Raw genomic sequence first — 63057 nt, 5'->3', positions numbered from 1 at the left:
CAGTAACACCAGTGCACCCAGTAACACCAGTGCTCACAGTAACACCTCTGCACTCAGTAACACCAGTGCACCCAGTAACACCAGTGCACACAGTAACATCAGTGCACCAAGTAACACCAGTACTCACAGTAACACCAGTACTCACAGTAAGACCAGTGCACCCAGTAACACCAGTACTCACAGTAACCCCAGTGCACACAGTAACACAGTGCACCCAGTAACACCAGTACTCACAGTAACACCAGTACTCAGAGTAACACCAGTGCACACAGTAACACCAGTACTCACAGTAACACCAGTGCACCCTGTAACACCAGTACTCACAGTAACACCAGTGCACACAGTAACACCAGTGCACCCAGTAACACCACTACTCACAGTAATACCAGTACACACAGTAACACCAGTGCACACAGTACCCCCAGTGCACCCAGTAACACCAGTACACCCAGTACACCAGTGCACACAGTAACACCAGTGCACTCAGTAACACCAGTACTCACAGTAACACCTGTACACACAGTAACACCAGTGCACACAGTAACATCAGTGCACATAGTAATACCAGTGCACCTAGTAACACCAGTGCACAAAGTAACACCAGTGCACACAGTAACACCAGTGCACCCACTAACACCAGTGCACGCAGTAACACCAGTGCACACAGGAACATCAGTGCACACAGTAACACCAGTGATCACAGTAACACCTGTACACACAGTCACACCAGTGCACCCAGTAACACCAGTGCACACAGTAACACCAGTGCACACAGGAACATCAGAGCACACTAACACCGATGCACACAGTGACACTAGTGCACACAGTAACATCAGTGAACACAGTAACACCAGTGTACAAAGTAACACCAGTGCTCACAGTAACACCGGAACACAGTGACACCTGTGCACACAGTAACACCAGTGAACACAGTAACACCAGTGCACCCAGTAACACCTGTGCTCACAGTAACACCAGTGAACACAGTAACACCAGTGAACACAATAACACCAGTGCACACAGTAACACAGTGTACACAGTACACCAGTGCACACAGTAACATAAGTGCACACAGTAACACCAGTGTTCACAGTATAATAAGTGCACACAGTAACAACAGTGCTCACAGTAACATCAGTGAGCACAGTAACACCAGTGCTCACAGTAACATCAGTGCACTCAGTAACACCAGTGCACACAGCAAAACCAGTGTACACAGTAACACCAGTGTTCACAGTATAATCAGTGCACACAGTAACATCAGTGCTCACAGTAACATCAGTGAACACAGTAACACCAGTGCTCACAGTAACATCAGTGCACTCAGTAACACCAGTGCACACAGCAAACCAGTGTACACAGTAACACCAGTGCTCAAAGTAACACCATTGCACACAGTAACACCAGTGCACACAGTAACATCAGTGAACACAGTAACACCAGTGCACCCAGTAACACCAGAGCACACAGTAACACCAGTGCACGCAGTAACACCAGTGCTCACAGTAACACCAGTGCACACAGTACCACCAGTGTACACAGTAACACCAGTACACACAGTAACACCAGTGCACACAATAACACCAGTGCACACAGTAACACCAGTACACACAGTAACACCAGTGCACCCAGTAACACCAGTGCACACAGTAACACAGTGTACACAGTAACACCAGTACATACAGTAACACCAGTACACACAGTAACACCAGTGTACACAGTAACACCAGTGCACACAGTAGCACCAGTGCACACAGTAACAGCAGTGCACTCAGTAACACCAGTGGTGCACAAAATAACACCAGTGTACACAGTAACACCAGTGCACACAGTAACACCAGTGCACCCAGTAACACCAGTACACACAGTAACACCAGTGCACACAGGAACATCAGAGCACACTAACACCGGTGCATACAGTAACACCAGTGCAAACAGTAATATCAGTGAACACAGTAACACCAGTGCTCACAGTAACACCAGTGCACACAGTAACACCAGTGCTCACAGTAATACCAGTGCACACAGTAATACCAGTGCACACAGTAACATCAGTTCACACAGTATTATCAGTGAACACAGTAACACCAGTGCACCCAGTAACACCAGTACACACAGTAACACAGTGCACACTGTAACACCAGTGCACACAGTAACATCAGTTCACACAGTAACATCAGTGAACACAGTAACACCAGTGCACCCAGTAACACCAGTACACACAGTAACATTAGTGCACACAGTAACACCAGTGCACCCAGTAACACCAGTGCTCACAGTAATACCAGTGCACACAGTAACACCAGTGCACACAGTAACATCAGTGTACACAGTAACACCAGTGTACAGAGTAACACCGGTGCTCACAGTAACACCAGTGCACACAGTAACACCAGGACTCACAGTAACACCAGTGCACCCTGTAACCCAGTACTCACAGTAACACCAGTGCACATAGTAACACCAGTGCACCCAGTAACACCACTACTCACAGTAATACCAGTACACACAGTAACACCAGGGCACACAGTACCCCCAGTGCACACAGTAACACAAGTGCACCCAGTAACACCAGTGCACACAGTAACACCAGTGCACTCAGTAACACCAGTACTCACAGTAACACCTGTACACACAGTAACACCAGTGCACACAGTAACATCAGTGCACCCACTAACACAAGTGCACGCAGTAACACCAGTGCACACAGGAACATCAGTGCACACAGTAACACCAGTGATCACAGTAACACCTGTACACACAGTCACACCAGTGCACCCAGTAACACCAGTGCACACAGTAACACCAGTGCACACAGGAACATCAGAGCACACTAACACCGATGCACACAGTGACACCAGTGCACACAGGAGCATCAGTGAACACAGTAACACCAGTGTACAAGTAACACCAGTGCTCACAGTAACACCGGTGAACACAGTGACACCTGTGCGCACAGTACCAGTGAACACAGTAACACCAGTGCACCCAGTAACACCTGTGCTCACAGTAACACCAGTGAACACAGTAACACCAGTGAACACAATAACACCAGTGCACACAGTAACACCAGTGTACACAGTAACACCAGTGCACACAGTAACATCAGTGCACACAGTAACACCAGTGTTCACAGTATAATCAGTGCACACAGTAACATCAGTGCTCACAGTAACATCAGTGAACACAGTAACACCAGTGCTCACAGTAACATCAGTGCACTCAGTAACACCAGTGCACACAGCAAAACCAGTGTACACAGTAACACCAGTGCTCACAGTAACACCATTGCACACAGTAACACCAGTGCACACAGTAACATCAGTGAACACAGTAACACCAGTGCACCCAGTAACACCAGAGCACACAGTAACACCAGTGCACGCAGTAACACCAGTGCTCACAGTAACACCAGTGCACACAGTACCACCAGTGTACACAGTAACACCAGTACACACAGTAACACCAGTGCACACAATAACACCAGTGCACACAGTAACACCAGTACACACAGTAACCCCAGTGCACCCAGTAACACCAGTGCACACAGTAACACCAGTGCTCACAGAAACATCAGTGAATACAGTAACACAGTGCTCACAGTAACATCAGTGCACTCAGTAACACCAGTGCACACAGCAAAACCAGTGTACACAGTAACACCAGTGCTCACAGTAACACCATTGCACACAGTAACACCAGTGCACACAGTAACATCAGTAAACACAGTAACACCAGTGCACCCAGTAACACCAGTGCACACAGTAACACCAGTACACACAGTAACCCAGAGCTCCCAGTAACACCAGTGCACACAGTAACACCAGTGTACACAGTAACACCAGTACATACAGTAACACCAGTACACACAGTAACACCAGTGTACACAGTAACACCAGTGCACACAGTAGCACCAGTGCACACAGTAACAGCAGTGCACTCAGTAACACCAGTGGTGCACAAAATAACACCAGTGTACACAGTAACACCAGTGCACACAGTAACACCAGTGCACCCAGTAACACCAGTACACACAGTAACACCAGTGCACACAGGAACATCAGAGCACACTAACACCGGTGCATACAGTAACACCAGTGCAAACAGTAATATCAGTGAACACAGTAACACCAGTGCTCACAGTAACACCAGTGCACCCAGTAACACCAGTGCTCACAGTAATACCAGTGCACACAGTAATACCAGTGCACACAGTAACATCAGTTCACACAGTATTATCAGTGAACACAGTAACACCAGTGCACCCAGTAACACCAGTACACACAGTAACACCAGTGCACACTGTAACACCAGTGCACACTGTAACATCAGTTCACACAGTAACATCAGTGAACACAGTAACACCAGTGCACCCAGTAACACCAGTACACACAATCATCAGTGCACACAGTAACACCAGTGCACCCAGTAACACCAGTGCCACAGTACCCCCCAGTGCACCCAGTAACACCAGTGCACAGTTACACCATTGCACCTTGTAACACCAGTGCACACAGTAACTCCAGTGCACCCAGTAACACCAGTGCACCCAGTAACACCAGTGCTCACAGTAACACCTCTGCACTCAGTAACACCAGTGCACCCAGTAACACCAGTGCACACAGTAACATCAGTGCACCAAGTAACACCAGTACTCACAGTAACACCAGTACTCACAGTAAGACCAGTGCACCCAGTAACACCAGTACTCACAGTAACCCCAGTGCACACAGTAACACAAGTGCACCCAGTAACACCAGTACTCACAGTAACACCAGTACTCAGTAACACCAGTGCACACAGTAACACCAGTACTCACAGTAACACCAGTGCACCCTGTACACCAGTACTCACAGTAACACCAGTGCACACAGTAACACCAGTGCACCCAGTAACACCACTACTCACAGTAATACCAGTACACACAGTAACACCAGTGCACACAGTACCCCCAGTGCACCCAGTAACACCAGTACACCCAGTAACACCAGTGCACACAGTAACACCAGTGCACTCAGTAACACCAGTACTCACAGTAACACCTGTACACACAGTAACACCAGTGCACACAGTAACATCAGTGCACATAGTAATACCAGTGCACCTAGTAACACCAGTGCACAAAGTAACACCAGTGCACACAGTAACACCAGTGCACCCACTAACACCAGTGCACGCAGTAACACCAGTGCACACAGGAACATCAGTGCACACAGTAACACCAGTGATCACAGTAACACCTGTACACACAGTCACACCAGTGCACCCAGTAACACCAGTGCACACAGTAACACCAGTGCACACAGGAACATCAGAGCACACTAACACCGATGCACACAGTGACACTAGTGCACACAGTAACATCAGTGAACACAGTAACACCAGTGTACAAAGTAACACCAGTGCTCACAGTAACACCGGTGAACACAGTGACACCTGTGCACACAGTAACACCAGTGAACACAGTAACACCAGTGCACCCAGTAACACCTGTGCTCACAGTAACACCAGTGAACACAGTAACACCAGTGAACACAATAACACCAGTGCACACAGTAACACCAGTGTACACAGTAACACCAGTGCACACAGTAACATAAGTGCACACAGTAACACCAGTGTTCACAGTATAATAAGTGCACACAGTAACAACAGTGCTCACAGTAACATCAGTGAGCACAGTAACACCAGTGCTCACAGTAACATCAGTGCACTCAGTAACACCAGTGCACACAGCAAAACCAGTGTACACAGTAACACCAGTGTTCACAGTATAATCAGTGCACACAGTAACATCAGTGCTCACAGTAACATCAGTGAACACAGTAACACCAGTGCTCACAGTAACATCAGTGCACTCAGTAACACCAGTGCACACAGCAAAACCAGTGTACACAGTAACACAGTGCTCAAGTAACCCATTGCACACAGTAACACCAGTGCACACAGTAACATCAGTGAACACAGTAACACCAGTGCACCCAGTAACACCAGAGCACACAGTAACACCAGTGCACGCAGTAACACCAGTGCTCACAGTAACACCAGTGCACACAGTACCACCAGTGTACACAGTAACACCAGTACACACAGTAACACCAGTGCACACAATAACACCAGTGCACACAGTAACACCAGTACACACAGTAACACCAGTGCACCCAGTAACACCAGTGCACACAGTAACAACAGTGTACACAGTAACACCAGTACATACAGTAACACCAGTACACACAGTAACACCAGTGTACACAGTAACACCAGTGCACACAGTAGCACCAGTGCACACAGTAACAGCAGTGCACTCAGTAACACCAGTGGTGCACAAAATAACACCAGTGTACACAGTAACACCAGTGCACACAGTAACACCAGTGCACCCAGTAACACCAGTACACACAGTAACACCAGTGCACACAGGAACATCAGAGCACACTAACACCGGTGCATACAGTAACACCAGTGCAAACAGTAATATCAGTGAACACAGTAACACCAGTGCTCACAGTAACACCAGTGCACACAGTAACACCAGTGCTCACAGTAATACCAGTGCACACAGTAATACCAGTGCACACAGTAACATCAGTTCACACAGTATTATCAGTGAACACAGTAACACCAGTGCACCCAGTAACACCAGTACACACAGTAACACCAGTGCACACTGTAACACCAGTGCACACAGTAACATCAGTTCACACAGTAACATCATGAACACAGTAACACCAGTGCACCCAGTAACACCAGTACACACAGTAACATTAGTGCACACAGTAACACCAGTGCACCCAGTAACACCAGTGCTCACAGTAATACCAGTGCACACAGTAACACCAGTGCACACAGTAACATCAGTGTACACAGTAACACCAGTGTACAGAGTAACACCGGTGCTCACAGTAACACCAGTGCACACAGTAACACCAGACTCACAGTAACACCAGTGCACCCTGTAACCCAGTACTCACAGTAACACCAGTGCACATAGTAACACCAGTGCACCCAGTAACACCACTACTCACAGTAATACCAGTACACACAGTAACACCAGGGCACACAGTACCCCCAGTGCACACAGTAACCAAGTGCACCCAGTAACACCAGTACTCACAGTAACACCAGTACTCAGAGTAACACCAGTGCACACAGTAACACCAGTACACACAGTAACACCAGTGCACCCAGTACACCAGTGCACACAGTAACACCAGTGCTCACAGAAACATCAGTGAACACAGTAACACCAGTGCTCACAGTAACATCAGTGCACTCAGTAACACCAGTGCACACAGCAAAACCAGTGTACACAGTAACACCAGTGCTCACAGTAACACCATTGCACACAGTAACACCAGTGCACACAGTAACATCAGTAACACAGTAACACCAGTGCACCCAGTAACACCAGTGCACACAGTAACACCAGTGCACGCAGTAACACCAGTGCTCACAGTAACACCAGTGCACACAGTACCACCAGTGTACACAGTAACACCAGTACACACAGTAACACCAGTGCACACAATAACACCAGTGCACACAGTAACACCAGTACACACAGTAACACCAGTGCACCCAGTAACACCAGTGCACACAGTAACACCAGTGTACACAGTAACACCAGTACAAACAGTAACACCAGTACACACAGTAACACCATGTACACAGTAACACCAGTGCACACAGTAGCTTCAGTGCACACAGTAACAGCAGTGCACTCAGTAACACCAGTGGTGCACAAAATAACACCAGTGTACACAGTAACACCAGTGCACACAGTAACACCATGCACCCAGTAACACCAGTACACACTAACACCAGTGCACACAGGAACATCAGAGCACACTACACCGGTGCATACTGTAACACCAGTGCAAACAGTAATATCAGTGAACACAGTAACACCAGTGCTCACAGTAACACCAGTGCACAGTAACACCAGTGCTCACAGTAATACCAGTGCACACAGTAATACCAGTGCACACAGTAACATCAGTTCACACAGTATTATCAGTGAACACGTACACCAGTGCACCCAGTAACACCAGTACACACAGTAACACCAGTGCACACTGTAACACCAGTGCACACAGTAACATCAGTTCACACAGTAACATCAGTGAACACAGTAACACCAGTGCACCCCAGTAACACCAGTACACACAATAACATCAGTGCACACAGTAACACCAGTGCACCCAGTAACACCAGTGCCACAGTACCCCCCAGTGCACCCAGTAACACCAGTGCACACAGTTACACCAGTGCACCCAGTAATACCAGTGCACACAGTAACACCAGTGCACCCAGTAACACCATTGCACCTTGTAACACCAGTGCACACAGTAACTCCAGTGCACCCAGTAACACCAGTGCACCCAGTAACACCAGTGCTCACAGTAACACCTCTGCACTCAGTAACACCAGTGCACCCAGTAACACCAGTGCACACAGTAACATCAGTGCACCAAGTAACACCAGTACTCACAGTAACACCAGTACTCACAGTAAGACCAGTGCACCCAGTAACACCAGTACTCACAGTAACCCCAGTGCACACAGTAACACAAGTGCACCCAGTAACACCAGTACTCACAGTAACACCAGTACTCAGAGTAACACCAGTGCACACAGTAACACCAGTACTCACAGTAACACCAGTGCACACAGTACACACAGTATCACCAGTGCACACAGTACCCCCAGTGCACCCAGTAACACCAGTACACCCAGTAACACCAGTGCACACAGTAACACCAGTGCACTCAGTAACACCAGTACTCACAGTAACACCTGTCAACACAGTAACACCAGTGCACACAGTAACATCAGTGCACATAGTTAACCAGTGCACCTAGTAACACCAGTGCACAAAGTAACACCAGTGCACACAGTAACACCAGTGCACCCACTAACACCATGCACGAAGTAACACCAGTGCACACAGGAACATCAGTGCACACAGTAACACCAGTGATCACAGTAAACCTGTACACACAGTCACACCAGTGCTCCCAGTAACACCAGTGCACACAGTAACACCAGTGCACACAGGAACATCAGAGCACACTAACACCGATGCACACTAACACCGATGCACACAGTGACACTAGTGCATACAGTAACATCAGTGAACACAGTAACACCAGTGTACAAAGTAACACCAGTGCTCACAGTAACACCGGTGAACACAGTGACACCTGTGCACACAGTAACACCAGTGAACACAGTAACACCAGTGCACCCAGTAACACCTGTGCTCACAGTAACACCAGTGAACACAGTAACACCAGTGACACAATAACACCAGTGCACACAATAACACAGTGTACACAGTAACACCGTGCACACAGTAACATAAGTGCACACAGTAACACCAGTGTTCACAGTATAATAGTGCACACAGTAACATCAGTGCTCACAGTAACATCAGTGAGCACAGTAACACCAGTGCTCACAGTAACATCAGTGCACTCAGTAACACCAGTGCACACAGCAAAACCAGTGTACACAGTAACACCAGTGTTCACAGTAAATCAGTGCACACAGTAACATCAGTGCTCACAGTAACATCAGTGAACACAGTAACACCAGTGCTCACAGTAACATCAGTGCACTCAGTAACACCAGTGCACACAGCAAACCCAGTGTACACAGTAACACCAGTGCTCACAGTAACACCATTGCACACAGTAACACCAGTGCACACAGTAACATCAGTGAACACAGTAACACCAGTGCACCCAGTAACACCAGAGCACACAGTAACACCAGTGCACGCAGTAACCAGTGCTCACAGTAACACCAGTGCACACAGTACCACCAGTGTCACAGTAACACCAGTACACACAGTAACACCAGTGCACACAATACACCAGTGCACACAGTAACACCAGTACACACAGTAACACCAGTGCACCCAGTAACACCAGTGCACACAGTAACACAGTGTACACAGTAACACCAGTACATACAGTAACACAGTACACACAGTAACACCAGTGTACACAGTAACACCAGTGCACACAGTAGCACCAGTGCACACAGTAACAGCAGTGCACTCAGTAACACCAGTGGTGCACAAAATACACCAGTATACACAGTAACACCAGTGCACACAGTAACACCAGTGCACCCAGTAACACCAGTACACACAGTAACACCAGTGCACACAGGAACATCAGTGCACTAACACCGGTGCATACAGTAACACCAGTGCACAGGTAATATCAGTGGACACAGTAACACCAGTGCTCACAGTAACACCAGTGCACCCAGTAACCCAGTGCTCACAGTAATACCAGTGCACATAGTAACACCAGTGCCACAGTAACATCAGTTCACACAGTACATCAGTGAACACAGTAACACCAGTGCACCCAGTAACACCAGTACACACAGTAACACCAGTGCACACTGTAACACCAGTGCACACAGTAACATCAGTTCACACAGTAACATCAGTGACACAGTAACACCAGTGCATCCTGTAACACCAGTACACACAGTAACATCAGTGCACACAGTAACACAGTGCACCCAGTAACACCAGTGCTCACAGTAATACCAGTGCACACAGTAACACCAGTGCACACAGTAACATCAATGTACACAGTAACACCAGTGTACAGAGTAACACCGGTGCTCACAGTAACACCAGTGCACACAGTAACACCAGGCTCACAGTAACACCAGTGCACCCTGTAACACCAGTACTCACAGTAACACCAGTGCACACAGTAACACCAGTGCACCCAGTAACACCACTACTCACAGTAATACCATACACACAGTAACACCAGGGCACACAGTACCCCAGTGCACACAGTAACACAATGCACCCAGTAACACCAGTACTCAGAGTAACACCAGTATTCAGAGTAACACCAGTGCACACAGTAACAGTACTCACAGTAACACCAGTGCACCCTGTAACACAAGTACTCACAGTAACACCAGTGCACACAGTAACACCAGTGCACCCATAACACCACTACTCACAGTAATACCAGTACACACAGTAACACCAGTGCACACAGTACCCCAGTGCACCCAGTAACACCAGTACACCCAGTAACACCAGTGCACACAGTAACACCAGTGCACTCAGTAACACCAGTACTCACAGTAACACCTGTACACACAGTAACACCAGTGCACACAGTAACATCAGTGCACATAGTAATACCAGTGCACCTAGTAACACCAGTGCACAAAGTAACACCAGTGCACACAGTAACACCAGTGCACCCACTAACACCAGTGCACGCAGTAACACCAGTGCACACAGGAACATCAGTGCACACAGTAACACCAGTGATCACAGTAACACCTGTACACACAGTCACACCAGTGCACCCAGTAACACCAGTGCACACAGTAACACCAGTGCACACAGGAACATCAGAGCACACTAACACCGATGCACACAGTGACACTGTGCACACAGTAACACCAGTGAACACAGTAACACCAGTGCACCCAGTAACACCAGTGCTCACAGTACACCAGTGAACACAGTAACACCAGTGAACACAATAACACCAGTGCACACAGTAACACCAGTGTACACAGTAACACCAGTGCACACAGTAACATAAGTGCACACAGTAACACCAGTGTTCACAGTATAATCAGTGCACACAGTAACATCAGTGCTCACAGTAACATCAGTGAGCACAGTAACAACCAGTGCTCACAGTAACATCAGTGCACTCAGTAACACCAGTGCACACAGCAAAACCAGTGTACACAGTAACACCAGTGTTCACAGTATAATCAGTGCACACAGTAACATCAGTGCTCACAGTAACATCAGTGAACACAGTAACACCAGTGCTCACAGTAACATCAGTGCACTCAGTAACACCAGTGCACACAGCAAAACCAGTGTACACAGTAACACCAGTGCTCACAGTAACACCATTGCACACAGTAACACCAGTGCACACAGTAACATCAGTGAACACAGTAACACCAGTTCACCCAGTAACACCAAAGCACACAGTAACACCAGTGCACGCAGTAACACCAGTGCTCACAGTAACACCAGTGCACACAGTACCACCAGTGTACACAGTAACACCAGTACACACAGTAACACCAGTGCACACATAACACCAGTGCACACAGTAACACCAGTACACACAGTAACACCAGTGCACCCAGTAACACCAGTGCACACAGTAACAACAGTGTACACAGTAACACCAGTACATACAGTAACACCAGTACACACAGTAACACCAGTGTACACAGTAACACCAGTGCACACAGTACATCAGTTCACACAGTACATCAGTGAACACAGTAACACCAGTGCACCCAGTAACACCAGTGCACCCAATAACATTAGTGCACACAGTAACACCAGTGCACACAGTAACACCAGTACACACATGAACATCAGAGCACACTAACACCGGTGCACACAGTAACACCAGTGCACACAGTAACACCAGTACACACATGAACATCAGAGCACACTAACACCAGTGCACACAATAACACCAGTACACCCAGTAACACCAGTGCACCCAGTAACACCAGTGCATTCAGTAACACCAGTGCTCCCAATAACACCAGTACACACAGTAACACCAGTGCACACAGTAACACCAGTGCACCCAGTAACCACCAGTGCACCCAGTAACGCCAGCGCACACAGTAACACCAGTGCACACAGTAACGCCAGTGCACCAGTAACACCAGTGCACACAGTACCCCCCCAGTGCACCCAGTAACACCAGTGCACACAGTAACACCAGTGCACCCAGTAACACCAGTGCACCCTGTAACACCAGTGCACACAGTAACACCAGTGCTCACAGTAACACCATTGCACACAGTAACACCAGTGCACACAGTAACATCAGTGAACACAGTAACACCAGTGCACCCAGTAACACCAGAGCACACAGTAACACCAGTGCACGCAGTAACACCAGTGCTAACAGTAACACCAGTGCACACAGTACCACCAGTGTACACAGTAACACCAGTACACACAGTAACACCAGTGCACACAATAACACCAGTGCACACAGTAACACCAGTACACACAGTAACACCAGTGCACCCAGTAACACCAGTGCACACAGTAACAACAGTGTACACAGTAACACCAGTACATACAGTAACAACAGTACACACAGTAACACCAGTGTACACAGTAACACCAGTGCACACAGTAGCACCAGTGCACACAGTAACAGCAGTGCACTCAGTAACACCAGTGGTGCACAAAATAACACCAGTGTTCACAGTAACACCAGTGCACACAGTAACACCAGTGCACCCAGTAACACCAGTACACACAGTAACACAGTGCACACAGGAACATCAGTGAACACTAACACCGATGCATACAGTAACACCAGTGCACAGAGTAATATCAGTGAACACAGTAACACCAGTGCTCACAGTAACACCAGTGCACCAGTAACACCAGTGCTCACAGTAATACCAGTGCACACAGTAACACCAGTGCACCAGTAACATCAGTTCACACAGTAACATCAGTGAACACAAACACCAGTGCACCCAGTAACACCAGTACACACAGTAACACCAGTGCACACTGTAACACCAGTGCACACAGTAACATCAGTTCACACAGTAACATCAGTGAACACAGTAACATCAGTGCACCCTAACACCAGTACACACAGTAACATCAGTGCACACAGTAACACCAGTGCACCCAGTAACACCAGTGCTCACAGTAATACCAGTGCACACAGTAACATCAGTGTACACAGTAACACCAGTGTACAGAGTAACACCGGTGCTCACAGTAACACCAGTGCACACAGTAACACCAGTACTCACAGTAACACCAGTGCACCCTGTAACACCAGTACTCACAGTAACACCAGTGCACACAGTAACACCAGTGCACCCAGTAACTCCACTACTCACAGTAATACCAGTACACACAGTAACACCAGTGACACAGTACCCCCAGTGCACCCAGTAACACCAGTGCACCCAGTAACACCAGTGCACACAGTAACACCAGTGCACTCAGTAACACCAGTACTCACAGTACACCTGTACACACAGTAACACCAGTGCACACTGTAACACCAGTGCACACAGTAACATCAGTTCACACAGTAACATCAGTGAACACAGTAACACCAGTGCACCCAGTAACACCAGTACACACAGTAACATCAGTGCACACAGTAACATCAGTGCACTCAGTAACACCAGTGCACACAGCAAACCAGTGTACACAGTAACACCAGTGCTCACAGTAACACCATTGCACACAGTAACACCAGTGCACACAGTAACATCAGTGAACACGGTAACACCAGTGCACCTAACACCAGAGCACACAGTAACACCAGTGCACGCAGTAACATTAGTGCTCACAGTAACACCAGTGCACACAGTACCACCAGTGTACACAGTAACACCAGTACACACAGTAACACCAGTGCACACAATAACACCAGTGCACACAGTAACACAAGTACACACAGTAACACCAGTGCACCCAGTAACACCAGTGCACACAGTAACAACAGTGTACACAGTAACACCAGTACATACAGTAACACCAGTACACACAGTAACACCAGTGTACACAGTAACACCAGTGCACACAGTAGCACCAGTGCACACAGTAACAGCAGTGCACTCAGTAACACCAGTGGTGCACAAAATAACACCAGTGTACACAGTAACACCAGTGCACACAGTAACACCAGTGCACCCAGTAACACCAGTACACACAGTAATACCAGTGCACACAGTAACACCAGTGCACACAGTAACATCAGTTCACACAGTAACATCAGTGAACACAGTAACACCAGTGCACCCAGTAACACCAGTACACACAGTAACATCAGTGCACACTGTAACACCAGTGCACACAGTAACATCAGTTCACACAGTAACATCAGTGAACACAGTAACACCAGTGCACCCAGTAACACCAGTGCACCCAATAACATCAGTGCACACAGTAACACCAGTGCATACAGTAACACCAGTACACACATGAACATCAGAGCACACTAACACCGGCACACAGTAACACCAGTGCACACAGTAACACCAGTACACACATGAACATCAGAGCACACTAACACCAGTGCACACAGTAACACCAGTACACCCAGTAACACCAGTGCACCCAGTAACACCAGTGCATTCAGTAACACCAGTGCTCCCAATAACACCAGTACACACAGTAACACCAGTGCACACAGTAACACCAGTGCACCCAGTAACACCAGCGCACACAGTAACACCAGTGCACACAGTAACGCCAGTGCACCCAGTAACACCAGTGCACACAGTACCCCCCAGTGCACCCAGTAACACCAGTGCACACAGTAACACCAGTGCACCCAGTAACACCAGTGCACCCTGTAACACAGTGCACACAGTAACACCAGTGCACCCAGTACACCAGTGCACCCAGTAACACCAGTGCTCGCAGTAACACCAGTGCACACAGTGCACACAGTAACACCAGTGCACCCAGTAACACCAGTGCACACAGTAACACCAGTGCACCAAGTAACACCAGTGCACACAGTAACACCAGTGCACCCAGTAACACCAGTGCACTCACTAACACCAGTGCACCCAGTAACACCAGTGCGCACAGTACCCCCCCAGTGCACCCAGTAACACCAGTGCACACAGTAACACCAGTGCACACAGTACCCCCAGTGCACCAAGTAACACCAGTATTCACAGTAACACCAGTGCACCCAGTAACACCAGTACTCACAGTAACCCCAGTGCACACAGTAACACAAGTGCACCCAGTAACACCAGTACTTACAGTAAAACCAGTACTCACAGTAACACCAGTGCACACAGTAACACCAGTACTCACAGTAACAGCAGTGCACCCTGTACCACTAGTACTCACAGTAACACCAGTGCAAACAGTAACACCAGTGCACCCAGTAACACCACTACTCACAGTATACCAGTACACACAGTAACACCAGTGCACACAGTACCCCAGTGCACCCAGTAACACCATGCACCCAGTAACACCAGTGCACACAGTAACACCAGTGCACTCAGTAACACCAGTACTCACAGTAACACCTGTACACACAATAACACCAGTGCACACAGTAACACCAGTGCACACAGGAACATCAGAGCACACTAACACCGTGCACACAGAAACGCCAGTGCACACAGGAACATCAGAGCACACTAACACCGTTGCACACAGTAACACCAGTGCACACGGGAACATCAGAGCACACTAACACCGGTGCACACAGTAACACCACTGCACACAGGAACATCAGAGCACACTAATACCGGTGCACACAGTAACACCAGTGCACCCAGTAACACCAGTGCACACTGGAACATCAGAGCACACTAACACCGGTGCACACAGTAAAACCAGTGCACCCAGTAACACCGGTGCACACACTAACACCAGTGCACCCAGTAACACCGGTGCACCCAGTAACACCAGTGCACCCAGTAACACCGGTGCACCCAGTAACCCAGTGCACACAGGAACATCAGAGCACACTAACACCGGTGCACACAGTAACACCAGTGCACACAGGAACATCAGAGTACACTAACACCGTGCACACAGTAAACACCAGTGTACACAGTACACCAGTACACACAGTAACACCAGTGCACACAGTAACACCAGTGCACACAGTACACCAGTGCACACAGTAACCAGTGCACCCAGTAACACCAGTGCACACAGTAACACCAGTGCCCCAGTAACATCGGTGCACACAGTAACACCAGTGCACACAGTAACACTAGTGAACACAGGAACATCAGAGCACACTAACACCGGTGCACACAGTAACACCCGTGTACACAGTAACACCAGTACACACATGAACATTAGAGCACAGTAACACCAGTGCACCTGTAACACCAGTGCACACAGTAACATCAGTTCACACAGTAACATCAGTGAACACAGTAACATCAGTGCACCCAGTAACACCAGTACACACAGTAACATCAGTGCACACAGTAACACCAGTGCACCCAGTAACACCAGTGCTCACAGTAATACCAGTGCACACAATAACATCAGTGTACACAGTAACACCAGTGTACAGAGTAACACCGGTGCTCACAGTAACACCAGTGCACACAGTAACACCAGTACTCACAGTAACACCAGTGCACCCTGTAACACCAGTACTCACAGTAACACCAGTGCACACAGTAACACCAGTGCACCCAGTAACTCCACTACTCACAGTAATACCAGTATACACAGTAACACCAGTGCACACAGTACCCCCAGTGCACCCAGTAACACCAGTGCACCCAGTAACACCAGTGCACACAGTAACACCAGTGCACTCATAACACCAGTACTCACAGTAACACCTGTACACACAGTAACACCAGTGCACACTGTAACACCAGTGCACACAGTAACATCAGTTCACACAGTAACATCAGTGAACACAGTAACACCAGTGCACCCAGTAACACCAGTACACACAGTAACATCAGTGCACACAGTAACATCAGTGCACTCAGTAACACCAGTGCACACAGCAAAACCAGTGTACACAGTAACACCAGTGCTCACAGTAACACCACTGCACACAGTAACACCAGTGCACACAGTAACATCAGTGAACACGGTAACACCAGTGCACCCAGTAACACCAGAGCACACAGTAACACCAGTGCACGCAGTAACACCAGTGCTCACAGTAACACCAGTGCACACAGTACCACCAGTGTACACAGTAACACCAGTACACACAGTAACACCAGTGCACACAATAACACCAGTGCACACAGTAACACAATACACACAGTAACACCAGTGCACCCAGTAACACCAGTGCACACAGTAACAACAGTGTACACAGTAACACCAGTACATACAGTAACACCAGTACACACAGTAACACCAGTGTACACAGTAACACCAGTGCACACAGTAGCACCAGTGCACACAGTAACAGCAGTGCACTCAGTAACACCAGTGGTGCACAAAATAACACAGTGTACACAGTAACACCAGTGCACACAGTAACCCAGTGCACCCAGTAACACCAGTACACACAGTAATACCAGTGCACACAGTAACACCAGTGCACACAGTAACATCAGTTCACACAGTAACATCAGTGAACACAGTAACACCAGTGCACCCAGTAACACCAGTACACACAGTAACATCAGTGCACCTGTAACACCAGTGCACACAGTAACATCAGTTCACACAGTAACATCAGTGAACACAGTACACCAGTGCACCCAGTAACACCAGTGCACCCAATAACATTAGTGCACACAGTAACACCAGTGCATACAGTAACACCAGTACACACATGAACATCAGAGCACACTAACACCGGTGCACACAGTAACACCAGTGCACACAGTAACACCAGTACACACATGAACATCAGAGCACACTAACCAGTGCACACAGTAACACCAGTACACCCAGTAACACCAGTGCACCCAGTAACACCAGTGCATTCAGTAACACCAGTGCTCCCAATAACACCAGTACACACAGTAACACCAGTGCACACAGTAACACCAGTGCACCCAGTAACACCACGCACACAGTAACACCAGTGCACACAGTAACGCCAGTGCACCCAGTAACACCAGTGCACACAGTACCCCCCCAGTGCACCCAGTAACACCAGTGCACACAGTAACACCAGTGCACCCAGTAACACCAGTGCACCCTGTAACACAGTGCACACAGTAACACCAGTGCACCCAGTAACACCATGCACCCAGTAACACCAGTGCTCGCAGTAACACCAGTGCACACAGTGCACACAGTAACACCAGTGCACCCAGTAACACCAGTGCACACAGTAACACCAGTGCACAAAGTAACACCAGTGCACACAGTAACACCAGTGCACCCCAGTAACACCAGTGCACTCACTAACACCAGTGCACCCAGTAACACCAGTGCGCACAGTACCCCCCCAGTGCACCCAGTAACACCAGTGCACACAGTAACACCAGTGCACACAGTACCCCCAGTGCACCAAGTAACACCAGTATTCACAGTAACACCAGTGCACCCAGTAACACCAGTACTCACAGTAACCCCAGTGCACACAGTAACACAAGTGCACCCAGTAACACCAGTACTTACAGTAAAACCAGTACTCACAGTAACACCAGTGCACACAGTAACACCAGTACTCACAGTAACAGCAGTGCACCCTGTACCACTAGTACTCACAGTAACACCAGTGCAAACAGTAACACCAGTGCACCCAGTAACACCACTACTCACAGTAATACCAGTACACACAGTAACACCAGTGCACACAGTACCCCAGTGCACCCAGTAACACCAGTGCACCCAGTAACACCAGTGCACACAGTAACACCTGCACTCAGTAACACCAGTACTCACAGTAACACCTGTACACACAATAACACCAGTGCACACAGCAACATCAGTGCACACAGTATTACCAGTGCACCCAGTAACACCAGTGCACACAGTAACACCAGTGCACACAGTAACACCAGTGCACACAGGAACATCAGAGCACACTAACACCGGTGCACACAGAAACGCCAGTGCACACAGGAACTCAGAGCACACTAACACCGTTGCACACAGTAACACCAGTGCACACGGGAACATCAGAGCACACTAACACCGGTGCACACAGTAACACCAGTGCACACAGGAACATCAGAGCACACTAATACCGGTGCACACAGTAACACCAGTGCACCCAGTAACACCAGTGCACACTGGAACATCAGAGCACACTAACACCGGTGCACACAGTAAAACCAGTGCACCCAGTAACACCGGTGCACACACTAACACCAGTGCACCCAGTAACACCGGTGCACCCAGTAACACCAGTGCACCCAGTAACACCGGTGCACCCAGTAACACCAGTGCACACAGGAACATCAGAGCACACTAACACCGGTGCACACAGTAACACCAGTGCACACAGGAACATCAGAGTACACTAACACCGGTGCACACAGTAACACCAGTGTACACAGTAACACCAGTACACACAGTAACACCAGTGCACACAGTAACACCAGTGCACACAGTAACACCAGTGCACACAGTAACACCAGTGCACCCAGTAACACCAGTGCACACAGTAACACCAGTGCACCCAGTAACACCGGTGCACACAGTAACACCAGTGCACACAGTAACACTAGTGAACACAGGAACATCAGAGCACACTAACACCGGTGCACACAGTAACACCCGTGCACACAGTAACACCAGTACACACATGAACATTAGAGCACACTAACACCAGTGCACACAGTAACACCAGTGCACACAGTAACATCAGTGCACCCAGTAACACCCGTGCTCACAGTAATACCAGTGCACACAGTAACACCAGTGCACACAGTAACATCAGTTCAAACAGTAACATCAGTGAACACAGTAACACCTGTGCACCCAGTAACACCAGTAAACACAGTAACACCAGTGCACACTGTAACACCAGTGCACACAGTAACATATGTTCACACAGTAACATCAGTGAACACAGTAACACCAGTGCACCCATTAACACCAGTACACATAGTAACATCAGTGCACACAGTAACACCAGTGCACCCAGTAACACCAGTGCTCACAGTAATACCAGTTCACACAGTAACACTAGTGCACACAGTAACATCAGTGTACACAGTAACACCAGTGTACAGAGTACACCGGTGCTCACTGTAACACCAGTGCACACAGTAACATCAGTGCACACAGTAACATCAGTGCACACAGTAACACCAGTGCACACAGTAACACCAGTGCACCCAGTAACACCAGTGCACGCAGTAACACCAGTGCACCCAGTAACACCAGTGCACCCAGTAACACCAATGCACACAGTAACACCAGTGCACCCAATAACATTTGTGCACACAGTAACACCAGTGCACCCAGTAACACCAGTGCACCCAATAACATTAGTGCACACAGTAACACCAGTGCACACATGAACATCAGAGCACACTAACACCGGTGCACACAGTAACACCAGTGCACACAGTAACACCAGTACACACATGAACATCAGAGCACACTAACCCAGTGCACACAGTAACACCAGTACACCCAGTAACACCAGTGCACCCAGTAACACCAGTGCACACAGTAACACCAGTGCTCCCAATAACACCATACACACAGTAACACCAGTGCACACAGTAACACCAGTGCACCCAGTAACACCAGTGCACCCAGTAACACCAGCGCACACAGTAACACCAGTGCACACAGTAACGCCAGTGCACCCAGTAACACCAGTGCACACAGTACCCCCCCCAGTGCACCCAGTAACACCAGTGCACACAGTAACACCAGTGCACCCAGTAACACCAGTGCACCCTGTAACACCAGTGCACACAGTAACACCAGTGCACCCAGTAACACCAGTGCACCCAGTAACACCAGTGCTCACAGTAACACCAGTGCACACAGTGCACACAGTAACACCAGTGCACCCAGTAACACCAGTGCACCCAGTAACACCAGTGCACCCAGTAACACCAGTGCACACAGTGCACACAGTAACACCAGTGCACCCAGTAACACCAGTGCACTCACTAACACCAGTGCACCCAGTAACACCAGTGCACACAGTACCCCCCCAGTGCACCCAGTAACACCAGTGCACACAGTAACACCAGTGCACACAGTACCCCCAGTGCACCAAGTAACACCAGTACTCACAGTAACACCAGTATTCACAGTAACACCAGTGCACCCAGTAACACCAGTACTCACAGTAACCCCAGTGCACACAGTACACAAGTGCACCCAGTAACACCAGTACACACAGTAACACCAGTGCTCACAGTAACATCAGTGCACTCAGTAACACCAGTGCACACAGCAAAACCAGTGTACACAGTAACACCAGTGCTCACAGTAACACCATTGCACACAGTAACACCAGTGCACACAGTAACATCAGTGAACACAGTAACCCAGTGCACCCAGTAACACCAGAGCACACAGTAACACCAGTGCACGCAGTAACACCAGTGCTCACAGTAACACCAGTGCACACAGTACCACCAGGTACACAGTAACACCAGTACACACAGTAACACCAGTGCACACAATAACACCAGTACACACAGTAACACCAGTACACACAGTAACACCAGTGCACACTGTAACACCAGTGCACACAGTAACATCAGTTCACACAGTAACATCAGTGAACACAGTAACACCGTGCACCCAGTAACACCAGTACACACAGTAACACCAGTGCACACTGTAACACCAGTGCACACAGTAACATCAGTTCACACAGTAACATCAGTGAACACAGTAACACCAGTGCACCCAGTAACACCAGTACACACAGTACATCAGTGCACACAGTAACACCAGTGCACCCAGTAACACCAGTGCTCACAGTAATACCAGTGCCACAGTAACACCAGTGCACACAGTAACATCAGTGTACACAGTAACACCAGTGTACAGAGTAACACCGGTGCTCACAGTAACACCAGTGCACACAGTAACACCAGGACTCACAGTAACACCAGTGCACCTGTAACACCAGTACTCACAGTAACACCAGTGCACACAGTAACACCAGTGCAACCCAGTAACACCACTACTCACAGTAATACCAGTACACACAGTAACACAGGGCACACAGTACCCCCAGTGCACACAGTAACACAATGCACCCAGTAAACACCAGTACTCACAGTAACACCAGTACTCAGAGTAACACCAGTGCACACAGTAACACCAGTACACACAGTAACACCAGTGCACCCAGTAACACCAGTGCACACAGTAACACCAGTGCTCACAGAAACATCAGTGAACACAGTAACACCAGTGCTCACAGTAACATCAGTGCACTCAGTAACACCAGTGCACACAGCAAAACCAGTGTACACAGTAACACCAGTGCTCACAGTAACACCATTGCACACCAGTAACACCAGTGCACACAGTAACATCAGTAAACACAGTAACACCAGTGCACCAGTAACACCAGTGCACACAGTAACACCAGTGCACGCAGTAACACCAGTGCTCACAGTAACACCAGTGCACACAGTACCACCAGTGTACACAGTAACACCAGTACACACAGTAACACCAGTGCACACAATAACACCAGTGCACACAGTAACACCAGTACACACGTAACACCAGTGCACCCAGTAACACCAGTGCACACAGTAACACCAGTGTACACAGTAACACCAGTACAAACAGTAACACCAGTACACACAGTAACACCAGTGTACACAGTAACACCAGTGCACACAGTAGCTTCAGTGCACACAGTAACAGCAGTGCACTCAGTAACACCAGTGGTGCACAAAATAACACCAGTGTACACAGTAACACCAGTGCACCAGTAACCCAGTGCACCCAGTAACACCAGTACACACAGTAACACCAGTGCACACAGGAACATCAGAGCACACTAACACCGGTGCATACAGTAACACCAGTGCAAACAGTAATATCAGTGAACACAGTAACACCAGTGCTTGCAGTAACACCAGTGCACACAGTAACACCAGTGCTCACAGTAATACCAGCACACAGTAATACCCGTGCACACAGTAACATCAGTTCACACAGTATTATCAGTGAACACAGTAACACCAGTGCACCCAGTAACACCAGTACACCAGTAACACCAGTGCACACTGTAACACCAGTGCACACAGTAACATCAGTTCACACAGTAACTCAGTGAACACAGTAACACCAGTGCACTCAGTAACACCAGTACACACAATAACATCAGTGCACCAGTAACACCAGTGCACCCAGTAACACCAGTGCCACAATACCCCCCAGTGCACCAGTAACACCAGTGCACACAGTTACACCAGTGCACCCAGTAACACCAGTGCACACAGTAACACCAGTGCACCCAGTAACACACACTTGCACCTTGTAACACCGTGCACACAGTACCCAGTGCACCCAGTAACACCAGTGCACCCAGTAACACCAGTGCTCACAGTAACACCTCTGCACTCAGTAACACCAGTGCACCCAGTAACACCAGTGCACACAGTAACATCAGTGCACCAAGTAACACCAGTACTCACAGTAACACCAGTACTCACAGTAAGACCAGTGCACCCAGTAACACCAGTACTCACAGTAACCCCAGTGCACACAGTAACACAAGTGCACCCAGTAACACCAGTACTCACAGTAACACCAGTACTCAGAGTAACACCAGTGCACACAGTAACACCAGTACTCACAGTAACACCAGTGCACCCTGTAACACAGTACTCACAGTACACCAGTGCACACAGTAACACCAGTGCACCCAGTAACACCACTACTCACAGTAATACCAGTATACACAGTAACACCAGTGCACACAGTACACACAGTAACCCAGTGCACACAGTACCCCCAGTGCACCCAATAACACCAGTACACCCAGTAACACCAGTGCACACAGTAACACCAGTGCACTCAGTAACACCAGTACTCACATTAACACCTGTACACACAGTAACACCAGTGCACACAGTAACATCAGTGCACATAGTAATACCAGTGCACCTAGTAACACCAGTGCACAAAGTAACACCAGTGCACACAGTAACACCAGTGCACCCACTAACACCAGTGCACGCAGTAACACCAGTGCCACAGGAACATCAGTGCACACAGTAACACCAGTGATCACAGTAACACCTGTACACACAGTCACACCAGTGTTCCCAGTAACACCAGAGCACACAGTAACACCAGTGCACACAGGAACATCAGAGCACACTAACACCGATGCACACAGTGACACTAGTGCACACAGTAACATCAGTGAACACAGTAACCAGTGTACAAAGTAACACCAGTGCTCACAGTAACACCGGTGAACACAGTGACACCTGTGCACACAGTAACACCAGTGAACACAGTAACACCAGTGCACCCATAACACCTGTGCTCACAGTAACACCAGTGAACACAGTAACACCAGTGAACACAATAACACCAGTGCACACAGTAACACCAGTGTACACAGTAACACCAGTGCACACAGTAACATAAGTGCACACAGTAACACCAGTGTTCACAGTATAATAAGTGCACACAGTAACATCAGTGCTCACAGTAACATCAGTGAGCACAGTAACACCAGTGCTCACAGTAACATCAGTGCACTCAGTAACACCAGTGCACACAGCAAAACCAGTGTACACAGTAAGCAGTGTTCACAGTATAATCAGTGCACACAGTAACATCAGTGCTCACAGTAACATCAGTGAACACAGTAACCCAGTGCTCACAGTAACATCAGTGCACTCAGTAACACCAGTGCACACAGCAAAACCAGTGTACACAGTAACACCAGTGCTCACAGTAACACCATTGCACACAGTAACACCAGTGCACACAGTAACATCAGTGAACACAGTAACACCAGTGCACCCAGTAACACCAGAGCACACAGTAACACCAGTGCACGCAGTAACACCAGTGCTCACAGTAACACCAGTGCACACAGTACCACCAGTGTACACAGTAACACCAGTACACACAGTAACACCAGTGCACACAATAACACCATGCACACAGTAACACCTACACACAGTAACACCAGTGCACCCAGTAACACCAGTGCACACAGTAACAACAGTGTACACAGTAACACCAGTACATACAGTAACACCAGTACACACAGTAACACCAGTGTACACAGTAACACCAGTGCACACAGTAGCACCAGTGCACACAGTAACAGCAGTGCACTCAGTAACACCAGTGGTGCACAAAATAACACCAGTATACACAGTACACCAGTGCACACAGTAACACCAGTGCACCCAGTAACACCAGTACACACAGTAACACCAGTGACACAGGAACATCAGTGCACACTAACACCGTGCATACAGTAACACCAGTGCACAGAGTAATATCAGTGAACACAGTAACACCAGTGCTCACAGTAACACCAGTGCACCCAGTAACACCAGTGCTCACAGTAATACCAGTGCACATAGTAACACCAGTGCACACAGTAACATCAGTTCACACAGTAACATCAGTGAACACAGTAACACCAGTGCACCCAGTACACCAGTACACACAGTAACACCAGTGCACACTGTAACCCAGTGCACACAGTAACATCAGTTCACACAGTAACATCAGTGAACACAGTAACACCAGTGCATCCAGTAACACCAGTACACACAGTAACATCAGTGCACACAGTAACACCAGTGCACCCAGTAACACCAGTGCTCACAGTAATACCAGTGCACACAGTAACACCAGTGCACACAGTAACATCAGTGTACACAGTAACACCAGTGTACAGAGTAACACCGGTGCTCACAGTAACACCAGTGCACACAGTAACACCAGGACTCACAGTAACACCAGTGCACCCTGTAACACCAGTACTCACAGTAACACCAGTGCACACAGTAACACCAGTGCACCCAGTAACACCACTACTCACAGTAATACCAGTACACACAGTAACACCAGGGCACACAGTACCCCCAGTACACACAGTAACACAAGTGCACCCAGTAACACCAGTACTCAGAGTAACACCAGTACTCAGAGTAACACCAGTACACACAGTAACACCAGTACTCACAGTAACACCAGTGCACCCTGTAACACCAGTACTCACAGTAACACCAGTGCACACAGTAACACCAGTGCACCCAGTAACACCACTACTCACAGTAATACCAGTACACACAGTAACACCAGTGCACACAGTACCCCAGTGCACCCAGTAACACCAGTACACCCAGTAACACCAGTGCACACAGTAACACCAGTGCACTCAGTAACACCAGTACTCACAGTAACACCTGTACACACAGTAACACCAGTGCACACAGTAACATCAGTGCACATAGTAATACCAGTGCACCTAGTAACACCAGTGCACAAAGTAACACCAGTGCACACAGTAACACAGTGCACCCACTACACCAGTGCTCGCAGTAACACCAGTGCACACAGGAACATCAGTGCACACAGTAACACCAGTGATCACAGTAACACCTGTACACACAGTCACACCAGTGCACCCAGTAACACATGCACACAGTAACACCAGTGCACACAGGAACATCAGAGCACACTAACACCGATGCACACAGTGACACTAGTGCACACAGTAACATCAGTGAACACAGTAACACCAGTGTACAAAGTAACACCAGTGCTCACAGTAACACCGGTGAACACAGTGACACCTGTGCACACAGTAACACCAGTGAACACAGTAACACCAGTGCACCCAGTAACACCTGTGCTCACCGTAACACTGAACACAGTAACACCAGTGAACACAATAACACCAGTGCACACAGTAACACCAGTGTACACAGTAACACCAGTGCACACAGTAACATAAGTGCACACAGTAACACCAGTGTTCACAGTATAATCAGTGCACACAGTAACATCAGTGCTCACAGTAACATCAGTGAGCACAGTAACACCAGTGCTCACAGTAACATCAGTGCACTCAGTAACACCAGTGCACACAGCAAAACCAGTGTACACAGTAACACCAGTGTTCACAGTATAATCAGTGCACACAGTAACATCAGTGCTCACAGTAACATCAGTGAACACAGTAACACCAGTGCTCACAGTAACATCAGTGCACTCAGTAACACCATTGCACACAGCAAAACCAGTGTACACAGTAACACCAGTGCTCACAGTAACACCATTGCACACAGTAACACCAGTGCACACAGTAACATCAGTGAACACAGTAACACCAGTTCACCCAGTAACACCAAAGCACACAGTAACACCAGTGCACGCAGTAACACCAGTGCTCACAGTAACACCAGTGCACACAGTACCACCAGTGTACACAGTAACACCAGTACACACAGTAACACCAGTGCACACAATAACACCAGTGCACACAGTAACACCAGTACACACAGTAACACCAGTGCACCCAGTAACACCAGTGCACACAGTAACAACAGTGTACACAGTAACACCAGTACATACAGTAACACCAGTACACACAGTAACACCATGTACACAGTAACACCAGTGCACACAGTAGCACCAGTGCACACAGTAACAGCAGTGCACTCAGTAACCCAGTGGTGCACAAAATAACACCAGTGTACACAGTAACACCAGTGCACACAGTAACACCAGTGCACCCAGTAACACCAGTACACACAGTAATACCAGTGCACACAGTACACCAGTGCACACAGTAACATCAGTTCACACAGTAACATCAGTGAACACAGTAACACCAGTGCACCCAGTAACACAGTACACACAGTAACACCAGTGCACACTGTAACACCAGTGCACACAGTAACATCAGTTCACACAGTACATCAGTGAACACAGTAACACCAGTGCACCCAGTAACACCAGTGCACCCAATAACATTAGTGCACACAGTAACACCAGTGCACACAGTAACACCAGTACACACATGAACATCAGAGCACACTAACACCGGTGCACACAGTAACACCAGTGCACACAGTAACACCAGTACACACATGAACATCAGAGCACACTAACACCAGTGCACACAGTAACAGTACACCCAGTAACACCAGTGCACCCAGTAACACCAGTGCATTCAGTAACACCAGTGCTCCCAATAACACCAGTACACACAGTAACACCAGTGCACACAGTAACACCAGTGCACCCAGTAACACCAGTGCACCCAGTAACGCCAGCGCACACAGTAACACCAGTGCACACAGTAACGCCAGTGCACCCAGTAACACCAGTGCACACAGTACCCCCCCAGTGCACCCAGTAACACCGGTGCACACAGTAACACCAGTGCACCCAGTAACACCAGTGCACCCTGTAACACCAGTGCACACAGTAACACCAGTGCTCACAGTAACACAATTGCACACAGTAACACCAGTGCACACAGTAACATCAGTGAACACAGTAACACCAGTGCACCCAGTAACACCAGAGCACACAGTAACACCAGTGCACGCAGTAACACCAGTGTAACAGTAACACCAGTGCACACAGTACCACCAGTGTACACAGTAACACCAGTACACACAGTAACACCAGTGCACACAATAACACCAGTGCACACAATAACACCAGTGCACACAGTAACACCAGTACACACAGTAACACCAGTGCACCCAGTAACACCAGTGCACACAGTAACAACAGTGTACACAGTAACACCAGTACATACAGTAAACACCAGTACACACAGTAACACCAGTGTACACAGTAACACCAGTGCACACAGTAGCACCAGTGCACACAGTAACAGCAGTGCACTCAGTAACACCAGTGGTGCACAAAATAACACCAGTGTACACAGTAACACCAGTGCACACAGTAACACCAGTGCACCCAGTAACACCAGTACACACAGTAACACCAGTGCACACAGGAACATCAGTGAACACTAACACCGATGCATACAGTAACACCAGTGCACAGAGTAATATCAGTGAACACAGTAACACCAGTGCTCACAGTAACACCAGTGCACCCAGTAACACCAGTGCTCACAGTAATACCAGTGCACACAGTAACACCAGTGCACACAGTAACATCAGTTCACACAGTAACATCAGTGAACACAGTAACACCAGTGCACCCAGTAACACCAGTACACACAGTAACACCAGTGCACACTGTAACACCAGTTGCACACAGTAACATCAGTTCACACAGTAACATCAGTGAACACAGTAACACCAGTGCACCCAGTAACACCAGTACACACAGTAACATCAGTGCACACAGTAACACCAGTGCACCCAGTAACACCAGTGCTCACAGTAATACCAGTGCACACAGTAACATCAGTGTACACAGTAACACCAGTGTACAGAGTAACACCGGTGCTCACAGTAACACCAGTGCACCCTGTAACACCAGTACTCACAGTAACACCAGTGCACACAGTAACACCAGTGCACCCAGTAACTCCACTACTCACAGTACTACCAGTACACCACAGTAACACCAGTGCACACAGTACCCCCAGTGCACCCAGTAACACCAGTGCACCCAGTAACACCAGTGCACACAGTAACACCAGTGCACTCAGTAACACCAGTACTCACAGTAACACCTGTACACACAGTAACACCAGTGCACACTGTAACACCAGTGCACACAGTAACATCAGTTCACACAGTAACATCAGTGAACACAGTAACACCAGTGCACCCAGTAACACCAGTACACACAGTAACATCAGTGCACACAGTAACATCAGTGCACTCAGTAACACCAGTGCACACAGCAAAACCAGTGTACACAGTAAACACCAGTGCTCACAGTAACACCCTTGCACACAGTAACACCAGTGCACACAGTAACATCAGTGAACACAGTAACACCAGTGCACCCAGTAACACCAGAGCACACAGTAACACCAGTGCACGCAGTAACACCAGTGCTCACAGTAACACCAGTGCACACAGTACCACCAGTGTACACAGTAACACCAGTACACACAGTAACACCAGTGCACACAATAACACCAGTGCACACAGTAACACCAGTACACACAGTAACACCAGTGCACCCAGTAACACCAGTGCACACAGTAACAACAGTGTACACAGTAACACCAGTACATACAGTAACACCAGTACACACAGTAACACCAGTGTACACAGTAACACCAGTGCACACAGTAGCACCAGTGCACACAGTAACAGCAGTGCACTCAGTAACACCAGTGGTGCACAAAATAACACCAGTGTACACAGTAACACCAGTGCACACAGTAACACCAGTGCACCCAGTAACACCAGTACACACAGTAATACCAGTGCACACAGTAACACCAGTGCACACAGTAACATCAGTTCACACAGTAACATCAGTGAACACAGTAACACCAGTGCACCCAGTAACACCAGTACACACAGTAACATCAGTGCACACTGTAACACCAGTGCACACAGTAACATCAGTTCACACAGTAACATCAGTGAACACAGTAACACCAGTGCACCCAGTAACACCAGTGCACCCAATAACATTAGTGCACACAGTAACACCAGTGCACACAGTAACACCAGTACACACATGAACATCAGAGCACACTAACACCGGTGCACACAGTAACACCAGTGCACACAGTAACACCAGTACACACATGAACATCAGAGCACACTAACACCAGTGCACACAGTAACACCAGTACACCCAGTAACACCAGTGCACCCAGTAACACCAGTGCATTCAGTAACACCAGTGCTCCCAATAACACCAGTACACACAGTAACACCAGTGCACACAGTAACACTAGTGCACCCAGTAACACCAGCGCACCCTGTAACACCAGTGCACACAGTAACACCAGTGCACCCAGTAACACCAGTGCACCCAGTAACACCAGTGCTCGCAGTAACACCAGTGCACACAGTGCACACAGTAACACCAGTGCACCCAGTAACACCAGTGCACACAGTAACACCAGTGCACCAAGTAACACCAGTGCAGACAGTAACACCAGTGCACCCAGTAACACCAGTGCACTCACTAACACCAGTGCACCCAGTAACACCAGTGCGCACAGTACCCCCCCAGTGCACCCAGTAACACCAGTGCACACAGTAACACCAGTGCACACAGTACCCCCAGTGCACCAAGTAACACCAGTATTCACAGTAACACCAGTGCACCCAGTAACACCAGTACTCACAGTAACCCCAGTGCACACAGTAACACAAGTGCACCCAGTAACACCAGTACTAACAGTAAAACCAGTACTCACAGTAACACCAGTGCACACAGTAACACCAGTACTCACAGTAACAGCAGTGCACCCTGTACCACTAGTACTCACAGTAACACCAGTGCAAACAGTAACACCAGTGCACCCAGTAACACCACTACTCACAGTAATACCAGTACACACAGTAACACCAGTGCACACAGTACCCCAGTGCACCCAGTAACACCAGTGCACCCAGTAACACCAGTGCACACAGTAACACCAGTGCACTCAGTAACACCAGTACTCACAGTAACACCTGTACACACAATAACACCAGTGCACACAGTAACATCAGTGCACACAGTATTACCAGTGCACCCAGTAACACCAGTGCACACAGTAACACCAGTGCACACAGTAACACCAGTGCACACAGGAACATCAGAGCACACTAACACCGGTGCACACAGAAACGCCAGTGCACACAGGAACATCAGAGCACACTAACACCGTTGCACACAGTAACACCAGTGCACACGGGAACATCAGAGCACACTAACACTGGTGCACACAGTAACACCAGTGCACACAGGAACATCAGAGCACACTAATACCGGTGCACACAGTAACACCAGTGCACCCAGTAACACCAGTGCACACTGGAACATCAGAGCACACTAACACCGGTGCACACAGTAAAACCAGTGCACCCAGTAACACCGGTGCACACACTAACACCAGTGCACCCAGTAACACCGGTGCACCCAGTAACACCAGTGCACCCAGTAACACCGGTGCACCCAGTAACACCAGTGCACACAGGAACATCAGAGCACACTAACACCGGTGCACACAGTAACACCAGTGCACACAGGAACATCAGAGTACACTAACACCGGTGCACACAGTAACACCAGTGTACACAGTAACACCAGTACACACAGTAACACCAGTGCACAGTAACACCAGTGCACACAGTAACACCAGTGCACACAGTAACACCAGTGCACCCAGTAACACCAGTGCACACAGTAACACCAGTGCACCCAGTAACACCGGTGCACACAGTAACACCAGTGCACACAGTAACACTAGTGAACACAGGAACATCAGAGCACACTAACACCGGTGCACACAGTAACACCAGTACACACATGAACATTAGAGCACACTAACACCAGTGCACACAGTAACACCAGTGCACACAGTAACATCAGTGCACCCAGTAACACCCGTGCTCACAGTAATACCAGTGCACACAGTAACACCAGTGCACACAGTAACATCAGTTCACACAGTAACATCAGTTCACACAGTAACACCTGTGCACCAGTAACACCAGTAAACACAGTAACACCAGTGCACACTGTAACACCAGTGCACACAGTAACATCAGTTCACACAGTAACATCAGTGAACACAGTAACACCAGTGCACCCATTAACACCAGTACACATAGTAACATCAGTGCACACAGTAACACCAGTGCACCCAGTAACACCAGTGCTCACAGTAATACCAGTTCACACAGTAACACCAGTGCACACAGTAACATCAGTGTACACAGTAACACCAGTGTACAGAGTAACACCGGTGCTCACTGTAACACCAGTGCACACAGTAACATCAGTGCACACAGTAACATCAGTGCACACAGTAACACCAGTGCACACAGTAACACCAGTGCACCCAGTAACACCAGTGCACGCAGTAACACCAGTGCACCCAGTAACACCAGTGCACCCAGTAACACCAATGCACACAGTAACACCAGTGCACCCAATAACATTTGTGCACACAGTAACACTAGTGCACCCAGTAACACCAGTGCACCCAATAACATTAGTGCACACAGTAACACCAGTGCACACATGAACATCAGAGCACACTAACACCGGTGCACACAGTAACACCAGTGCACACAGTAACACCAGTACACACATGAACATCAGAGCACACTAACACCAGTGCACACAGTAACACCAGTACACCCAGTAACACCAGTGCACCCAGTAACACCAGTGCACACAGTAACACCAGTGCTCCCAATAACACCAGTACACACAGTAACACCAGTGCACACAGTAACACCAGTGCACCCAGTAACACCAGTGCACCCAGTAACACCAGCGCACACAGTAACACCAGTGCACACAGTAACGCCAGTGCACCCAGTAACACCAGTGCACACAGTACCCCCCCAGTGCACCCAGTAACACCAGTGCACACAGTAACACCAGTGCACCCAGTAACACCAGTGCACCCTGTAACACCAGTGCACACAGTAACACCAGTGCACCCAGTAACACCAGTGCACCCAGTAACACCAGTGCTCACAGTAACACCAGTGCACACAGTGCACACAGTAACACCAGTGCACCCAGTAACACCAGTGCACCCAGTAACACCAGTGCATCCAGTAACACCAGTGCACACAGTGCACACAGTAACACCAGTGCACCCAGTAACACCAGTGCACTCACTAACACCAGTGCACCCAGTAACACCAGTGCACACAGTACCCCCCCAGTGCACCCAGTAACACCAGTGCACACAGTAACACCAGTGCACACAGTACCCCCAGTGCACCAAGTAACACCAGTACTCACAGTAACACCAGTATTCACAGTAACACCAGTGCACACAGTAACATCAGTTCACACAGTAACATCAGTGAACACAGTAACACCTGTGCACCCAGTAACACCAGTAAACACAGTAACACCAGTGCACACTGTAACACCAGTGCACACAGTAACATCAGTTCACACAGTAACATCAGTGAACACAGTAACACCAGTGCACCCATTAACACCAGTACACATAGTAACATCAGTGCACACAGTAACACCAGTGCACCCAGTAACACCAGTGCTCACAGTAATACCAGTTCACACAGTAACACCAGTGCACACAGTAACATCAGTGTACACAGTAACACCAGTGTACAGAGTAACACCGGTGCTCACTGTAACACCAGTGCACACAGTAACATCAGTGCACACAGTAACATCAGTGCACACAGTAACACCAGTGCACACAGTAACACCAGTGCACCCAGTAACACCAGTGCACGCAGTAACACCAGTGCACCCAGTAACACCAGTGCACCCAGTAACACCAATGCACACAGTAACACCAGTGCACCCAATAACATTTGTGCACACAGTAACACTAGTGCACCCAGTAACACCAGTGCACCCAATAACATTAGTGCACACAGTAACACCAGTGCACACATGAACATCAGAGCACACTAACACCGGTGCACACAGTAACACCAGTGCACACAGTAACACCAGTACACACATGAACATCAGAGCACACTAACACCAGTGCACACAGTAACACCAGTACACCCAGTAACACCAGTGCACCCAGTAACACCAGTGCACACAGTAACACCAGTGCTCCCAATAACACCAGTACACACAGTAACACCAGTGCACACAGTAACACCAGTGCACCCAGTAACACCAGTGCACCCAGTAACACCAGCGCACACAGTAACACCAGTGCACACAGTAACGCCAGTGCACCCAGTAACACCAGTGCACACAGTACCCCCCCAGTGCACCCAGTAACACCAGTGCACACAGTAACACCAGTGCACCCAGTAACACCAGTGCACCATGTAACACCAGTGCACACAGTAACACCAGTGCACCCAGTAACACCAGTGCACCCAGTAACACCAGTGCTCACAGTAACACCAGTGCACACAGTGCACACAGTAACACCAGTGCACCCAGTAACACCAGTGCACCCAGTAACACCAGTGCATCCAGTAACACCAGTGCACACAGTGCACACAGTAACACCAGTGCACCCAGTAACACCAGTGCACTCACTAACACCAGTGCACCCAGTAACACCAGTGCACACAGTACCCCCCCAGTGCACCCAGTAACACCAGTGCACACAGTAACACCAGTGCACACAGTACCCCCAGTGCACCAAGTAACACCAGTACTCACAGTAACACCAGTATTCACAGTAACACCAGTGCACCCAGTAACACCAGTACTCACAGTAACCCCAGTGCACACAGTAACACAAGTGCACCCAGTAACACCAGTACTTACAGTAAAACCAGTACTCACCGTAACACCAGTGCACACAGTAACACCAGTACTCACAGTAACAGCAGTGCACCCTGTAACACCAGTACTCACAGTAACACCAGTGCAAACAGTAACACCAGTGCACCCAGTAACACCACTACTCACAGTAATACCAGTACACACAGTAACACCAGTGCACACAGTACCCCCAGTGCACTCAGTAACACCAGTGCACCCAGTAACACCAGTGCACACAGTAACACCAGTGCACTCAGTAACACCAGTGCACTCAGTAACACCAGTACTCACAGTAACACCTGTACACACAGTAACACCAGTGCACACAGTAACATCAGTGCACACAGTAATACCAGTGCACCCAGTAACACCAGTGCACACAGTAACACCAGTGCACACAGTAACACCAGTGCACACAGGAACATCAGAGCACACTAACACCGGTGCACACAGTAACGCCAGTGCACACAGGAACATCAGAGCTCACTAACACCGTTGCACACAGTAACACCAGTGCTTTCGGGAACATCAGAGCACACTAACACCGGTGCACACAGTAACACCAGTGCACACAGGAACATCAGAGCACACTAATACCGGTGCACACAGTAACACCAGTGCACCCAGTAACACCAGTGCACACTGGAACATCAGAGCACACTAACAACAGTGCACACAGTAAAACCAGTGCACCCAGTAACACCGGTGCACACACTAACACCAGTGCACCCAGTAACACCAGTGCACCCAGTAACACCAGTGCACCCAGTAACACCGGTGCACCCAGTAACACCAGTGCACACAGGAACATCAGAGCACACTAACACCGGTGCACACAGTAACACCAGTGCACACAGGAACATCAGAGTACACTAACACCGGTGCACACAGTAACACCAGTGTACACAGTAACACCAGTACACACAGTAACACCAGTGCACACAGTAACGCCAGTGCACACAGTAACACCAGTGCACACAGTAACACCAGTGCACCCAGTAACACCAGTGCACACAGTAACACCAGTGCACCCAGTAACACCGGTGCACACAGTAACACCAGTGCACACAGTAACACTAGTGCACACAGGAACATCAGAGCACACTAACACCGGTGCACACAGTAACACCAGTGCACCCAGTAATACCGGTGCACACAGTAACACCAGTGCACCCAGTAACACCGGTGCACACAGTAACACCAGTGCACACAGTAACACCAGTGCACACAGGAACATCAGAGCACAGTAACACCAGTGCACACAGGAACATCAGAGCACACTATCACCGGTGTACACAGTAACACCGGTGCACACAGTAACACCAGTGCACACAGTAACACCAGTGCACCCAGTAACACCGGTGCACACAGTAACACCAGTGCACACAGGAACATCAGAGCACACTAACACCGGTGCACACAGTAACACCAGTGCACACAGTAACACCAGTGCACTCACCAGTCACCACAGAATACCTAATAACGAAAGTGAACATCATAATAATGCTCAAAGTGCATCTGTTAGCAAACAACTTCAAAATGGATACTAACGGGGAAGAACATCTCATTATACAACAATGAAATTGCAATGGAGTTCACAATAGAATAAATGGCATCATACAGTACGTCCGTGAACACCAAACTGACGTCATAGTGCTACAAGAAACACTGGTGGGTGATGACTTCAGCCCAAGACTCAGGGGTTATCAGAAGTTCTCCCTTCCCGCTGGGGAAAGAAAACGGGGCCTCACTACCTTTGTAAGTAACAACATTCCTGCACAGATTATTGATGACCACATGGGGGATAAGTATGAGTCATTGGGGGTAACCCTTAACTTAAACAATAATGCCCTACATATAATCAACTTATATGTGCCACAGAGTAAACTTGACCTTGACACACTACCTGAATTTGTTAATGAAGAACCTACCCTGCTGGTCGGTGATCTTAATGTCAGACACCCACACTTTGGTGCCAACTGTCATCAGCCCAATGTCAATGGACGGAAACTGTCACTCTATGTCAGGGGAAATGAAAACCTAAGAATCCTGGGTGATGAACAGCCAACTCACCTCAGAGGAGGAAGATTAGACTATGCTCTCCTGCTGAATGCACAGGACACGGATGCCAGTACACACATTGTGCACAGTTTATGTAGTGAGTACTGGGCATTGATTACCACCGTCGACATGAGCAAGAGAAAGAAAGAAACGAATAAAAGAAAAAGGTTATCACTCGGACCGGATATGAGGCCGCACTTCATAAACAGGATGAGTGACTTGTTCACGGAATACCAAATCCCAGAAGACATTGATACATTTGTTGATGACCTTAATAACCAAATTGAGAACTGTTTCCGAGTTCCGGCCCGCACGACTGGGCGCAGTAACCCTCAGAAGAAGAAAATAAAATGGTATGAGAACGATTACATAAAGATGCTCAATGCAAATGTTAGGAGCATGAGTAGAGAGTACCGGAGACATTCCACTGAAAGAACCAAGAACTGTTCAAAACTGTGTCAAGTAGCCAAGGAAGAGTAGATTAGAGAGGTGGAAAGACAATGGCTTGAATTCACTAGCTCCATTGGAAGAGATACATCTGCAAGACAAGTATGGGCAAAAATTCAGATAGCTAAGGGAAGCAGAGCCCGGCCTGCGGCTCACAAAGACCCCCAGGGTAAGGCTGAAGAACTAATTCACAAGTGGAGTGATGCAGCATCCTCCTCCTCACTCTTTGCAGAAGTAAGCAGGGAACAGCTCCTCCGACATAATGACAGAAGGATTAGGATAACAAGAGCACAATCTAGTGTTGACGAGTATGGGGAACCAATCACACCCCAGGAAGTAAAGGGCGCTATGAAAAAAGGGTAAAAGTACAGCACCTGGTGAAGATGGTGTCACCTATGATATACTCAATGTACTGTGTAAAGTGTCTGGGAATCTACTACTCCACCTGTTTAACAAATCATTCCTAAGTGGAGTGTTGCCCACACAATGGAAACATGCAATAATTGTTCCCATACCGAAACCCAATGACCCTGGCAATTACAGATCTATCAGTCTTATGTCATGCACTTGCAAGATGCATGAAAGAATCATTCTAAACAGACTGTTGCACAAAATAGGCAGGTTAGGGGAGGGGGGTCAATGGATTTGTTAAAGGACGGAGCACAGCAAATTGTATAGTTAATTACCTGGCTAATGACACAGCTAAGTACTCTGTATTTGTCGACATCAAAGGAGCTTTCGACAAATCACAGGGGATTGCGATCCTGGACGAGCTTGCATGCATGTGTGTCAAGGGAAGACTCATGAAATGGATTGAAGACTCTCACAGGGAGAAAAGCCAAGATCTGCTTCAATGGAGCAGTCTCCAGAACAATGAATATGGAACTCGGGAACCCCCAAGGAGGAGTCTTAAGTCCACACTATTCAATATAATTATGAACGCCATTGCAAATATTGATTTTCCGGAAGGAACACAACAAGTGGGATATACAGATGATGTTCTAATACAAGCTCCCACCTTGGGAAAAATTAAACAGTCTATTGAACTCCTTGGAAGGAAATGTATTGAGCTCGGTTTCACTCTCTCCACAAACAAGACAGAAGGATACTCTTATCACATGAGGGGAGAAAATGAAGAACTACAAATTAATGGTGTAACACTTGAATGGGTTGACCACTATCGGTACCTTGACGTCACTGTCGGCTCTAACAAGAGGAAGAAAGAGGAGCTCAACCAACTCATAGGAACATGCAAAAGTCGACTCAATGCACTGAAAAGCCATGACTTGGAATGAGCATGGAGCCTCTATTGTCGTGCTAAAAATGATGTACACAGCCTATGTGCGCTCCGTCATAGACTATGCAGCACTAGTTTTATGCACCTACTCCCAAAGCGATATGAAAAGGCTCGAAAGCATTCAGAATGAAGCCATGACAATCATTCTTGGAGTTCCAAGAACTGCCAAAAACGTCCAATCTACGAGAGGAGTTGTCCCTCCCCAGTGTTAAATGTAGAATTAAGGAGCTGAATGCTAAGCTTGCAATTAGGCAACCCGTTCTCGCACTTTCGTATAGTCAATATTGACTTATTAAATACGTGCATATGTGACATACTAATTTATTGTGAATATTTTAGTTTACCTTGAAAAGCTTCATAGAAAACACCCACCTTACCTAACCTTCTTAGTATGTTAAGATAAGCATCTTATTGCTTCGTAATTACAATTATTACTTAACCTATTATAGGTGTAGGTTATGGCTTGAATTTAATAAGTCAATAGTGACTGTAAGAAAGTGCGAGAACGGGTTGAATTAGGATAGCCAGAGATCCCCATTGCAATGATATTGCTAGGAAAAAACTGAGTTCTGTGCTACTTTCAGGGGGAAACAGAAGAAGCAAAAATGGCATCACAGATCAATCTGCTACCTCGAAGAACCTCACCTGATTGAGCAAGCCCGTGAGGTCATGCCTGTAGAGAGGTTACCTCCCTGGGAGGATGACTCACGCAAGATTATCATCAATGAAATGGCAATTAAAAAATCCAACAAGATACCACAAGAAATGAAGCACACGTATCTCGAGGAAATTTATAAAGAAGCCGGAGATGAACTACATCAAATCTACACTGATGAGTCATCTAATCCTGTCAATGGCAGGGCTGGTGCAGCATACACTGCAATTAAGGATAATGCTTTCCAACGCAGAACCCCCCTTCCAGTTCAGCTCGTTGATGCCATGAGGGGGGCTTAGTGGGCGGCTGCCGGAGTGTGATGCTCCTTGGGACAGTCCTCTGTCCTTTTGTGGCCTTGTGCGCCTGCTGCTGTCCTCTCTAATTGTGCTGAACGACTTTTCCTTTTCCTTCTGTTTCGTTTTTCTCCCCCCTCTTCTCCTATTTGCTTGTCGTTTCCTGCCGACCTTTTGCTTGTTTTGGTTATTCCTTTAACTTCTTCTATTTTGATGCCCGGGTGCTTGAGGAGGCATACTCTTGCACCCGTAGGTACCCAGGTACCCGACGTACCCAACGTCGAGAGCGAGGGGAACCTTTTATTGTCAATCCCCCTTTCGTCACTGAACCCGATCTCGGCGGACTGACGGTTCTTAAGGTGGCGTTTGTGGGGTGTACACTCACGACACACCCCTAGGGGAACCCCGGCTTGATCGGCGATAGCTTCTTGTTGGGTGTCCTACCTCTAATTGTGGCTCCATGGTGGATGTGGGGGCACATTCGTGAGTGAAAGTGTTTCTTTTCGTGTCTATGTTGCTGAATGTTCCTCTTGTACCCTCTCAGGCTCGTGGGGTGGGCGACCGAGCCCCCGAGTCGGACTGTATTGGAAGACCGGGCTCTGTAGCCCCCGCTGCATTGGGCACCGACCTTGCTCCTCCTTTGACCCTCCTGACTACTCCCCTCGGCTCCCCTCCCTTCTCTGTGGCTCTGTGGTTGAGTCGAGCCCCAAGCCCCCGGTGGTGACCACCTCGTCCCATGGCACGGCTCAGTCTCTAGTTGTGACTACTACGCCTTTTAACCCCTCTCTCTCTGGGGGTTCTCAACGCCGTCCTCGACACGGCCGCACTCACTCGATTCCTTCCCATTCTGATGCCTATCAAGCCTTGTTTGGTCCCGCTTCGTGGGTCAAATACTTTGATCTCCTCCCCTCTTGATTCTGCACCTCCTGACGATTTCTTCCTTCATAGGCACCTTGTTGATTCCGTAGATGCCTCTGTCACCTTCAACCCCACCCGTCTCGGTACACGTGTCGTTGCTGCTCCTTCTCAGGATGCGGCCTCTTGCTTGGCTACTTTATCCTACCTTGGCGAGACCCCTGTTCGGGTCTCCAAGAACGCTCGGTTGAATGCCAGTGTTGGCACTATTCTCCTTCTGCCCCATGTTGCGACCGGTGTTCGGAATCTGCAGGACTGCCACGATGATATTCAGCATATCCTTGAGGCCCAGGGCCATTCTGTCTTCCGGTTAGACACATTTACTCGTCCCCCTCGTGGTCGTCGCCGTCAGCCCCTTCGGGTTGTAAAGATTACTTTTGATGGTAGGACCCTTCCACCCTCTGTCATTCTTGCTGGTGCCAGGTGCTCTGTCCAGGTGTACATTCCTTCACGTAGGCTTTGTAACAAGTGCTGGAGATTTGGGCATGGTGCCCTCCGCTGCTCTGGGACTGTCTCTCTCTGTCCTTTGTATGGGGGCGATGGTCACTCTAAGTCGGAGTGCACTTCTCCCCAGGCTCGCTGCCTCAACTGCGGTGAGGCCCATCCTACCTTCTCCCGTGCCTGTATCCATTACAAGCTTGAAGCTGCTATCGTCAACTTGAAGCACCAGGAGCGTCTATCTTTTCCTGAGGCGAGGCGCCAGGTTCGCCGGCTCCCGCCTTATGCTAACGTCTCTTATGCTCGCGTGTTGCGCTCTTCTTCTCGTCCTTCACACCTTCATCAGACTCAACCGTTTCCGGGCCTTAAACCCTGATACGCCTACTGCCCCCTCCTCTGTTCCTTTGAGTTCTGTCCCGAAGGGTCCCCCTTCTGGTCCTCTGTCTGGGGTTCCCCTTCTTTCTACCCGGTCTGTCATGTCTCCTGTGTCTTCTTCCTCGTCTCCCTCCGATCCTCCTTACCATCCTTCTCTTCCGTCTATCGACTCTCCCCGCCGCCTGTCAGTGCGGGCTGATGTTCATCGCTGTTCTAACGGCCGTCGTGTGTGCTCTCGTTCTGCTTCTCCTGTTGAGACGCTGGAATCCGTTGCCCAGTACGTAGTTGTTGGGACACCGGTCTCTTTACGTCAGAAGCGTAAGCCTGGCTCCTCTCCTTCTTCCTCCCCAGGGGGTAAGAAGGCTTCGTTTTCTTCCTCGGCCCCTACTACTGGCTCTATTGCTCCTTCCCCTCCCATTTCGGTAGTTGCTCCCCCTGTTCCTGCTATGGAGGTTTCTTTGGCCCCCGCTTCCCTCTCAGTTGCTGCCCTTGCTGAGGTGCGCTCCCCTCTTCCTGCTGCTGTCCTTGCCTGCTGCTCTCGGTTGCTTCCTCCTCCTCCTCCGGTCCCCGCCCGTCCACCTCTGGTCTGTTCTCCCGCTTCCTTCCCTCCGTCTTTGCTCAGTTTACCCATGCCCCCTAACCCTGACTTTGCTGACCCTGATCTTCTTTAACGTGCTATGTTGCTCTTTCGCCTTTGTTTCTTATTTGTTTTCTATTGTTGTCCTTTCTCTTCTCGTCGATGTCCATTCTTCTATGGAACGTTTGGGGTTATTACGCCAATTTCCTTGAACTCCAACTTCTGATTTCGCGGTTTTCGCCCCTTTGTGTCTGTCTCCAGGAGCCGATGCTAGGTGCTCGTCCTGGTCGCATTCGTGGCTATTCCTTTCTCCCCCCCCCCCTCTCGGTTGTTGCTGGGGCTCCCAACTTTTCCACTCTATTGATTCGCTTCGATTTTCACTTTGTCCTCTTACTTTTTCCTTCGCCTCGCCATTGTTCTGCAGCTCATATCTTTGTGGGGAAATGGTACACCGTTTGTTCCATTTATCTACCCCCGAGTGTCCCGCTTTCTCTTCCTGATCTGAAACACCTATTGGACTCCTTGCCGGAGCCTGTGCTCCTGCTGGGTGATTTCAATTGTCGTCATTCCCATTGGGGTGATGTTCTGACGAACACCCGAGGTCGCTTTCTTGAGCCGTTTATCCTCTCTTCTTCCCTGTCTCTTCTGAATTCTGGTGAGCCCATGCATTTAGACTCTTGGACTCGCACCCTTTACTGTCTTGATCTTTCTCTTTGCTAGTCTTCTCTTCACTTAGATTTCACGTGGCAGGTTCTTGATGACCTCCATGGCAGTGACCATTTCCCCATCCGTGTTACCTTTTTCTCTTTTCACCCTCCCCTCTCCTTCCCTAGGTGGCAGTTTGCTAAAGCGGACTGGAACCTATTTAACCTCAGTGCTGCTCTCTCTGACCTCTCCCTTCTGCCTCTCCCTCGCTCTCTCCTCCTTTTTCATGACACTGTCTTCGACGCTGCCCTCCGCTCTAGTCCTCGCTCTTCCTCTCAGGGTCCATGGAAGTGCGTTCCCTGGTGGAATGCTGACTGTGCTCGGGCTGTCCGCTGTAAGCATGCAGCCTGGAAGAGGCACCGCCGTCGGCAGACGGCCGATTCTTTTCTTTTCTTTCGGAAGGCGAGTGCGGTGGCCTGTAGGGCCATCCGTATGGCTAAACGCGAATGTTAGGCATCTTATGTCTCCACCATTACGTCCGAAACTCCTCTGCCGCAGATCTGGAAGCATATCTGCAAGATAGCGGGTAAGTTCATTCCCGATGTTTCCCCGGTCCTTCACCTCCGTGGTACTCTTGTGGCGGGCCCGTTGCAGGTCGCTACCGAACTGGGTTCCCACTTTTCTTCTGTTAGCTCTGGTCTTCATCTTCCCCAATCTTTCCTTCTTCGTAAACCTGTCCTTGAATCTCCTCCTTTAGATTTCTGCACTCGTCTTCGACTTCCCTATAACGATCCCTTCTCTCTCTTTCTCTCTCTGAACTTCGTTCTGCCCTGGCCCTCTGCGGTTCTACGGCGGCGCGCTCCGATGGCATTCATTATGAGATGCTTCGCCATCTCCCTCCGTGCACGTCTCAGTATTTACTGAGTCTGTATAATCGGATCTGGGAGTCGTCGTCAGTCCCTGAGGACTGGCTCGATGCCGTTGTCCTCCCTGTTCGCAAACCAGGGTCTCTGGGAACATCCCCTAAGGACTTTCGCCCTAATGCCCTCAAAAGTTGTGTCAGCAAACTCTTTGAACGTATGGTTAACGTTCGTCTGATGTGGTTCCTGGAACACCATCACCTCCTCTCCCCTTCTCAATTTGGTTTCTGTAAGTGCCGCAGCACAACAGATGTCCTGGTGAACTTGGAGGTCTATATTCGTACTGCTTTTGCTGCAAAGACCTCCGTTGTTACCGTTCTTTTTGACCTGAAAAGGCTTACGACACCACTTGGCGATATCATATTTTATCCCTGCTTCATTCTTTTGGCCTTCGTGGTCATCTCCCTTTCTTTCTCCGCAGCTTCCTCTCTCGTCGTTCCTTTAGGGTGAGGCTTGGTACCACTCTCTCTGCCTCTTTTCAGCAATACGAAGGTGTGCCCCAGGGTAGTGTTCTGAGCACTACTCTTTTTCTGGTTGCCCTCAATGGTCTTCTTTCCTCTCTTCCTTCAGGCTCTCCGCTGGCTCCGCTAACCTAACCTAACCGCTGGCTCTCCGCTGGCTCCGCTCCGCTCAGGCTCTCCACTCTCCGCTCTCTATGTCGATGATTTTTTTTATCTTACCCTTTGCTGTCAAGGTGATGATTCGCCTCTCCTTCAACGCCGGCTTCAACTTGCGATTGATGCCGTGTCTTGGGCCACCGATCATGGCTTCAAGATCTCTACTACTAAGACTTGTGCCATGACTTTTACTCGGAAACGGGTCGTTCTTCGTCCCTCTTTGTCACTTTATGGTCATCCCCTTGAGTAAAAAGATTCCGCGAAGCTTTTGGGGTTATTCTTTGACACTCGTTTTTCTTGGTCTCCCCATATCTCTTACCTCCGTGTTGAGTGCTCTAAAGCCAATTCCCTCCTTCGGGTATTGTCCCATACTTCTTGGGGAGCGGATAGGCGCACTCTCCTTGCTTTACATTCCTCTTTCGTCCTGTCTAAGCTCGATTATGGTTGCCCTGCTTACTCGTCTGCTTCTCCTTCTACTCTTCGCCGTCTTGATGCTTTGCACCATACTGTGTTGTGCCTCGGTTCTGGTGCCTTTCGTTCGACTCCCGTCCTCAGCTTGTATGTTGACAGTGGCGTCCTATCTCTCCAGGACCGCCGTGATCGCTACTGTCTTCGCTATCTTACGCGGTCCTTGCAACATCCTTCCTCTCGCCTCTGTCGTGCTTTAACTTTTTCCCCTCCTGCTGTGCCTGTTCCTCTTCACCACCTCCCTCTTTCTGTCCGGTTATCTCGCTTACAGGATTCTCTTTCTATTCGTATTTCTAATATTTCTCCTCGTGTTGTTCCTTCTTTGCCCCCGTGGAGTCCCCCTTCCCCAGTTTTGTACATCCTTGACCCACATCACTGAAGCTTTTACCCCTCCTATGGTTCTAAAACGCCTTTTCCTTCAGCACTTTTCTTCTCACTCCCACTCCGTTTCCGTCTTCACCGATGGGTCTAAGTCTGCAGACGGTGTTGGCTACTCTGTTGTTTTTCCTGATCACACTTATATGTATCGTTTACCTCCGGAGACTAGCATCTTCACAGCGAAGCTTTATGCTATTCTCTATGCTCTTCGTCTCTTGCTCTCTCGTTGTCAATCTTCCTTTGTGGTTGTTGTTGACTCTCGTAGTGCCCTCGTGGCTCTCGGGTCCTTTAATCTGGTTCATCCAGTTGCTGTCGAGATCCAGCAACTGGATCTCGGCTGTTTCTTGTTCACAGTTAATTTAAGTTGGTTGAGTTTTGTTGGGTTCCCAGCCATATTGGTGTATCTTTAAATGAAGGTGCGGATGCTGCAGCCAGGGAAGCTGTCTGCTCTTGTCCCATCTCTCATAAAGGTATTCCTTATTCCGACTTTTACCCGGTTATCCATTTCTCCATTCTTACCCGTTGGCAGGCTTGTTGGTCGTCTGTTACTGGTAACAAACTACGTTCTCTTAAAAGTTGTGTGTCCTCGTGGCCGTCCTCCTGCCATCGTAACCGGCGATGGGAAATGGCTCTAGCGAGGTTACATATTGGCCATACTCGCTTAACTCATGTCACTTGATGGAGCGCCGCCCTGCTCCTTATTGTCCTAATTGTATTGTCCCTCTTACGGTCGTGCATATCCTTGTTGAATGTCCTGACTTCCGGGACGAGCGAGTGTCTTGTTTTCCGGCCGTCCCCCGCGGTCGCTTGTCTCTTGATAGAATTCTTGGTGACTCGGATACTTTTGATATCGTTCACCTTATGCATTTCTGTTCTCATATTGGCATCCTTGGTGATATTTAGCACCCACTGATTATCCCGCACATTTGATGGTGCTACATAGCCTTCCCGGTTTGGTGCCTTCTTTTTGATAATTACTTACTTTCCAACGCAGAAATGAAGAAAAAGCGCGTATTGAGAACTATGCCTCTTCAACGCAAGCAGAGCTAACTGTCATTGTTATGGCGTTAAGGTTTCTTGAACGGAACACTAATGGTGCTGTGATTTGCACTGATTCAAAAGGAGCACTTCAAAACCTAAGTAAAAATCGGGCAGAAAATCTTGCAACAGTCGCTGAAAATAAGAGAGCTGTGAGAGTACTTACCAATCAGGGAAGAGTTATCAAGTTTCTGTGGATCCCCTCCCATGTTGGAATATGTAGGAATGAACGAGAAGATGTGCTGGCTGCTGAAGGCGCTGAAAGAGACCATATTGAATACTTCATACCCAAGACTCTACTACAAATTAGAGGTATTGTCAGGCAACATCACCGTGACAGGGTAACTGAGGACATGAGGATAGAAGCACAAACCAGTGAATCTGTACGATGGTACAACATGGTTGCAGCTGGCAATCCCAATCATTATGGACGAAGAGGAGGTGGTCGCGGGAGAGAATCAGTAATAGCGAGAATCCGTCTTGGATACAAATATCCATGGAGGTACGGCATGGAAACAACTGTTGATCAGAGAAGTTGCAGAATCTGTGATGAGAGTGACGGACACCGCCTAGACCACTATCTATGTGAATGTGAATACCTGAGAGACATTAGAAGTATATGTAGAATAATAAACCCCACATTGTTTGAATTAGGAAAACACTATTTGTCAAATATTGATACTGTTCTTAAAAGATTTCCCCATTTTGCACCCGCAAGATAACGTAAGCTTTTAAGGGTTGATAGATGTTAATTTTCTTGTTTGAGGAGCTGTTCACTTGAGACAGTTAAGCAAGTTCCAGCTGTGTCTAGGTACAAGTGACTGGATGAACAACCCAGCGGGTTTTCTTCCTTTTGGGGAGTGTTGTACATGCTGCTATGGCGGTGTGTCCACTCACAAGATGAGTGGCGTTGCCCAATAAACTCGCCCCTCAGGGCAAAATTTAAAAAAAAATTAACACAGCTCAATTCCAACACAATGTCACACAAAATAATTAAATCAAAATGAAAATAACTCGAAATCTATGAAAATTCAATTTATCAATGAAATTGGAAACATTGAAATGGAATCGAAACATATTTAGTATAGCGTGAGTTGCTCTTACGTGCAACAGATGGCGCTGTTTTTTTTTAAATCATGTTTTCACCTGTCACAGGTGTGGCATCTATACTTATACTCACGAAATGAACGGTATGGTAAACACCACAGCTCAATTCCAACACAATGTCATACAAAATAATTCAATAAAAATTAAAATAAATCGAAATCTTTGAAAATTCAATTTATTAATACAATCGGAAACACTGAAATGGAATTTGTAACATATTTAGTATAGCGGGTGTGTTGCTATTACGTGCAATAGATAGGGCTGTTTTTGAAAAAAAACAAACATATTTTTACCTATCACAGGTGTGGCATCTGTATAGTAGGTATATAAAAACACGCCCATATTCGAATGGAACGTTGTGTCAGAATTTAAAAGCAATCGGTGAAGAACTTTGGGAGATTACAGCGTGTGTTGCTCTTACGTCCAACAGATGGCACTGTTTTAAAAAAAACACATGTTTTTTTCCTTGTCACAGGTTAGGCATATATATATTTATATATAAAAACACGCGCCTATTCGAATGCAACGTCGTGTCAATATTTCAAAGCAATCGGTAAAGAGGTTTCGAAGAGTTCTCTCACATGAAAAATACATGAAAAACACAGTTTTCCAAAAAAAGCATGTTTTTCCCCGTTACAGACGTGACATCAATATAGTATGCATATAAAAACCCGCTCGGATGGGAATGAAACATTGTGTGAACATTTCAAAGCAATCGGTGTAGAACTTTCGGAGATTAGCGATTTTGAGCAAACGAACATTTCCATTTTTATTTATATAGATAGTAGACAGTGGCTCGCAAAACTCCTCATTGCATTCTATTAGCACACTTGCGAACACTTCATCCGGCCCTGGGGATTTGTTTGGTTTGAGTTTTACTATTTGTTTAATTACATTCTCCCTGGTAACCTCTAAACTAATCAACCTGTCCTTGTCCCCACCAACTTAGAATTGTTCAGCTGAACATAAGAACAAAGGTAACTACAGAAGGCCTATTGGCCCATACGAGGCAGCTCCTGTCTATAACCACACATTCCCACTCATAAACATGTCCAACCCACACTTGAAACAATCGAGGGATCCCACCTCCACCACGTTACGCGGTAATTGGTTCCACAAATCAACAACCCTGTTACCGAACCAGTATTTACCCAAGTTTTTCCTAAATCTAAACTTATCCAATAAATATCCATTGTTTCGTGTTCTGTCTTGTGCTGTGAAGGCATATTGTTAAGTTTCTCTTTAGTAAATACAGATATAAAATATTTATAAAAAATACTTCTCATCTCTTCGTCATTATCTGTTAACTGACCTATCTCAGTTTTTATTGGACCTATCCTTTCCCTGCCGAAATCCCTTTTTACATCACCCATCGTCGGGTTCACGTCTCGCTCTAAGTCCGTCCCACCCCTTATGCCCAGGACTTTCCAATCTATTTCAACCTAAAAATTTCTCAGGCCATTAAAATTAGCTTTTCAAAAATTTGGCACTTTAACAGAATTTTCTCCTACAAATCCATTCTATGTTAAATCTTATTTCTTTGTGATCACCTTTCCCTAGCTCACTCCTTATTTCGATATCATTTATTTGTGTTTCCCTGTTAGTTAACACTAAATCTAAGATATTATTTTCCCATGTTGCCTCCTTAATGTGTTGTTTGAGAAAGTAATTATCAATTATTTCTAGAAAATCTTCTGCGTCATTATTCCTTGTGTTGTTTATCCAGTTTATTCCACTAATAAAGTTTATACAGTTTATTCACAAAGTCACCCATGACACAAATACTGTTTGACCTAAATGCTCTCAAACAGAGCATATTATAAGAACATAAGAACAAAGGTAACTGCAGAAGGCCTATTGGCCCATACGAGGCAGCTTCTATCTATAACCACCCAATCCCACTCATATACTTGTCCAACCCGCGCTTGAAACAATCGAGGGACCCCACCTCCACCACGTTACGCGGCAATTGGTTCCACAAATCAACAACCCTGTTACTGAACCAGTATTTACCCAAGTCTTTCCTAAATCTAAACTTATCCAATTTATACCCATTGTTTCGTGTTCTGTCTTGTGTTGATATTTTTAATACCCTATCAATATCCCCCCTGTTATGTCCATTCGTCCACTTGTAAACCTCTATCATGTCACCCCTAACTCTTCACCTTTCCAGTGAATGCAACTTAACTTAAGCTTTGTTAATCTTTCTTCATATGAAAGATTTCAAATTTGGGGAATTAACTTAGTCATCCTACGTTGGACACGTTCAAGTGAATTTATATCCATTCTATAATATGGCGACCAAAACTGAACTGCATAATCTAAATGGGCCCTAACTAGAGCAAGATATAGCTTGAGAACCACACCAGGTGTCTTGTTACTAACGCTGCGATTAATAAATCCGAGTGTCCGATTTGCCTTATTACGAACATTTATGCATTGATCCTTTTGTTTTAAATTCTTACTAATCATAACTCCCAGATCCCTTACGCAATCCGACTTCGCAATCTCAACACCATCTAGCTCGTATCTTGTAACTCTATCATCATTACCTAACCTTAGAACTTTACATTTATCAGCATTAAACTGCATCTGCCAAACCTTTGACCATTTCAAAACCCTATCTAGATCAACTTGAAGTTTGACAGTCTCCGTGGTGTAGTGGTAAGACACTCGCCTGGCGTTCCGCGAGCGCTATGTCATGGGTTCGTATCCTGGCCGGGGAGGATTTACTGGGCGCAATTCCTTAACTGTAGCCTCTGTTTAACGCAACAGTAAAATGTGTACTTGGATGAAAAAACGATTCTTCGCGGCAGGGGATCGTATTCCAGGGACCTGTCCGAAACGCTACGTGTACTAGTGGCTGTACAAGAATGTAACAACTCTTGTATATATATATATATATAAAAAAAAGTGATAGTGAGTCCTCCTCCGAATTAATTTCCCTACTGATTTTCGTATCATCGGCAAATTTGCGAATGATGCTACTCAAACCTGAATCTAAATCATTTATATATATTTTAAACAACAGAGGTCCCAGGACAGAGCCTTGAGGCACTCCACTTACAACATTTTCCAACTCTGACATGACTCCATTTATACTAACTCTCTGTTTCCTTTGGTATAGCCATGCCCTAATCCAGCTTAATATAGCACCCCCAATACCATGAGACTCTATCTTTTTAATCAGTCTTTCATGTGGCACTGTATCAAAAGCTTTGCTAAAGTCAAGGTACACAACATCACAATCCTTACCACTATCAACTGCCTCAACTATGCTAGAATAAAAAGATAACAAATTTGTTAAACATGAACAACCATTTATAAAACCATGTTGCAACTCAATTATTAATTTATGTTTTTCAAGATGAAGACGAATTTTATTTGCTATTATAGATTCGAGTAACTTTCCCACAATAGACGTTAGGCTAATTGGTCGATAGTTAGACGCAAGTGATCTATCTCCTTTCTTAAAAAATGGTATCACATTAGCAACTTTCCAAAACTCTCGCACTCTGCCTGACTCTATTGATTTATTAAATATGGTTGACCGTGGGTCACAAACTCCTCTTTGCATTCTTTAAACACCCTGGAAAACACTTCATCCGGCCCTGGGGATTTGTTTGGTTTGAGTTTTACTATTTGTTTAAGTACATCCTCCCTGGTAACTGCTAAACTCGTCAACCTGTCCTCGTCCCCACCCACATAGACTTGTTCGGCTGAAGGCATATTGTTAAGTTCCTCTTTAGTAAATACAGATACAAAATATTTATTAAAAATACTACTCATCTCTTAATCACTATCTGTTATTTGACCTGTGTCAGTTTTTAATGGACCTATCCTTTCCCCTAATCTTAGTACGATATAACTGAAAAAAACCTTTAGGATTTGTCTTTGCTTGCCCTGCTATGCGAACTTCATAGTTTCTTTTGCTTTCCTTATCTCTTTTTTAACATTTCTAACCAGTTGTACGAATTCCTGTTCTAAAGTGACCTCCCCATTTTTAATCCTTTTGTACCAAGCTCTCTTTTTACCTATAAGGTTCTTCAAATTCTTTGTTATCCACTTTGTGTCATTAGTATTCGATCTATTCAATTTGTATGGTATACTACGACCCTGTGCTTTGTTTAGAATATTCTTAAACAAGTTATATATTGAATCCACATCGAAATCCCCATTTACGTCACCTATCGCTGGGTTCATGTCCCGCTCCAAGACCGACCCACACCCCATACCCAAGACATAAGAACATAAGAACATAAGAACAAAGGTAACTGCAGAAGGCCTGTTGGCCCATACGAGGCAGCTCCTATTCTATAACCACCCAATCCCACTCATATACTTGTCCAACCCGTGCTTGAAACAATCGAGGGACCCCACCTCCACAATGTTACGCGGCAATTGGTTCCACAAATCAACAACCCTGTTACTGAACCAGTATTTACCCAAGTCTTTCCTAAATCTAAACTTATCCAATTTATATCCATTGTTTCGTGTTCTGTCCTGTGTTGATACTTTTAATACCCTATTAATATCCCCCCGGTTATGTCCATTCATCCACTTGTAAACCTCTATCATGTCACCCCTAACTCTTCGCCTTTCCAGTGAATGCAACTTAAGCTTTGTTAATCTTTCTTCATATGAAAGATTTCTAATTTGGGGAATTAACTTAGTCATCCTACGCTGGACACGTTCAAGTGAATTTATATCCATTCTATAATATGGCGACCAAAACTGAACTGCATAATCTAAATGGGGCCTAACTAGAGCAAGATATAGCTTGAGAACCACACCAGGTGTCTTGTTACTAACGCTGCGATTAATAAATCCAAGTGTCCGATTTGCCTTATTACGAACATTTATGCATTGATCCTTTTGTTTTAAATTCTTACTAATCATAACTCCCAGATCCCTTTCGCAATCCGACTTCGCAATCACAACACCATCTAGCTCGTATCTTGTAACTCTATCATCATTACCTAACCTCAGAACTTTACATTTATCAGCATTAAACTGCATCTGCCAATCCTTTGACCATTTCAAAACCCTATCTAGATCAACTTGAAGTGATAGTGAGTCCTCCTCCGAATTAATTTCCCTACCGATTTTCGTATCATCGGCAAATTTGCAAATGTTGCTACTCAAACCTGAATCTAAATCATTTATATATATTATAAACAACAGAGGTCCCAGGACAGAGCCTTGAGGCACTCCACTTACAACATTTTCCCACTCTGACTTGATTCCATTTATACTAACTCTCTGTTTCCTTTGGTATAGCCATGCCCTAATCCAGCTTAATATAGCACCCCCAATACCATGAGACTCTATTTTTTTAATCAGTCTTTCATGTGGCACTGTATCAAAAGCTTTGCTAAAGTCAAGGTATACAACATCGCAATCCTTACCACTATCAACTGCCTCAACAATGCTAGAATAAAAAGATAACAAATTTGTTAAACATGAACGGCCATTTATAAAACCATGTTGCGACTCAATTATTAATTTATGTTTTTCAAGATGAAGACGAATTTTATTTGCTATTATAGATTCGAGTAACTTTCCCACAATAGACGTTAGGCTAATTGGTCGATAGTTAGACGCAAGTGATCTATCTCCTTTCTTAAAAACTGGTATCACATTAGCAACTTTCCAAAACTCTGGCACTCTGCCTGACTCTATTGATTTATTAAATATGGTTGACAGTGGGTCACAAAGCTCCTCTTTGCATTCTTTAAGCACCCTAGCAAACACTTCATCCGGCCCTGGGGATTTGTTTGGTTTGAGTTTTACTATTTGTTTAAGAACATCCTCCCTGGTAACTGCTAAACTCGTCAACCTGTCCTCGTCCCCACCCACATAGACTTGTTCGGCTGAAGGCATATTGTTAAGTTCCTCTTTAGTAAATACAGATACAAAATATTTATTAAAAATACTACTCATCTCTTCATCACTATCTGTTATTTGACCTGTCTCAGTTTTTAATGGACCTATCCTTTCCCTAGTCTTAGTACGATATAACTGAAAAAACCCTTTAGGATTTGTCTTTGCTTGCCCTGCTATGCGAACTTCATAGTTTCTTTTTGCTTTCCTTATCTCTTTTTTAACATTTCTAACCAGTTGTACGAATTCCTGTTCTAAAGTGACCTCCCCATTTTTAATCCTTTTGTACCAAGCTCTCTTTTTACCTATAAGGTTCTTCAAATTCTTTGTTATCCACTTTGGGTCATTGGTATACGATCTATTCAATTTGTATGGTATACTACGTTCCTGTGCTTTGTTTAGAATATTCTTAAATAAGTTATATATTGAATCCACATCGAAATCCCCATTTAAGTCACCTATCGCTGGGTTCATGTCTCGCTCCAAGACCGGCCCACACCCCATACCCAAGCCTTTCCAATCAATTTGACCCAAAAAATTTCTTAGGCTATTAAAATCAGCTTTTCGAAAATCTGGCACTTTAACAGAATTTTCTCCTACTGGTCTATTCCATTCTATGCTAAATCTGTTCAAATTCATTTGACGTTTTGGAGGACGAGTGCTGTGGAGAGACTGTGGATCGCGCAAAAGGGAAAGCAACGAAGAGAAAGGAAGCGCAGGCCCCTCAGAAAGTAAAGGAAGTACCTAAGCAAACATTAGTTGTGGGAGATTCCCAGATAAGGTATTTGGATAGAACGTTTTGTGCTAGAGATAGGGGGAACAGGTTAAGGGTTTGCTATCCCGGAGCTGGCATTGGTGATATTATAAACAACATGAATGATATTATGGCTGGTAATGGGAACAATCCCATTATTTGCATTAGCGTGGGAGGAAATGATGTTGGTCGAGTCAGGAGTGAGGAACTGATTCAGAGGTATAAAACAGCCATAGAGTTAGTTAGGAGCAAGGGAGGAATCCCGATCATATGTGGCATTCTTCCAAGAAAGGGAGTGGGAAATGAATGGATATCGAGGGCACTTGGTGTCAATTGCCGGCTGGAAAGATATTGCAAATCAAATGCAATATCTTTCATAGACAACTGGGAACACTTCTATGGAAGAAATGAAATGTATGCTCGTGATGGGGTGCATCTATCGAGAGCTGGGGTTGTTGCTGTTGCGAACTCGTTAGAAGAAGTGGTTAGAGGTGTTTGTTTGGGTTTAAACTGTTAGTAGATAGAGGTATGGGAATTGATTTGGAGGAAGGAGGTAATAAAAGTATGTGTTTGTGGGAGAAAGGAATTGGCAAAACGATCAGGGAAAGAGAAGGTCCGCAAAATAACAATTCACTTAGGGTATATTACACTAACAGTAGAAGTCTAAGAAATAAAATTAACGAATTAAATGCTCTTGTCTGCACAGAAAAAATAGATATTATTGCACTTACCGAAAAGTGGATGAATGTAGAAAAAAGAGAACTATTAGCTGAATATCAAATATATTGATTTAAACTATTTCACACAGATAGATATATTAGACGAGGAGGTGGAGTAGCCATATATGTTAGGGACAATTTGAAATGTAGTCTCAAAGAGGGAATCAAAACAGAGCCACACACAGAAACTATTTGGATTGAATTAAACGAAAAAGCTAATAATATTATAATAGGAGTAATATATAGGCCACCAAATTTAGACAGAATGGAAGCAAAGCATCTATGGGATGAAATATCTAGAGCATCTAGATCTAACAGTATTTATGTCATGGGTGACTTTAATTTTAGCGGAATAAACTGGTTGAACAAAACAGGGAATAGTGAAGCAGAAGATTTTCTAGAATTAATTGACGATTGCTTTCTTACGCAACACATTAAGGAACCAACACGGGAAAATAATATTTTAGATTTAGTGTTAACTAACAGGGAAACGCAAATTAATGACATCGAAATAGGGAGTGAGCTAGGGAGCAGTGATCACAAAGAAATCAGATTTAGCATAGAATGGAATAGACCAGTAGGAGAAAATTCTGTTAAAGTGCCAGATTTTCGAAAAGCTGATTTTAATAGCCTAAGAAATTTTTTGGGTCAAATTGATTGGAAAGTCTTGGGTATGGGGTGTGGGCCGGTCTTGGAGCGAGACATGAACCCAGCGATAGGTGACTTAAATGGGGATTTCGATGTGGATTCAATATATAACTTATTTAAGAATATTCTAAACAAAGCACAGGAACGTAGTATACCATACAAATTGAATAGATCGAATACTAATGACCCAAAGTGGATAACAAAGAATTTGAAGAACCTTATAGGTAAAAAGAGAGCTTGGTACAAAAGGATTAAAAATGGGGAGGTCACTTTAGAACAGGAATTCGTACAACTGGTTAGATATGTTAAAAAAGAGATAAGGAAAGCAAAAAGAAACTATGAAGTTCGCATAGCAGGGCAAGCAAAGACAAATCCTAAAGGGTTTTTTCAGTTATATCGTACTAAGACTAGGGAAAGGATAGGTCCATTAAAAACTGAGACAGGTCAAATAACAGATAGTGATGAAGAGATGAGTAGTATTTTTAATAAATATTTTGTATCTGTATTTACTAAAGAGGAACTTAACAATATGCCTTCAGCCGAACAAGTCTATGTGGGTGGGGACGAGGACAGGTTGACGAGTTTAGCAGTTACCAGGGAGGATGTTCTTAAACAAATAGTAAAACTCAAACCAAACAAATCCCCAGGGCCGGATGAAGTGTTTGCCAGGGTGCTTAAAGAATGCAAAGAGGAGCTTTGTGACCCACTGTCAACCATATTTAATAAATCAATAGAGTCAGGCAGAGTGCCAGAGTTTTGGAAAGTTGCTAATGTGATACCAGTTTTTAAGAAAGGAGATAGATCACTTGCGTCTAACTATCGACCAATTAGCCTAACGTCCATTGTGGGAAAGTTGCTCGAATCTATAATAGCAAATAAAATTCGTCTTCATCTTGAAAAACATAAATTAATAATTGAGTCGCAACATGGTTTTATAAATGGCCGTTCATGTTTAACAAATTTGTTATCTTTTTATTCTAGCATTGTTGAGGCAGTTGATAGTGGTAAGGATTGCGATGTTGTATACCTTGACTTTAGCAAAGCTTTTGATACAGTGCCACATGAAAGACTGATTAAAAAAATAGAGTCTCATGGTATTGGGGGTGCTATATTAAGCTGGATTAGGGCATGGCTATACCAAAGGAAACAGAGAGTTAGTATAAATGGAATCAAGTCAGAGTGGGAAAATGTTGTAAGTGGAGTGCCTCAAGGCTCTGTCCTGGGACCTCTGTTGTTTATAATATATATAAATGATTTAGATTCAGGTTTGAGTAGCAACATTTGCAAATTTGCCGATGATACGAAAATCGGTAGGGAAATTAATTCGGAGGAGGACTCACTATCACTTCAAGTTGATCTAGATAGGGTTTTGAAATGGTCAAAGGATTGGCAGATGCAGTTTAATGCTGATAAATGTAAAGTTCTGAGGTTAGGTAATGATGATAGAGTTACAAGATACGAGCTAGATGGTGTTGTGATTGCGAAGTCGGATTGCGAAAGGGATCTGGGAGTTATGATTAGTAAGAATTTAAAACAAAAGGATCAATGCATAAATGTTCGTAATAAGGCAAATCGGACACTTGGATTTATTAATCGCAGCGTTAGTAACAAGACACCTGGTGTGGTTCTCAAGCTATATCTTGCTCTAGTTAGGCCCCATTTAGATTATGCAGTTCAGTTTTGGTCGCCATATTATAGAATGGATATAAATTCACTTGAACGTGTCCAGCGTAGGATGACTAAGTTAATTCCCCAAATTAGAAATCTTTCATATGAAGAAAGATTAACAAAGCTTAAGTTGCATTCACTGGAAAGGCGAAGAGTTAGGGGTGACATGATAGAGGTTTACAAGTGGATGAATGGACATAACCGGGGGGATATTAATAGGGTATTAAAAGTATCAACACAGGACAGAACACGAAACAATGGGTATAAATTGGATAAGTTTAGATTTAGGAAAGACTTGGGTAAATACTGGTTCAGTAACAGGGTTGTTGATTTGTGGAACCAATTGCCGCGTAACATTGTGGAGGTGGGGTCCCTCGATTGTTTCAAGCACGGGTTGGACAAGTATATGAGTGGGATTGGGTGGTTATAGAATAGGAGCTGCCTCGAATGGGCCAATAGGCCTTCTGCGGTTGCCTTTGTTCTTATGTTCTTATGTTCTTATGATTTCTTTGTGATCACTGCTCCCTAGCTCACTCCCTATTTCGATGTCATTAATTTGCGTTTCCCAGTTAGTTAACACTAAATCTAAAATATTATTTTCCCGTGTTGGTTCCTTAATGTGTTGCGTAAGAAAGCAATCGTCAATTAATTCTAGAAAATCTTCTGCTTCACTATTCCCTGTTTTGTTCAACCAGTTTATTCCGCTAAAATTAAAGTCACCCATGACATAAATACTGTTAGATCTAGATGCTCTAGATATTTCATCCCATAGATGCTTTGCTTCCATTCTGTCTAAATTTGGTGGCCTATATATTACTCCAATTATAATATTATTAGCTTTTTCGTTTAATTCAATCCAAATAGTTTCTGTGTGTGGCTCTGTTTTGATTCCCTCTTTGAGACTACATTTCATATTGTCCCTAACATATATGGCTACTCCACCTCCTCGTCTAATATATCTATCTGTGTGAAATAGTTTAAATCCATATATTTGATATTCCAATCCAGACTTGATTGTCTTCCAATCCAGATTGGAAGACTTTCCAATCAAATTGACTCAAAAAATTTCTTAGGCTATTAAAATCAGCTTTTCGAAAATCTGGCACTTTAACAGAATTTTCTCCTACAGGTCAATTCCATTCTATGCTAAATCTGATTTCTTTGTGATCACTGTTCCCTAGCTCACTCCCTATTTCGATGTCATTAATTTGTGTTTCCCTGATAGTTAACACTAAATCTAAAATATTATTTTCCCGTGTTGGTTCCTTAATGTGTTGCGTAAGAAAGCAATCGTCAATTAATTCTAGAAAATCTTCTGCTTCACTATTCCCTGGTTTGTTCAACCAGTTTATTCCACTAAAATTAAAGTCACCCATGACATAAATACTGTTAGATCTAGATGCCCTAGATATTTCATCCATAGATGCTTTGCTTCCATTCTGTCTAAATTTGGTGGCCTATATATAACTCCTATTATAATATTATTTGCTTTTTCGTATAATTCTATCCAAATAGTTTCTGTGTGTGGCTCAGTTTTGATTCCCTCTTTGAGACTACATTTCAAATTGTCCCTAACATATATGGCTACTCCACCTCCTCGTCTAATATATCTATCTGTGTAAAATAGTTTAAATCCATTTATTTGATATTCAGCTAATAGTTCTCTATTTTCTACATTCATCCACGTTTCGGTAAGTGCAATAATATCTATTTTTTCTGTGCAGACAAGAGCATTTAATTCGTTAAATTTATTTCTTAGACTTCTACTGTTAGTGTAATATACCCTAAGTGAATTGTTATTTTGAGGCCCTTCTCTTTCCCTGATCATTTTGCCAATTCCTTTCTCCCACAAACACATACTTTTATTATCTCCTTCCTCCATATCAATTCCCATACCTCTATCTACTAACAGTTTAAACCCAAACAAACACCTCTAACCACTTCTTCCAACGAGTTCGCAACAGCAACAACCCCAGCCCTCGATAGATACACCCTATCACGAGCATACATTTCATTTCTTCCATAGAAGTTCCCAGTTGTCTATGAAAGATATTGCATTTGATTTGCAATATCTTTCCAGCCGGCAATTGACACCAATTGCCCTCGACAGCCATTCATTTCCCACTCCCATTCTTGGAAGAATGCCACATATGATCGGGATTCCTCCCTTGCTCCTAACTAATTCAATGCCTGTCCTGAATCTCTGTATTAGTTCCTCACTCCTAACTCGTCCAACATCATTACCCCCTGCACTAATACAAATAATGGGTTTGTTTCCATTTCCCGTCTTCAAACCCATTGAAGCGCAGGTCCCTTAAACTGCTCGAAAGGAAAAGGGAGAATCAAAGCGAATTTTGGTTGTGGGAGATTCCCAGGTGAGGTATTTAGACAGATCATTTTGTGACAGAGACAGGGGGAACAGATTAAGGGTTTGCTATCCGGGAGCTGGAACTGGTGATATTGTTGGAAACATGAATGATATTATGACGGGAAATGGGAACAAACCCATTATTTGTAATAGTGCAGGGGGTAATGATGTTGGACGAGTTAGGAGGGAGGAACTAATAGAGATTCAGGACAGCCATTGAATTAGTTAGGAGCAAGGGAGGAATCCCGATCATATGTGGCATTCTTCCAAGAAAGGGAGTGGGAAATGAATGGATGTCGAGGGCAATTGGTGTCAATTGCCGGCTGGAAAGATAATGCAAATCAAATGCAATATCTTTCATAGACAACTGGGAACACTTCTATGGAAGAAATGAAATGTATGCTAGTGATGGGGTGCATCTATCGAGGGCTGGGGATGTTGCTGTTGCGAACTCGTTGGAAGAAGTGGTAAGAGGTGTTTGTTTGGGTTTAAACTGTTAGTAGATAGAGGTATGGGAATTGATTTGGAGGAAGGAGATAATAAAAGTATGTGTTTGTGGGAGAAAGGAATTGGCAAAATGATCAGATAAAGAGAAGGGCCTCCAAATAAAAATTCACTTAGGGTATATTACACTAACAGTAGAAGACTAAGAAATAAAATTAACGAATTAAATGCTCTTGTCTGCACAGAAAAAAATAGATATTATTGCACTTACCAAAACGTGGATGAATGTAGAAAATAGAGAACTATTAGCTGAATATCATATAAATGGATTTAAACTATTTCACACAGATAGATATATTAGACGAGGAGGTGGAGTATCCATATATGTTAGGGACAATTTGAAATGTAGTCTCAAAGAGGGAATCAAAACTGAGCCAGACACAGAAACTATTTGGATAGAATTAAACGAAAAAGCTAATAATATTATAATACGAGTTATATATAGGCCACCAAATTTAGACAAAATGGAAGCAAAGCATCTATGGGATGACATATCTAGGGCATCTAGATCTAACAGTATTTATGTCATGGGTGACTTTAATTTTAGTGGAATAAACTGGTTGAACAAACCAGGGAATAGTGAAGCAGAAGATTTTCTAGAATTAATTGACGATTGCTTTCTTACGCAACACATTAAGGAACCAACACGGGAAAATAATATTTTAGATTTAGTGTTAACTAACAGGGAAACACAAATTAATGACATCGAAATAGGGAGTGAGCTAGGGAACAGTGATCACAAAGAAATCAGATTTAGCATAGAATGGAATAGACCTGTAGGAGAAAATTCTGTTAATGTGCCAGATTTTCGAAAAGCTGATTTTAATAGCCTAAGAAATTTTTTGGGTCAAATTGATTGGAAAGTCTTGGGTATGGGGTGCGGGCCGGTCTTGGAGCGAGACATGAACCCAGCGATAGGTGATTTAAATGGGGATTTCGATGTGGATTCAATATATAACTTATTTAAGAATATTCTAAAGCACAGGAACGTAGTATACCATACAAATTGAATAGATCGAATATTAATGACCCAAAGTGGATAACAAAGAATTTGAAGAACCTTATAGGTAAAAAGAGAGCTTGTTACAAAAGGATTAAAAATGGGGAGGTCACTTTAGAACAGGAATTCGTACAACTGGTTAGAAATGTTAAAAAAGAGATAAGGAAAACAAAAAGAAACTATGAAATTCGCATAGCAGGGCAAGCAAAGACAAATCCTAAAGGGTTTTTTCAGTTATATCGAACTAAGACTAGGGAAAGGATAGGTCCATTAAAAACTGAGATAGGTCAAATAACAGATAGTGATGAAGAGATGAGTAGTATTTTTAATAAATATTTTGTATCTGTATTTACTAAAGAGGAACTTAACAATATGCCTTCAGCCGAACAAGTCTATGTGGGTGGGGACGAGGACAGGTTGACGAGTTTAGCAGTTACCAGGGAGGATGTTCTTAAACAAATAGTAAAACTCAAACCAAACAAATCCCCAGGGCCGGATGAAGTGTTTGCCAGGGTGCTTAAAGAATGCAAAGAGGAGCTTTGTGACCCTCTGTCAACCATATTTAATAAATCAATAGAGTCAGGCAGAGTGCCGGAGTTTTAGAAGGTTGCTAATGTGATACCAGTTTTTAAGAAAGGAGATAGATCACTTGCGTCTATCTATCGACCAATTAGCCTAACGTCTATTGTGGGAAAGTTACTCGAATCTATAATAGCAAATAAAATTCGTCTTCATCTTGAAAAACATAAATTAATAATTGAGTCGCAACATGGTTTTATAAATGGCCGTTCATGTTTAACAAATTTGTTATCTTTTTATTCTAGAATAGTTGAGGCAGTTGATAGTGGTAAGGATTGCGATGTTGTATACCTTGACTTTAGCAAAGCTTTTGATACAGTGCCACATGAAAGACTGATTAAAAAGATAGAGGCTCATGGTATTGGGGGTGCTATATTAAGCTGGATTAGGGCATGGCTATACCAAAGGAAACAGAGAGTTAGTATAAATGGAATCAAGTCAGAGTGGAAAAATGTTGTAAGTGGAGTGCCTCAAGGCTCTGTCCTGGGACCTCTGTTGTTTATAATATATATAAATGATTTAGATTCAGGTTTGAGTAGCAACATTTGCAAATTTGCCGATGATACGAAAATCGGTAGGGAAATTAATTCGGAGGAGGACTCACTATCACTTCAAGTTGATCTAGATAGGGTTTTGAAATGGTCAAAGGATTGGCAGATGCAGTTTAATGCTGATAAATGTAAAGTTCTGAGGTAGGTAATGATGATAGAGTTACAAGATACGAGCTAGATGGTGTTGAGATTGCGAAGTCGGATTGCGAAAGGGATCTGGGAGTTATGATTAGTAAGAATTTAAAACAAAAAGATCAATGCATAAATGTTCGTAATAAGGCAAATCGGACACTTGGATTTATTAATCGCAGCGTTAGTAACAAGACACCTGGTGTGGTTCTCAAGCTATATCTTG

At 45.8% G+C, this 63057-nt stretch overlaps 1 protein-coding gene across 1 annotated transcript; it reads right to left on the bottom strand.

Annotated features, from left to right (window-relative positions):
- Positions 1–19690: 19690 nt before the first annotated feature.
- On the bottom strand, positions 19691–32543 carry LOC138351148 (uncharacterized). Its single transcript, XM_069302784.1, has 3 exons — positions 32330–32543; positions 24564–24811; positions 19691–19930 (listed from the first exon to the last, which is right to left on the bottom strand). The coding sequence occupies exons 1-3, from the start codon at positions 32541–32543 to the stop codon at positions 19691–19693; spliced, it is 702 nt and encodes a 233-aa protein (XP_069158885.1).
- Positions 32544–63057: the final 30514 nt, after the last annotated feature.

This window comes from Procambarus clarkii, chromosome 48, assembly GCF_040958095.1.
Source record: "Procambarus clarkii isolate CNS0578487 chromosome 48, FALCON_Pclarkii_2.0, whole genome shotgun sequence".
NCBI lineage: Eukaryota > Metazoa > Arthropoda > Malacostraca > Decapoda > Cambaridae > Procambarus > Procambarus clarkii.
The sequence above is the reverse complement of the archived record's forward strand: the minus strand, read 5'-3'. Positions and strand labels throughout refer to the sequence as shown.

What these genes read in the sequence shown, in the direction of transcription:
- LOC138351148 (XM_069302784.1), bottom strand. Translation starts at nt 32,543, where the DNA reads ATGTTCCTGTGTGCACTGGTGTTACTGGGTGCACCGGTGTTACTGGGT. An exon ending in TGGTGTTACTGTGTGCACCG is followed by an intron (nt 24,812 to 32,329) that starts GTATTAGTGTGC and finishes TGTGTGCACTAG; the next exon opens with TGTCACTGTGTGCATCGGTG. An exon ending in TGGTGTTACTAGGTGCACTG is followed by an intron (nt 19,931 to 24,563) that starts GTATTACTATGT and finishes CACCGGTGTTAG; the next exon opens with TGTGCTCTGATGTTCCTGTG.